Here is a 71,921-nt window from a genome sequence, read left to right as displayed (position 1 = left end):
ATTCACCGCTTTTGAGCCTAAGTGCGGATGATTTGTGGCTTTTACATGAAATGAAATTGGCGGTGCCAGCTCACCGATCCTGCGACTGGTGAGGGGCTAGCAGCCGCACCACGTAAAACACCCGGCTCCAACGGTATAAACGGCTGGAGACTGGCCGGGTCCATGGCCGCGCATGCTCACGTCGATGACCTGCAGCGGTTACGACGTAAAACATGGTGCCGACCGTGCACGGACCCAATCTGTCAGATAGTGCCTCCCCTGGCCATCCCCCACAAGTCCCCCCCAGCCCCAGCAGAAGCCCCCCGGCAAGCAGAACAGCTCCTGCCTGACTGTGGCGGCGCTGGACACAGTCCGCAGCCGCCACGTCGGGTTCCCAAGTGCTGAGACCACACGTCGACTGCGCGGTCGGGAACTCGGCCCACCGGGGACGGAGCATCGGAGGAAGGCTTTCAGGTGGCACGCTGAGGCCGTCCCAACAGCGTGCGCCGCCAAAAGGGATTCTCCGCCCGATCGCCGAGGGTGAGGGTGAATCGCCTATGGTTCCTTCTGGTGCTGGGAGTGGCACCCAGAAGCAATTCACTTTCCCCAGCCATGTAAATTTATGCATGGTGTGGATTGCAAGGAATTCTGTTGTGAATCCTGCTATTGGGCTGCCATTTTGATCAGGTAGCCCAAAGCTGTACTGGTGGCTGGCCGCCCACCCCCTCCCACCGACCACCACCGTGGGAATTGTTGAGTCACCCCCCCTCCCAACAATGCACGCAGGAGGGTATCCTGACATCCTCCATGACCGCGCACCAGAGACCCCCACATCAGAGACCCTCCATAACAGGGAAGTCCCTCATAGCAGGGGAGCCCCTCATAGCAGAGAACCCCCCCATAGCAGAGAACCCCCTACGTAGCAGAGAACACTCCCCATAGCAGAGAAGCTCTCCCCATTTCAGAGTACCCCTCATGGCCTGCTTTGAACTTAACCGCAATGTTCATAAAAATCTAGCTATGATTGACAGGTCATCGCATCTAAAGCCGTTAAGTGCTTTCTGCTGCGAAAAGAGGAAGGGAATGCACTTCACTCCTAGAGATTTATAAACATTGTGGTTAAGTTTATGCATGGTGTGGATTGCAAGGAATTCTGTTGTGAATCCTGCTATTGGGCTGCCATTTTGATCAGGTGGCCCAAAGCTGTACTGGTGGCTGGTCGCCCACCCCCTCCCACCGACCACCATCGTGGGAATTGTTGAGTCATCCCCCTCCCAACAATGCACGCAGGAGGGTATCCTGACATCCTCCATGACCGCGCACCAGAGACCCCCACATCAGAGACCCTCCATAACAGGGAAGTCCCTCATAGCAGAGAAGCCCCTCATAGCAGAGAAGCCCCCCATAGCAGAGAATCCCCTACGTAGCAGAGAACACTCCCCATAGCAGAGAAACTCTCCCCATTGCAGAGTACCCCCCCCAGGGCCTGCTTTGAACTTAACCGCAATGTTCATAAATATCTACCTATGATTGACAGGTCATCACATCTAAAGCCGTTAAGTGCTTTCTGCTGTGAAAAGAGGAAGTGAATGCACTTCACTCCTAGATATTTATAAACATTGTGGTTAAGTTCAAAGCAGGCGACTTGAGATGCATTCAGGCATGAAGGGAGATGAAAATAAACAATTCAGTCATCTGACTGTCTGGAAGCTGTCAATTACAGGCTACTAAAAACTATTTCTCTTTGAAGTGAATAGAATCCTTGCAGATCAAAGGATCTGATGAGTGTAAAGCCTTGTAATGTGATTTTGGCATTCTATTAAGCTACAACTGCTGCTTTCTAGACACCTGTCTGAGGCAGCACGGTAGCACAGTGGTTAGCACAGTTGTTTCACAGCTCCAGGGTCCCAGGTTCGATTCCTGGCTTGGGTCAATTTCCGTGCGGAGTCTGCACATTCTCCCCGTGTCTGTGTGGGTTTTACCCCGGGTGCTCTGGTTTCCTCCCACAGCCCAAAAATGTGCAGGTTAGGTGGATTGGTCATGATAGATTGCCTTTTGTGTCCAAAAATGGTGAGATGGGGTTACTGCGTTATGGGGATAGGGTGGAGGTGTGGGCTTAAGTGGGGTGCTCTTTCCAAGGGCTGGTACAAACTAGATGGGCCGAATGGCCTCCTTCTGCACTGTAAATACTTTGAATTCTATGAGTGAAAAAGCTGTGATTTCTTTTCACTGTTTCTGCCTGGACTGCTGTTTAGCTTCCAGGCAGGGGTGACTGATGGGTGGGGGGGGGGGGTTCTGCTATGTGTGTGTGTGTGTGGGGGGGGTGTTCTCTGTTATGGGGGAGGTTTCTCTGTTATGGGCGTGTCTCTGCTCTGGGGGTTTCCTTGTTTTTGGAGGGGTTCTCTGTTTTGGAGTTTCTCTGATATGGGAGGGTGTCTGGTGGGGGGGATCTCTGGAGTGGGAGGTGCACAAGGTTTGCATTGTTAGGTGTGAGGGGGCCTTCGATGGACTTTGGGGTACCTACCTTAAATACTTACCCCTTGGCCCACCATGAGGTTCACCGTGTCACGGCCACGCTGCAAATACTTGCACCAATCCATGCCCATGTAAATCCCGCACAGAGGGATTCTGAAATTTGTCATTCTTAATTTTGCAGATACTGCACACAATACTGTTTCTATGCCATATCAACAACCCTTCTTTTGAACCACAAGAAATATTGGAAGAATCAATGGACTCTTGGACTCGCAAGTTTCCAGTTGTGTTTGAACAGTACAAAACGCATCTTCCAACTCGACCGCCTTACACAATCCTACTTGAAATAGTGAGTAGACGTGGTATCAGCTTGTGTATTTAATGGCTCACAGCATGATTAAAATTCTTGTTATTTCATACTTTTATGCTGCATTTAAATAAATATTGCAATGCATTTGTGTTGCAATTTTATCACATCAGATGAGATAGTAAGTGGGTGAAGTATTTTCTTCATACTATTGTTCCCACTGCATTATGACCAACCCTTGGTTCAGATCAGCTCTAGTGATTGAAAGTAATTTGGGAGAGAAAAAAATGAAACTGTATGGATGTGTGTGGGATTTTTTTCAAAAGTGTGAAATGATCCTATTGTAAGATACCAGGAAGGAATCATGATGTATTGAATAGAGTCAATGATCTGAAACTTATAGATGTGCATGTAGAGTAGGGCTGGAGAGCATTTTTGTTCCTAGCTGATATGAAACATAATTGGCCAGAATTTGTTGTCAGTTAACATCTAGTGGTGCTCCTTGTTGTTTATGGGGAATGATACAACTTCAAGCAAAGGTGTGGTGAGCAAATGCATGGACGTATCCAAAAGCTGCTGTTTGAGTTCCTCTACTCTATCATTAGCTTGGCAGAAATGGCACCTCACCCCGAGCCTCCCCTTTTTCTTGGTATCTCGATGTACTTGCAAATTAAAATGTCTGTTAATCCTATCACAACAATTTAAATTGAGCCAGCACAAGTGTAAGTACCCTTTTAATAATGTGATAGTTATTCCAAGTATCCTCTAAGCTACTTGATAAATATTGATGACTGTCAAACAACCTCTCTGGCACTGGAAATTAATTAGCATTTTGTGTGGATTTTGCAAGTGTGGGCAGGTTGAGTATAATCTGTACTCTGCCAAGTATCAACAGCCGAAGGAACATGTTGTTTGATTCAAACAGCCAATTATTGGAATGTATGGCCTATGTACCTGGTACACTGGAACTGAAATTCACAATGATGTTGCCCAGTTGCATGGTAGCGAAAATGTACATTTAAAAAATTCTTTCCAATTAAGGGGCAATTTAGCGTGGCCAATCCACCTACCCTGCACATCTTTGGGTTGTGGGGGTGGGACCCATGCAGACATGGGGAGAATGTGCAAACTCCACACGGCAACGGCCCAGGGCCGGGATTGAACGTGGCGCCTTGAGGCAGCAGTGCTACCCACTGCGCCACCATGCGGCCCCTGGTAGACAGAGTGCAGTCACATTGGAAAGTCATACCTCAACACGGAGAAAGATGATTGTGGTGGCTGGAGGTCATTTCGATAATATTGCAAGTTAAGAATTTTCTTTTCTTTCTTCAGGTGGTTGACTACAACGGATCGGACAATACTGAAAAAATATTAGATTTTCTGTCAATACTTAATAGGACAATGTCTGTGAAACAAAATACCCAACAAGGCAGTAGTTGTGGGAATGAGCTTTGTGTTACGGCGACAGTTATCAGCTGCTGCTTCTTCCAGGACTTGGAGAGAGGAACAAAAACAAACAATTATTTTGGTGCCTCAGTTTCATGCTTTGGAAAACATCAAAAAGAAATCATGATAGACATATTGTGCTACCACACATGGAATGAATACATTAGCGTGGCAGTATGTATGGCTTTACAAGGTCACCCACAGGCTATTATGTTCAGCCCTGAGGTACATTCTATTGCTTACTCGAGAGGTAATCCTAATAGCCAGAGAGGAGTGCACAATATCAACGGTAAACATCAGCAACATACTCCCATACCACCATGTAAAAAATGCCTAGCTATGTTCCCAGACATAGTTATTGATCAACAACAAATAAACATAGGGATTGATCCACAACAAAGAAACAATGGCCATACATATTGGCCATATGGGAACTGTGCTGAGGCAGAATCTTTTAACAGACTTCTGAGTGCCCATGGGGACATTTCCAGGGGATTCGTTGTTCCTCTCGGGGACCAATTCACTTGGGAATCTCTGAAACGTAAAAGAAAAGGAAGACTTGTACATAACCTAAAATTATTCAAGTTTCAATTGGGAAATAATCTTTTATTTTACAGACCTTCTGAGCCACAGAATACAGCTTAATGCTGTTTGGCTCAATATACTTGGCTTTGTGATTCTTGATTTTCAATGTGCAGCCCACAAACTGTGACAAACATTAATATTACAGTAATAAAGATGTTAAGATACCTGGAGTACTCTTATTACTGTAGTATTGAGCTGCTGCAACTAAAATAAACATTTAAATTTTGGGGTAAAATTGGAGTATATGTTAAACCGGGGTGAATTTCTGTACTAGTATCTCTGGAACATTTTCAGCCTTACATTTGATGTCAAACATTTAATTCAAAGTTTTAAAGGATCAATTAATTTTTTTAAAGGATTTGCATAAATATTTTTGTAAATTAACCTGAAATAAACATTCAAAACAAACCAGAATTTTGTGGTTGCTTGGATACCTAAATGATATATGCCCTTCAGATCTCACTTGTAAATTTCTTGCTTTGTTCGAGGGGAGGGAACATACTGCAATCTATCTGGATTTCTTTGCGCATTTCCCATTAAATTCATTTGGTCTCTTTATTTCAGACAACACATGTATATAAGTTCAACTTTGTTACGTCCTACAAAGTATCTTTATCTCTGCCAATATCCCAGCAAACCATTACAATATAGGAAAGATAATGAACAGCAAACCTGCTTTTAGCTAACTTCAGAAAGTGCTGAATCTGTCAGACTACATTTCAAAAGTACTTCATTGGCTGTGGATCGGATAGAGGATTCAGTGCTGCATCGGAGAATGTTGGGGCACGGTGTCTGGCCTGTTGTGCCATTTCCACTTCTATTTCTGCTTATAAACATCTATTTAACCAGTTCCAGACAAAAAGCACCTCATCTTTAAGAGGTGCAAGCTGGGTTTAACTAGTGATAGCCTTGCCAGCTGCTGGGCTGCTTGTTGCTATCATTTAAATTAGCAGGCAGCACAAAGGTTGTGTCTGGCATCGCTACACACCGGCGCAGGTTAACTGGGCTTGTCCAGATTTTCATCTTCATTTCAAAGGTTCCAAACCAAAATCACTGATTTAAAAGATGCAGGGCAGTGCGCCTTTTGAAATAATAACTTTGGCTACAATCTAAACTCATTTTTAACAGAACATGTATCACTGAACTGACTGGCTTGTCCCCTCCCCCTCACTTGGACACTCAGATACAGAATGTAACAAAATGTAACCAGCTGAGCTAAAACATTCTCTTGAGTGAAAACTGGCTGCCAAACTACTTTTTACCAGAACAGAATTTTGAGAAAATATATGCCAAGCTAACGATCAGGTAAGCCACCGATTAACCTGCACTTTAAACCATTATAATTTTTTAAAAAAAATTATGTACCCAATTATTTTTTTTCCAATTAAGGGGCAATTTAGCGTGGCCAATCCAACTAACCAGCATGTCTTTGGGTTGTGGGGGTGAAACCCACGCAGACACGGGGAGAATGTGCAAACTCCACACGGACAGTGATTTAAACCATTATAATAATGATTTTTGAAGGTTACATCTTTAAGTCAATTGCTACCCGTATTGCCAAGTTTCAATTTTCCCATGGGCGGCACGGTGATGCAGTGGTTAGCACGGCTGCCTCACGGCGCTGAGGATCCGGGTTCGATCCCGGCCCTGGGTCACTGTCCGTGTGTGTGCAGTTTGCACATTTGTGGTAGTATGCATTAGGGGTCATGTGGGACTGTGAAGCCATGATGCCTTTGGCTGACAGATCCCGGGTCCTGGTTGGCTGTTGATCCCTAGCTCCGCCCTGAAGGCGGAGTATAAGAACCCGGGCTTCTCCCCGCCGCTCCAGTCTGTTGCTGAACTGTGGGGAACAAGTCACGCTTAATAAAGCCTCATCGACTTCATCTCTATTCGTCTCTCTCGTAAGTCATTGTGCGCTACAATTTATTAAGCGTGCTTAAAGGACTATGGAGCTCAGGATCGCCCCGGAATGCCTGCGGATCAGCCCCCACGCAGTGAACTCAGCAGCAGTTTTTAAACACTGGCAGGCTTGTTTCGAAGGCTACCTCCGAACGGCCCCCGGCCGGATCACAGAAGACCAGAAACTACAGGTCCTGCACTCAAGGGTTAGCCTGGAGATTTACCCTCTCATAGAAGACGCAGAGGATTTCCCGACGGCGCTCGCAGCACTAAAGAGCGTCTACGTTCGCCCAGTGAACCAGGTCTACGCATGCTACCAACTCGCAACGAGACGGCAAAGTCCCGGAGAATCGCTAGAAGAATTCTACGCCGCGCTGCTAATTTTGGGACGGGGCTGCAGCTGCCCGCCGGTAAACGCGACTGAACACACGGACATGTTAATTCGCGATGCGTTTGTGGCAGGTATGAACTCTCCCCAAATCCGCCAAAGACTGTTAGAAAAAGAGTCGCTAGGACTCTCAGAGGCACGGACCATCGCAGCTTCCCTAGATGTGGCCTCGCAAAATGCCCGCGTCTACGGCTCCGACCGCGCGGCAGCCCCTTGGGCTCCGTGGACCCCCGTTGCGACAAAGCCCCTACCCCCCCCTCCCTCACAGGCTTGCGCGGTTAAGACGCCAGATCATCCCGGGGGGGCCCGTTGCTATTTCTGCGGGCAGGCGAAACACCCCCGGCAGCGCTGCCCGGCCCGCGCAGCTGCGGCAAAAAGGGCCATTTCGCGGCTGTGTGCCGGTCTCGGGGGGTCGCCGCTGTCCCCGGAGAAGAAAGAGTCCAGCGCATCCCAAACGCTCCCCAACCCCCCCAGCGCCCCATGTGCGACCCGCAGGCGCCGCCATTTTGGGTCCCGGCCACCACGAGGGGAGGATGGGTGCCGCCATCTTGTGACCCCCCAGCCATGTGCGATGCATGGGGGCGGCCATTTTGTCCACCCCCGACCACGTGCGATCCGTGGGGGCGGCCATTTTGTCCACCCCCGGCCGCGTGCGATTCATGGACGCCGCCATCTTGGATGACAACAAAGGACCCCAGCATCGACGGCTCCACGGGGTCCGAAGAAGACGCTGCGACACTATGACCACATCTGGCCTCGGTGACGCTGGATCAAGCACGGCCCCGGACGCTCCAGACGACGACAACAACGGTGCTGATCAACGGACACGAGACACCATGCCTGATCAACTCCGGGAGCACCGAAAGCTTCATCCACCCCGACACGGTAAGACGCTGTTTTTTGACCATCCGTCCCAGTACGCAAAAGATTTCAATAGCTGCAGGATCCCACTCCGTCGAGATCAAAGGGTTCTGCATAGTGACCCTAACGGTGCAAGGGAGGGAGTTTAAAAACGACAGGCTCTACGTCCTTCCCCAACTCTGCGCGCCCACATTACTGGGATTAGATTTCCAGTGCAACCTGCAGAGCCTAACGTTTCAATTCGGCGGCCCAATACCCCCCCTCACTATCTGCGGCCTCGCAACCCTCAAAGTTGAACCGCCATTCTTGTTTGCAAACTTCACCCCGGATTACAAACCCGTCGCCACTAGGAGCAGACGGTACAGCGCCCAGGACCGGACATTTATTCGGTCCGAAGTCCAGCGGTTGCTGAAGGAAGGCATAATCCAGGCCAGCAATAGTCCCTGGAGAGCACAGGTGGTAGTAGTAAAGACAGGGGAGAAGCAAAGGATGGTCATAGACTATAGCCAGACCATCAACAGGTACACACAGCTAGATGTGTACCCCCTCCCCCGCATATCCGACATGGTAAATCGGATTGCCCAATATAAGGTCTTCTCCACCGTGGACCTCAAGTCCGCCTACCACCAGCTCCCCATCCGCCCAAGTGACCGCAAGTACACAGCCTTCGAGGCAGACGGGCGACTATACCACTTCCTAAGGGTCCCATTTGGCGTCACAAACGGGGTCTCGGTCTTCCAACGGGAGATGGAACGAATGGTTGATCAACACGGGTTGCAGGCCACGTTCCCGTATCTCGACAACGTAACCATCTGCGGCCACGATCAGCAGGATCACAACGCCAACCTCCAAAAATTCCTCCAGACCGCTAATGCCTTGAACCTCACATACAACGAGGACAAGTGCGTGTTTAGCACAAACCGGCTGGCCATCTTGGGATATGTAGTGCGCAATGGGATAATAGGCCCCGACCCCGAACGCATGCGCCCCCTCATGGAATTTCCCCTCCCCCACTGCTCCAAAGCCCTGAAACGCTGCCTGGGGTTCTTTTCATATTACGCCCAGTGGGTCCCCCAGTACGCAGACAAGGCCCGCCCGCTAATACAGACCACTACCTTCCCCCTGTCGACAGAGGCTCACCAGGCCTTCAGCCGCATCAAAGCGGATATCGCAAAGGCCACGATGCGCGCCATCGACGAGTCCCTCCCCTTCCAGGTCGAGAGCGACGCCTCCGATGTAGCTCTAGCGGCCACCCTTAACCAAGCGGGCAGACCCGTGGCCTTCTTCTCCCGAACCCTCCACGCCTCAGAAATCCACCACTCCTCAGTGGAAAAGGAAGCCCAAGCCATAGTGGAAGCTGTGCGACATTGGAGGCATTACCTGGCAGGCAGGAGATTCACTCTCCTCACTGACCAACGGTCGGTAGCTTTCATGTTCGATAATGCACAGCGGGGCAAAATTAAAAACGACAAGATCTTAAGGTGGAGGATCGAGCTCTCCACCTTCAACTACGAGATCTTGTACCGTCCCGGAAAGCTGAACGAGCCGTCCGATGCCCTATCCCGCGGCACATGTGCCAACGCACAAATAGACCGTCTCCAAGCCCTCCACGAAGACCTCTGCCACCCGGGGGTCACTCGGTTCTACCATTTTATAAAGTCCCGCAACCTCCCCTACTCTGTGGAGGAGGTCCGTACAGTCACCAGGAACTGCCACATCTGCGCGGAGTGCAAACCGCACTTCTTCAGGCCAGATAGAGCACACCTGATCAAGGCTTCCCGTCCCTTTGAACGCCTCAGTCTGGATTTCAAAGGGCCCCTCCCCTCCACCGACCGCAACACATACTTCCTGAACGTGGTGGACGAATACTCCCATTTCCCCTTCGCCATCCCCTGCCCCGACATGACAGCGGCCACAGTTATTAAAGCCCTTAGCACCATATTCGCACTGTTCAGTTGCTCCGCATATATCCATAGCGACAGGGGGTCCTCCTTCATGAGTGACGAGCTGCGCAAGTTCCTGCTCAGCAAGGGTATAGCCTCGAGCAGGACGACCAGCTACAACCCCCTGGGGAACGGGCAAGTAGAGAGGGAGAACAGCACGGTCTGGAAGACCGTCCTACTGGCCCTACGGTGCAGACATCTCCCAGTTTCACGGTGGCAGGAGGTTCTCCCGGATGCCCTCCACTCCATCCGGTCGCTGCTGTGTACCACCACTAATCAAACGCCTCATGAGCGCCTCCTTGTCTTCCCCAGGAAGTCCTCCTCCGGAACGTCGCTGCCGACCTGGCTGGCAGCCCCAGGACCCATCTTGCTCCGGAAACATGTGCGGGCGCACAAGTCGGACCCGTTGGTCGAGAGGGTTCACCTCCTCCACGCAAACCCGCAGTACGTCTACGTGGCGTACCCCGACGGCCGACAGGACACGGTCTCCCTGCGAGACCTAGCGCCCGCCGGCAACACGCACACCCCCCCGACACCGATCACCCCCTCCCTGCCACCGGCGCACCCCGCGACCGCCCCCTGCCCGGGAGGATCGGTCCTCCTCCCATATCCGACCAGGAGTGAAACAGAAGCAGACACCGAAAAGCTCCCTCAGACGACAACGCTGGAACAAGCACCTGCACCACCACCGGGGCTGAGGCGATCGACAAGGAAGACCAGACCGCCCGCTCGACTCGTGGCATCGGTGTAACACAAGAATGTTGTGGGACTGTAACGAGAATGTTCTTTTCCTCTTACGAATATTGTAAATAGTTCACAAACCCTGTACATAGCCCAGTGTAGGGCAAAGTGTAGGGCACTGTAATGACATGCGAAAAAAAAAATTTTTTTCCTCCCAGGATCAACCTTGGAAACCCCTACCACCATGCGCAGCACCACCCCGCCGAGTTCATTTTTAACAAGGGGTGAATGTGGTAGTATGCATTAGGGGTCATGTGGGACTGTGAAGCCGTGATGCCTTTGGCTGACAGATCCCGGGTCCTGGTTGGCTGTTGATCCCTAGCTCTGCCCTGAAGGCGGAGTATAAGAACCCGGGCTTCTCCCCGCCGCTCCAGTCTGTTGCTGAACTGCGGGGAACAAGTCACGCTTAATAAAGCCTCATCGACTTCATCTCTATTCGTCTCTCTCGTAAGTCATTGTGCGCTACAACATTCTGCCCGTTTCTGCGTGGGTCTCACCTCACAACCGCAAGATGTGCATGGTAGGTGGATTGGCCACACTAAATTGCCCCTTAATTGGAAAAAAAAAAGAATTTGGCACTTATAAAATACAAAAAAAAATGTTTTAAAAAAAATTTCCATTTTCCCTCCAGAATCAATTTTGTATACTTTTGAGGAATTTATTGTGTAGCATTAAACTGTATAGGTTTACTTATTTGGTACAATGACACCCAGCTCAATTTGAATTTTATAATATTTCTGTAATTAATGGAGAATGAAAATAGAATTGTTGGACTCTCAAAGTGACAACCTGCCCTGTTTCTGACAAGTACCCTGAAGATAGATAGTTTTTTGAAGAATAAAGGGATTAAGGGTTATGGCGTTCAGGCCGGAAAGTGGAGCTGAGTACACAAAAGATCAGCCATGATCTCATTGAATGGTGGAGCAGGCTCGGGGGGCCAGGTGGCCTACTCCTGCTCCTAGTTCTTATGTAGAACATTCGAACATTCATTTTCTCTCATAGGGAGGGAGGCCATCAGGGAATTAATAACATTTGTATCATCCCAGTTGGGAGCGTAAATGTTAACCATGACAACCAGGGTACTCGCTCGGGAACCACAGACATATCGACCGTTGGGTTCGGCTATAATCTTACAGGCGGAAAACTGAACCCTTTTACTGATTAGAATCGTTGCCCCCTGGCCCTGCTATCAAAACACGATTGTAAAACCTGCCCTACCCACCCCTTGCGCAGCCGGGTTTGATCTCTGATCTGCAGATGTATCTTTTGCAAAAACATTACATCGGAGTTTAAACTCTTGAGATGAGCAAATGCCGTCGATCTTTTCACTGGACCATTCAAAGCCAACATTCCAGGTGACCAAACGACTTGGAGGTCTCCCACTCCCCTCATTGGCGGTATCCCACTCCCAGACATTTCCACCAAGAGAGATTAACCGAGGGATACTGTTATGGGAGAGGGGTTTTCAGAACCCCAAAATGTATCATGGAGTTCGACCAACCTCCCCCTTTAATGTATTTGTTGCTTTTCCGAGCACATGGCTTATTCCCTCGGTGTGAGATTACAATTATGGACACGTGGGTTTTTAAACACAAAACAATGTTTATTCCATGAACTCAACTTAACCTCTTAAATAAACATTGGATCTCTTAAAACCCCTTACTTCAAAGATAACCCCGAAAATATTACAACACTAAATAATCCTTCAGTTATTCCTTTCAACACACATGAGACTTAACACCTTTAAACAGAAACACATCAGGTTAAAGGCTTTACTATTATGAGTTTAAATCACCCAAATGATCCAGAGATAGTCTTTCATGGCAGAGATCACAGCAGATCCAGCTCACTGCAAACACAGACACACTCCAAGCTCTTTTCAAACTGAAACTAAACTGCAAAATGGCTGAACTAAAACCAAGCTCCACCCACTCTCTGACATCACTGCATTTCTTAAAGGTGCATTGCTTAAACATCCATTTCTTAAAGGCACGCTCACATGACTACTTAAAAGGTAAAGCAAAAAGATCCACCCAAAATGGCTACCAAACCAAGTCAAAAGACTGGACAAAAAAATCAACAGACACCGTCAGCAAACTACCCCCACCACCCCTTCCCCCAACGCCATTGAATACGACCACTCCCAAGTACGAATACAAATAGGAGTGAGGCAAACAAAAACTTACCCTCCTACTGAAGCCTACATCTCCTAAACCCAGACAAAACAAAAACTCTCAGCTCATTACCAAAAAAAACCTCTATAATTAGCTGCAGCGAACCCTCCAAAACGCTCCTGTTAATTAGCAGGGAGACCCCCCAACCAGAGAAAGAAAAGTGGATATAACAACAAAATACCATTTAATTTACGCACTGAAAGGCAAATATATATATATATATATTAATACAACAAACAGAACTGACATAGTGTAAAACCTCTATTCTAATTATGAACTATAACTCTATAACAAACATGATACCCCAAGAATGTAACAATACAACATGCCTGTCAACAGAGCCAAAGGCCCACCTTGCGTCTTTTAACAAAAGAGTCCGCCTCTCCCAGCACGTCAAACAAATAGTCTGTTCCCTCAAAAGTAACTCTGAGACGAGCCGATAGAATTTAGCGTGGCCAATCCACCTACCCTGCGCATCTTTTTGGGTTGTGGGGGTGAGACCCACGCAGACAGGGGGAGAATGTGTAAACTCCATACGGACAGTGACCCGGGGCTGGGATCAAACCCGGGTCCTCGGCGCCGTGAAGCAGCAGCGCTAACGTGGATTTGGACAGTTAAAAAAAAAGAAATTTAGAGTACCCAATTAATCTTTTTCCAATTAAGGGGCAGTTTAGCACGGGCCAATCCGCCTAGCCTGCACATCTTTGGGTTGTGGGGGCGAAACCCACGTAAACACGGGGAGAATGTGCAAACTCCACACGGACAGTGACCCCAGATCGAACCTGAGACCTCGGCGCCGTGAGGCAGCGGTGCTAACCCACTGCGCCACCGTGCTGCCCCATGGATTTGGAAAGTTAACCAACTTTTACCTTTGAATTCAGCTTAATGCCAGTGCGCAGGCAATGGTCAACATCAAAGTTAACTGGCCAGATGTTCTAACAAGATTCTGTTTAAAAAAAATCACGATCTTGGGACATTTCTGCCAGGTACATTTCAAGGTCACATCATGTGCTGTTTTTTTTTTCAACAACCAGACCTTCATCAATGGTTTTCTAAAAACATCCAGTTTTGGAACAAAATGATAACACATCCTGCCTCGTGAGCCTGAAATTCTTTTGGTTTGGCAATATTTTCTGCCAATTGTCCAGTCGTGGAGCTGGCAGTGAGTTACTCAGTCGGGCCAGCAAGCTGGCTGGCGGGTGATAAGATTGAACTTCCCGCGGCCTCCACTTTTGACCAACAAGACACGGTCTCGCCTGTAGAGGCAGGAAGCCAACACCATTAGTTTCGTTTTCTCTCTTCTTTTTTTGTTTGCGTTAGATCATCATCCTATCCTCCCGCCCAGCGGGCCGCTTGCTCCTCACTGTGGTGTGGGCTGAGATCGGGACACTGGCGCCAGGTAAGCAAGAGATCCCTCGCTCCAGCCGGACACCACCCACCCCCCTCTCCCAGTCTGGCCCCTGTGACAGGGAAACCACAATGGGGCCCGCGTCCGCCTTGGCTCAGAGCTGGGCGGGAGTCAAATGAGCAGAGGCTGCAAGAGTGCTGGTCCCACTTCTCTGAAAATATTCAGTGACAAAAACAAAATACTGGACAACCTCTGCAGGTCTGACAGTGGAGAGAGGAGGGAGCTACCGTTTGGAGTCTGGATGACTGTCAAAGAGCTGGAAATGGGGTCCGATTTATACTGGGGTGGGGGGGGGGGGGGAATAGGGGGCCAGCTATAGGTGGGGATTTTCATGGACAGGACAAAAGGGATATAAATGGGGGTGATTAAGGCTAAGAAGGGTGCTGATAGTGGCACGTAACGAGTTTAGAACGTGTGAACGGCACAACAAAGTTGAGCAAAGTGTCAAAGGACAGATGGCTCTAATGAGGTGGGGTAAGGGGGAAACAATGGTGAGGGAATGTTTAGTATATTTTATATTTAGTTACATTGGCAAGGCACAAGGGCAAAGGAGTGAAAAAAACAGACACAGAATGCTGAGGCGATCAATTATATTTGAATATTTATTTTTTGTGTTTTGTTGAACTGGGCAAGCACTGCTGGGGGGTGGGATATATATGGGAGGTGGGATATTTATTTGACAAAGAGTCATCCAGACTAGAAACGTTAGCTCCCTTCTCTCTCCAAAGATGCCGTCAGCACTGCTGAGATTGCCCAGTATTTTCTGTTTTTGTTATTTACATTCTGCTTGTGGTGCTGAGATAGAGTTAGCAAGTGTAGTGACCCAATGGCACTAACAGGATTTACATTCCTGGTTCGGTGGAGTTTGATATTTTATTGCTATCAAATGTACAATCTGACACGTCCTCCTGTTAGATGTAGCACCGACCAGCAACTCACAAGTGAAGTAAACCAGTAATCTGTAAATGTTGGGCCATAAATGTTCGGCTTGCCAATGATGCCCACCATGAGCGACAAATAAATTTGCGAGCATATGAATTAGGAGCAGGAGTAGGCCACTCGAACCTACTCTGCCCTTCAGTAAAGTCACAACTGATCTGATTGTCACCGCAATTCCAGACTCCTGCCTACCCCGGTAACCTTTTGCTTACTTGCTTATGCAAATATTAAGCTGTGTCCATGCGTGGCCTTGATATACCAACCTTTCATTTAATAGCTAAACCCACTTACCAGTGATGCCACGTCAGCATGTTAAATTAATCAAATCATAGGCCCAGATTTTGTTATGTGACTCAGAAACAGTCAACATTCCCTGTTGTTTCTCTGCTGTCAGCAACTTCAGGAGTTCATACATTCACAGGATAATGCAGAAATCTGAAAGTTGCTTACACTGAGTTTACAGATCCCCTTAGTCCTCACAGAGTGAAACCTCCATTGAACATAACATAAGAAGGAAGAACAGGGGCGTCATTCTCCGACCCCCCGCCGGGTCGGAGAATGGCCGTTGGCCGCCGTGAATCCCGCCCCCGCCGAAGTCTCCGAAGGGAGAAAAGTCGGCGGGGCGTTAATGGCGCCGCTGCCGCGGAGAATGTCACGGGTCTGCGCAAGGCAGCCGATTTTCGGCCTGCCGATATTCTCCCTTCCGGATGGGCCGAAGTCCCGTCGACGTGATGACCGTTCACGTCGACGTGAATCAGACCTCCTTTTCATCGGCGTGACCCGGTGCTCCAGGCTCACGCCGACCAGCGAGGAGGTGAGTGACGGCCTGGGGGGTTGGCTCTGGGCAGGACATGGCGTGGCCGCAGACTGATTGCGTGAGGAGAGGTGTGTCTCGGCTTGTGTGTGTGTGTGTGCGGCGGGGGGGGGGGGGGGGGGGGGTGGTTAGAGTAGGCTGGGCTCCGGGGGAGTGCCGGGAGGGGGTCCGTGCTGGGGTGGAGGTTGGGGGGGGTCCGTGCCGGGGTGGAGGTTGGGGGTTGGGGGGGGTCCGTGCCGGGGTGGAGGTTGGGGGGGGGGGGGTCCGTGCTGGGGTGGAGGTTGGGGAGGGGGTCCGTGCCGGGGTGGAGGTTGGGGGTTGGGGGGGGGTCCGTGCCGGGGTGGAGGTTGGGGGGGGATCCGTGCCGGGGTGGAGGTTGGGGGGGGGGTCCGTGCTGGGGTGGATGTTGGGGAGGGGGTCCGTGCCGGGGTGGAGGTTGGGGGGGGTCCGTGCTGGGGTGGAGGTTGGGGGTTGGGGGGGGGGTCTGTGCCAGGGTGGAGGTTGGGGGGGGTCCGTGCTGGGGTGGAGGTTGGGGGTTGGGGGGGTCCGTGCCGGGGTGGAGGTTGGGGGGGGTCCGTGCTGGGGTGGAGGTTGGGGAGGGGGTCCGTGCCGGGGTGGATGTTGGGGAGGGGGTCCGTGCTGGGGTGGAGGTTGGGGGGGGTCCGTGCCGGGGTGGAGGTTGGGGGGGGGTCCGTGCCGGGGTGGGTGATGGGAGGGCAAATGAGTTGGTCCACCTGGCCAGGTGCCAGCCTCCAACAGTTGGACCCATGCGGTCCATGCCACCTGGCTGGGGGGAGGAGGGGATATGGGCAATGATGACATGTCGTCGTTCCCCTCCCCCCCACCAGGCCGTCATGTTTTCAGACCATCCAGCGATGTTGGCCGCCGTGGTGGCAGCCGCTCATGTCTATGTTGCCCTGGATGAGGAGGAGGAGCGTGCCAGAGAGGCGGCGCAGGCTGCCGCAGAGGGGCAGGCGGCAGCCGCCCAGGCTGGAGGGACACCTGACCGACAGGACGAGGAGGGGGAGGAGGACGTCGCGGCCCCACGGCAACGGAGGCACCCGAGGGCGCCCCGTGTGTACCGGCCCCGGCAGTCATACCAGGACCTCACGGACCGGGAATGCAGGAGGAGACTCCGGATGAGGCGGGAAACCGTGGCACACATCTGCCACCTGCTGGCACACCTGTCACCGCGTGGCACTGGCGGGGGACACCCTCTCCCCGTGTCCGTCAAGGTTACGGTGGCCCTGAACTTTTATGCAACGGGGTCATTCCAGGCACCGAGTGGGGACCTGTCCGGCATATCGCAGACATCGGTGCATCCGGGCAGTGACAGATGCCCTTTATGCCATGGCGCACCGCTACATCCGCTTCCCCGTGGACGGGGCCAGCCAAGATGCCCGGGCCGTGGGCTTCTCTGCCGTTGCCGGGTTCCCCATGGTCCAGGGCGCGATCGATGGGATGCACGTCGCCGTGCGGCCACCTGCAGATAACAGGGCCGTGTTCACTAATAGGAAGGGGACCTATTCGATGAACGTACAGGTGGTCTGCGACCACCGCATGATGATCCTGCACGTCTGCGCCCGTCACCCAGGCAGTGTACACGACTCAGTCGTGTTGTCGCGGTCATCCATCCCCGGCATGTACGAGGGACGCCATCCCCGGCTGAGGGGCTGGTTGCTGGGCGACAGGGGCTACCCATTGCGATCGTGGCTGATGACGCCTATACGGAGGCCACGCAATGAGGCGGAGAACCGCTACAATGATGCCCATGTAGCGACGAGGGGAGTGATCGAGAGGTGCTTTGGCGTGCTGAAGATGCGTTTCAGGTGCCTGGACCTCTCTGGGGGCGCCCTCCAGTATCGGTCAGATAGGGTCGGCTGCATCATTGTGGTGTGCTGCGTCCTGCACAACATAGCCCAGCAGAGGGGCGATGTGCCGCAGGCAGAGGAGGGCGGAGTGGAGGAGCAGCAGGAAGAGGCGCAGTCCTCCCCAGATGAGGGGGATGGGGGCAATGGTCAGGGCAGACGGGGTAGACACAGGCGAGTGGCTGTCCACCGTTACCGGCTGGCCCAGCGGGCACGGGACAGACTGATAGACGCCCGCTTCACTGACTAGATGGGCGTGGGAATCGGGTAGTATGGCCACAGACCGCACACCATGGCAACAGCCGACCACCCACACCCCCCACCCATCCACCCACCCAGCACCCTCACCCCCCTCCCCAACCCCACACACCCCACCCGCATGCACACCACCCCCCCCCCAATTGCCGATCCACCGGCGGCACAACGGGCCGGGCTCACCCAGTTGCCGGTGGACGCGTGTCTATCGCAGGCCATGGAGGATGATGACAACCCGCCCTCCGATGAGCTCCTGGCTCTACATCGTTGGACTATGTCTGACCCATGGCCACAGTACCACCATCCACCCGTACCATCCCTGCATGCGGCTGTGACACTGCAGCGCACGGTCCCGTCCTCTGCCCGGGGGATGTTGATAGCGGCCCAGGGGGAAGGGGGCAGACTCACCTGGGGCTGAGGTAAGACCACCCGTCGCACACACACTTGCGCTCAACGTACATGATACGCCCGCACACTTTGGACAGAGCACAAAGGCAGCTTCGGTAGGTGTAACATTGACTTTAATAACCAAAGGAGTTCATGCACGAGCCCTAGCCCCTAAAACTCATCTGTGCCCTGCACCCGTGCCAACTTACTCAGTGTCTAATTGTTTGGCCTTACGGGCCCTTTGACTACGTCTACGTGGTTCCCCAGACGGTACAGCAGAACTGGAGGTGGACTCCTGTGATTCCTGCCCTCTGACACTGGATCCCTTTGGCGGCCGTTTCCTGGGGCGTCCTGGCCTAGATGGGCTAGGCTGCGGCCCGGGCGACTGGGATGGCGAGCTGCCAGCCTGTCCTGCCCGTTGCCCACCCGATGCACCTGGGACGGAAGGGGGGGAGTCCGAGGTGTCGCGGTGTACCGGGACCTCCCCTACAGAGGGAGCCGGGACGGACCACACCACCTCCTCCTCCCTCGGGGTGCCCGATGGCCCCCAGGCCTCTACATGGGTGGGGGATGCGAACGGACTGGCCATCCGACGCGCCCCCGACATCTGGCGCTGCCAGTCCTGGAGGCCTGTGCTGGTATCGACAGGGGTCTGCAGGTTTGCAGCCATGGAGCCCAGGGGGTTGTCAAACCCTGTCTGTGACAGTGCGACGCCGGCTCGCACATGGCCACTGGCGCCGATGCCCTCAGCGATGGCCTGCTGAGACTGGGCCATGGCCTGCAGAGACTGGGCCATGGCCTGCAGAGACTGGGCCATGGCCTGCAGAGACTGGGCTATGGCCTGCTGAGACTGGGCCATGGCCTGCTGAGACTGGGCTATGGCGTTGAGCGCCTCTGCCATCTGGCGCTGGCACTGGCTCATGGCCTCCTGTGAGAGGGCAGCCATTTCCTGGGCCACAGACGCCGCCTGCACGGAAGGCCCCAGGCCTCGCAAACCGTTCCCCATGTCTGACACCGTCGCACCCATTGCCTCCACCGCGGACGCCACCCGTGCGGTGTCAGCCTGGGTGGCACGCATGACCGGGACCACTCCCAGCTCCTGGACGCGGGTGGACTCCTCCACCTGCGACCGCAGCCGCCGCAAGCCACCCGTCACCCTATTCGCTCGTCTCCGTGTCGGTGGTTGCATCGGATCTATGTGTGGGTGTGGTAACTGCAGGAACCCGGGATCCATCTGGGCGGCAGATGTTCGCTTGGCCTGGGCTGCCCTCCGACCGCCCGGTGCCTCTGCTGCTCCTACCTCCACCTGCTGTACCGGGACGGCTGTGTTGTGCGCACCAGTGAGTGTACCAGACGCCTCATCACTAAAGTGCCCAACCGTGGTGAGTGTTTCTGCGATGGTGGAGGGTGTTGGTGACAGTAGTGGCGTTGTGTCGTGCTCTTCGTCCCACTCTGAGTCCATGGCACTTTGGGGTGGGGGTTCGTCTCCACCCATCCACTCTGAGTCACTGTCCGGTATTTCGTCTTCCCGGGTAGGGGTGTCCTGGGTAGTGCTGTCCCGGGTAGTGCTGTCCCGGGTAGGGGTGTCCTGGGTAGTGGTGTCCCGGGTAGTGGTGTCCCGGGTAGTGCTGTCCCGGGTAGGGGTGTCCTGGGTAGTGGTGTCCCGGGTAGGGGTGTCCTGGGTAGTGGTGTCCCGGGTAGGGGTGTCCTGGGTAGTGGTGTCCTGGCTCGGATGTGACGGGGGCCTGTGGCTGCCCCCCTCATCGCTGGGTGGTCGCTCCCGCACGTGACGGGGGTGTCGTCTCCCTGTTGCTCCAGGTCTCTCCGTCTCCCGTGGTGTGCGAGGGGCATCCTGCGGGCGTCGCATGCTGGAGGGTCCGGGTCTCTCCGTCTCCCGTGGTCTCCGAGGGGCATCCTGCGGGCGTCGCATGCTGGAGGGTCCGGGTCTCTGCGTCTCCCGTGGTCTCCGAGGGGCATCCTGCGGGCGTCGCATGCTGGAGGGTCCGGGTCTCTCCGTCTCCCGTGGTCTCCGAGGGGCATCCAGCGGGCGTCGCATGCTGGAGGGTCCGGGTCTCTGCGTCTCCCGTGGTCTCCGAGGGGCATCCTGCGGGCGTCGCATGCTGGAGGGTCCGGGTCTCTCCGTCTCCCGTGGTCTCCGAGGGGCATCCTGCGGGCGTCGCATGCTGGAGGGTGCGGGTCTCTCCGTCTCCTGTGGTCTCCGAGGGGCATCCTGCGGGCGGTGTGCATCTGCGGGGATGGGTGCCTGGACGTTTGGTCCTGCGGTACACAATGAAGCATGCATGGTGAGACATCAGGCAGTGATCAGGTGATACGGGGGAGGGGGATATAGGGGAGGGGGGATATGGGGACGGGCTGTTGGTGGCTCACTTGCTCGTGGGCCCCCGACCTCTGCATCAGCAACCTCCCGGTCCTCAGGTCCGCCAGCCAGTTCCAGGGCCCTTTCCTCATGTATGGTCAGTGGCCTCTCATCAGCGGGCCCTCCTCCAGTCCTCACATGCTCCCTATTGTTGTGTGCGCGCTTCTCCTGTGGGGGGGGGGGGGGGGGTGGCAGGGGTAAAAGGCAACAGTGTTAGGCAGGTATATGAATGCACGCCATCGGTTGCGCGTGCATTGCAGAGGTTAAGGTTAGGGCTGGATTCACTTGGGGATATAGGGGATATGGGGATGGGGGGGATATGGGGGAGGGGGGGATATGGGGGAGGGGGGATATGGGGGAGGGGGGATATGGGGAGGGGAGATATGGGGGGGATATGGGGGAGGGGGAGGGATATGGGGGAGGGGGGATATGGGGGAGGGGGGGATATGGGGGAGGGGGGATATGGGGGAGGGGGATATGGGGGAGGGGGGGATATGGGGGAGGGGGGATATGGGGGAGGGGGGATATGGGGGAGGCTCACCCTGCCTGCTCTGACGAGGTCGTTCACCTTCTTGTGGCACTGGGTGCCTGTCCGTGGTGTCAGGGCCACAGCGGTGACGGCCTCTGCCACTTCCCTCCACAGACGCCGGCTGTGGCGTGGGGCAACTCTGCGGCCGTGCCCGGGATACAGGGCATCCCTCCTCTGCTCCACCGCATCCAGGAGCGCCTCCACATCGCGTGACTCGAACCTCGGGGCTGAGCGACGGCCAGCCATCCAGTCGGGTGTTGCGGTCGGGTGTTCTGGTCGGGTGGGGGGGAGCAGCGCGGCCTTATGAGCCGTCACGCCGTGCAGCGCGTATGACGCTGCACGGCGTGAACCACTGCGCAAGCGCGGATCCCGTTACGTCGCTGCTAGCCCATTTCGGGCCGGAGACTAACGGCCCATTTTTATGACCTGACGCAAGTGGGATTTGCGCCCATCGGCGGACTTTCCGCCGATAACGGAGAATTTCGCCCCAGGAGTAGGCCATTCGGCCCCTCAAGTCTGCTCCGAATGTGGCCTTGGGCGAAATTCTCCCCCAACGGCGGGATGCCCGCTGACTGGCGCCAAAGCCGGCGCCAATCAGACGGGCATCGCGCCGGCAAAAAGGTGCGGAAGTCTCCGCATCTTTGGCGGCCTAGCCCCAACATTGAGGGGCTAGGCCGACGCCGGAGGGATTTCCGCCCCGCCAGCTGGCGGAAATGGCGTTTGTTGCCCCGCCAGCTGGCGCGGAAATGCGGCGCATGCGCGGGAGCGTCAGCGGCCGCTGTCATTTTCCCAGCGCATGCGCGGGAGCGTCAGCGGCCGCTGTCAGTTTCCCGCGCATGCGCAGTGGGGAGAGTCTCTCCCGCCTCTGCCATGGTGGAGGCCGTAGCGGAGGTGGAAGGGAAAGAGTGCCCCCACGGCACAGGCCCGCCCGCGGATTGGTGGGCCCCGATCGCGGGCCAGGCCACCGTGGGGGCACCCCCCGAGGTCAGATCACCCCGCCCCCCCCCCCAGGACCCCGGAGCCCGCCCACGCCGCCTGGTCCCGCCGGTAAATACCAGGTTTGATTTACGTCGGCGGGACAGGCAATTCCTGGGCGGGACTTCGGCCCATCCGGGCCGGAGAATCCAGCGGGGGGTCCCGCCAACCGGCGCGGCCCGATTCCCGCCCCCGCCCAATCTCCGGTACCGGAGACTTCGGCGGGGACGGCGGCGGGATTCACGGCGGCCAACGGCCATTCTCCGACCTGGCGGGGGGTCGGAGAATGACGCCCCTTAAATCCACTTTCCTGTCTGACCAACACCCCCTCCCCCCCCACATACCTCTTGACCCTCCTTTCCATCAGAAATATGTCTAACATAGCCTTGACTATTCAATGCCCCTGCCTCCACTGCCTTCTGGAAGCATAGCATTCTAAATACTTGCACATCCCTCTGAAAGAAGAAATTTCTACTCATCTCCTTCGCAAGCAAGATTGATGAAAATACCACGTTTATGTGGTTAGTGTCAGTGTTAAAAGCCTTGACAAAAATCAGACCTTGTTGAATCAGCTGTTTCTTGTTTTTTAATGAAACAGTTCATAATCACTGCTAAACACTCACCAACACTTGAAAGCTACATTTTTGGAATGTCAAATTTTTCCGTAATTATAAAAATTGCATGCTTTTTAGAAGCATAAGTATTATTTCTCTTTTTTCTGTGTTTGTCTTTATTTTAGCTTCTGTTTTAATCCAATCATAGACATTGAGTGGAATTTTCTCCAAAAATAGTAAAGTGTCTGATTGTCACTGAAAACTGCCATGTTTCTCCCCAGAGATTCAGCCAGGTTTTCTCTCCAGATCTTCTGAAACTTTGTCGAAAAAAAATGCAGGCGGGGGGGGGGGGGGGGGTGATTTGCTGCATCACTCTGGCAAGGCGGGGCCTTCAGAGTTCGGGACACCGATCTCTAAGTTCAAGTGAAGCCCCCACCCCACCACCACCACCAACAGATTGGCACTGCCAGGCTGGCACTGCGAGTGCACCAGGTCAGCATTTCCAGGTTGGCACTGCCAGTCTGCTGGGTTGGCACTGCCAGGGCACTGGCCTCCACGCCCCCAGTGTGGTCATCTCGACTGCTGGTGAGCGGTAATCAGGTCCATGCTCTCGCAGGGGCTTGTCTTCTGAATTTTCATGGATGTCCACAACAGAATGGAAGGGAGTGGGAAAATTCTTTAAAATGTTTATTAAAGTTTTACATAACAATCAATAAAAACACAAGAATGAATTTTTAACAAACAAAGAAAAAGTAAATGATATAAACACTATACTTAAAACTCCAAATGACTGACAGTGTCTAGATATTAAAAAAGGAAATAAACAGTTGCAGCTCAGGTAGAATCTCTCCACTCCACCCCTGATGGGGAATTTAAGTTTCTCTCAGTGCAAGAAGGACATTAAGTCTCCCAACCAGCCAGAGGCACTGGACGGAATAGGAGACCTCCAACCGAGCAGTATCAGTGAGGCAAAGGCGACTACGTCAGCCTTGACCCCCAAGTGACTGCTGGTTAATCTGAAACCCCGAATATGGCTACCAGTGGACATGGGAGTAATTCCAAACGGGACATGGGGCTAAAATAGGAAGCCCAGAGGTTGGCGAATCTGGGGTAGAACCAAAACATATGCAAATGGCCAGTTGGGGTAAGTGAACAGTGATCGGATCTGTTCTTGACATTTGTAAAAAGCCCACTCATCCCTGCCTTGGTCAAGTGCGTCCTACGTAGCACCTTAAACTGAATTAGGCTCAACCAGGCACATGAGGACATGGAGTTGCCTCTGTAAAGGGCCTCTCTCCATATCTCGCTAGTGAGGATAGTGCCCAGTTCACTCTACCTCTTCGCCCTCACCCCGTTCAGTGAGAAGGGATCAGACAAGAGAATCTGGCCATATAGGTCTGAGATAGACCCCCTACCAGGCTGAGCCACGGGTAGAATCATCAAAGGGAAAGGTGAGGCAACAGGAAAGGAAGGGATGGCTGTACGAGAGAAATCACGAACTTGAAAGTAGCGAAAAAGACTAGAGTTGGGTCGCTGAAATTTGTCCGCTAAGTCTCTGAAACTGATAAACCTCCCCTCCACAACCAGGTCTCCAAAATGCTCAAGACCCTTCAATTTCCACAAATTAAATGCCGAGCCCAGCCCAGAAGATACGAAAAGGTGGTTGTTACAGACAGGAGGCAGTGAAGACAAGGAGAGGAGTTTAAAATGTTGTCAAAATTGTTTCCGGATTCGAAGAGAGGGCACCACCACCTGGTTCGAAGAGAATCTAGCGGGAGAAAAGGGCAATGGTGCAGTAACTTTGATGTGGAGAGTGGATGTAGGACAACAACGAGCCTCCATCTGGCCCCAGATTGAATCGGGATCACTGATCCATAATAAGATAATTTGGATATTAGCGGCCCAGTAATTGAACAATAAGTTTGGGAGGGCCAAGCCCCCTGTCCGCCCATCCCTCTGCAGTAGAACACTGCAGCTTCTGGGATTCTTACCTGCCCAAATAAAAGCAGATATCAATTCATTAACCTTAATAAAAAAGTGTTTGGGCATGAAAATGGGGAGGCATTGAGAGAATTAAAAAGCTCGGAAGCATGTTAATTTTTATTGTTTGAATCCTGCCCGCCAACGAGGAATGCTGTTTCATCTCTGTAGGTCCGTTTTGACATGATTGATTGGGTTGAGTAATTCAATTTGTGAAGTGAGGCCTAATTGTGGGCCACCCTGACCCCCAAGTAACACAAATTTATAATAGAGAGGCAAAAGGTAATGTGCTTAAATGGACTCATCTCCCAAATGGGGGTTGGCAGACATTCGCTCTTGCCAATATTTAACTTATAGCCAGAGAAGGAGCCAAAGGCATTAAGTGTCTTCATTATGCCACTGATGGGGGAAGTTGGTCTGTAATATGTAAAAGTAGGTAATCTGCATAAAGAGATACCCGATGTTCCACCCCATCACGATTAATACTCCTCCATTAACTAGAAGCCCTCAAGCTATAGATTCCTACCTCTATTACCAGAGCGAATAAAATTAGAAAAAGTGGGCAGCCCTGCCTTTTGCCCCTATTCAAGAGGAAGTAGTCTGAATATAAAATGCTTGTGTGAACGCTGGCTGTGGGGGCATTATATAACAAGCGGATTCAAGAGGCAAATTTATGGCTGAATCCAAATCTCCCGAGAATCTCAAATAAATAGTCCCATTCCACCCTGTCAAAAGCTTTCTCAGTGTCGAGCTATACAATCACCTCTGGCTCAGGTACAGGGGGAGGGAGAAAGAATAACATTTAAAAGGTGATGTATATTGGCTGATAATTGACGTCTCTTTAAAAAGCCTGTTTGACCCTTGGCGAGCAGCTTGACATCGCGTTTAAAAGCGAGATGGGTCGGTATGAGCCACCCTCGGTCAGGTCTTTGTCACTCTTAAGGAGCAAAAAAAATAGAGACTTGAGTAAGGGTCGGAGGCAATGGACCATGGGATAGGGAGTCATTAAACATATCTAATAACAAAGGTGCGAGCTCTTCCAAAAACGTCATATAAAATTCGATCGGAAAGCCACCCGGGCCAGAGGCCTTACCAGCCTGCACCAGCCCAATACATCTTAGAATCTCGACATTTGGGGTGGGCAGATATCCAGAAACTCATACATGGTCGGCATCCACCTAACCTGCACATCTTTGGACTGTGGGAAAAAACCGGAGCACCCGGAGGAAACCCACGCCGACGTGGGAAGAATATGCAAACTTCACACAGTCTACCGAAGGGAGGAGGGCCCTATCTAAAATGAAAAAAATCACTGTGGGAATATGCACGATAAACCTGAGAAAAAAAAGAGAAATCCCTGTTATTTGGGTGCAAAAAACCCCAGGGATCTATCCTAATCCCCCCCTCCCGCCCCCCCTCATCTGACCCATAAAAATATAACTGCACTCAAAAGTGAAAGAAATGGTGCAAACAATAACAACTTAAAGCTTACAATTGGCAAAACGCAACTAAACAAACTCTAAGCTAATTTTATAAACTATTATTATGAGCTGCAAAAAACGCTCCAATGTCACTCCCGTTAACTAACACAACCTTGTCAGCAGGGAGACTCCAACCAGAGAGTAGAAAGAGAAAGGGAATAAAATAGGTTAATGTAAATGCATAAATCTCTCAAATATAACCAAGAGCATTAAGAATACCCCAAACAACGAACAAGAAAAAAAAACTAAATATAAAGCGGCCATACACAGCCATATAACAAATTAAACAGAGCACTTGTGCTTTTGATCAAAGGAGTCAGGACCTCCCGGTGAGTCAATAAAAGTGACCTTTTTCTCGGAATTATACTCGAAGGCGATCAATGGGTTGATCATCCCGAACTTGACTCCACTGTTGAAAAGGATGGATTTCACTCTATTAAAAGTGGCTCTTTTCTTAGCTAGGTCTGCACTCATGTCCTGGTACAGCCGAATAGAGTGGCATTCCCAAGTGAAATCCCAATGCTCCCATCGGAGAACAAACTTCACTTTGAAATTCAAATCTTGCGATCACCGTATGAGGAGGATCTCCAGGGTGAGGCTTAGATCAAAACGAGTGATGAGCATGGTCTAATTCTGGGTGGGGGGGGGGCTGTAAGTACACCCTCACCCACCATCTTGTGGAACATATGTCCGAGAAATACTCAGTAGAGGTGCGGCACTTGATCCCCTCTGGTAACCCCACAATACGAATATCCTGGCTCAAGGTCATTCCGCATGGTTGTTAATGTTTTGTTAACTTTTACCAAAAAGCAAGGTTGGACTCCAGGGAGGTGATCCAATCACTATGGTCCGAAAAAGCCATCACCATGTCCTTATTTGTGGCTCTATGAGCTTTGATGGTCTTGCTGGTGGCTTCAAGAACCAAATGAATGAAGGTCAAGGCCTTTTCAATTGACCTTTTAAGATCCACCGGCAAGTTTTGTCGGTGTTTATCAAGCGTCAACATTTTGGTGAGAGCTTCGGCCGTTAGTGGAGTGGTTGGAGAAGATGCTAACTCCACCATCTTATCTCCAGTAGTGCCCTGAGAGGCTTCAGAGTCAGTCGACAAGATTTGGACCAATTCTTTTTTGGCTCTGCCTCCCTTGGGCATCTCAGCGAAGAGAGAACCGTACACAAGAAAATCTCAGGATTTTTCTGGAAAGGTACAAACCCGTGAAAAATAGTCAGGTTTCCAGCGGGAGCCACCTCATGCATGTCTTCCCCTCATGTAGCGCCACCAGAAGTCAGAGAGTGATAAGTTGTGTGGTTTACCTTTACTGAAGTGGAAGCAGCTTTGTCTTGGGTAAGATCAATGGATTTTTAGAGTACAAATCTAGAAGGGACTGTTGCCAAAAGATGTTTACTTTTGTGTTCCGATAAGTGAACTTTTCTGGGGACGTTTTGTGAGACTCTTTTGACTGTGTAACTTTAATCTTATGTGCTTTAGTTTTTATTCAGGTTAATAAATCTTTTAATTTTTAAAATCTTGAAGGTATTACAGGGATTCTATGCTCCTTGGGTCACTAGTTTCTTCTTGGTATTCTGATCCTGGGCCAGACTACAACATGGCTAGGGTACTGGACAGAAACCCTAATATTTTCTTTTAATTTTGTTAGACTGTGAGGAAAGAATACCTCGCTCCAGGAGTGATTTCACGCAAAATATGGGCATGGTATTTTAAATCAAACTTTATTACTAACACAGTGTTAAATATATCTTTAACATCACACAAGAAAATAGCTTACAATTGCCCTTTGAACAACGCTTATCAATACAGTGACGCAATAACCCTTAACTGCTAACTTTACTTCCATTCAAACAGTAGGACCATCTCAGATCCCAATCCACTTTTAAATACAGTTAGCACTCAGGAATATTTGCTGTACAGGTATGTCTGGATACTCCACTTTGAGAAAGAGAGATCTTTTGACTGGTTTAAAGAAAAGACCTGACCATGTCAGAACAATGCAGGATCTCTCGCTAAAATCTTCAGAAACTGACTTCATAGTTTGACTTCCCGGAAACAATTGAAAAATCTCTGCTTCTCTGCTAAAATGTCTGGTACTCTAGCTCCTCCCATTAATTACAAAATGTCTCTAATGAACTACTCCACAGGGGACCCTCTTAATCCAAACAAAATTATTTTAGCCCAAGCCTTTATGATGCCTTAATTGCACCTCTGGCTCCCAAAAGGCCTAGCTGTCTTGCAAACCAGGATTTTTAAAAATACTACTGCAGCAGTAATTCACACAATAACCTAGAATTTTAACCCCCAAAGATGTATAATACAATATATCTGAGATTTCTACATTCATCACACTGGTTTTCAAAATTAAAAAAAAGGTTCTGATCAGAAGACAAGTTTCCTTCGGGGATTTGGCTTGTTCAGCAAATAACATCTGTTGTGGTTGTACCAATGTCAAGTTCTCACTCCTGTAAGCAAGTCCCCATTACTTGTGAAATAAATCCATAGAATAGAATCTATAGAATCTCTACAGTGCAGAAACAGGCCATTTGGCCCATCGAGTCTGCACCAACCCTCTGAAAGAGCACTCTACCCAGGTTCACTCCCCTTCAATATCCCGGTAAGCCCAGCTAATCTGCCTATCTTTGGATACTTAAGGGGAATTTAGCATGGAGAACCCACCTAACCTGCACATCTTTGAACTGTGGGGGGAAACCAGAGCACCCAGAGGAAACTCACGCAGACACTGGGAGAAAGTGCAAACTCCACGCCAACAGTCACCCAAGGCCGGAATTGAACCCGGGACCCTGGTGTAGCGAGGCAGCAGTGCTAACCATTGTCCCACCGTGTGGAGATGGTGGCGTAGTGGTCATGCCAGTGGGCTAGTAATACAGATGTGCAAGTTAATGCATGGTACCAAACCTCACTATGGCAGCTGCTGGAATTTGAATTCAATAATTTTCTTAAAAATCTGGAATCAGTAATCAGAACCATCATTGATTGTTGTAGAAACCCATCTGGCGGGGAAATCTGTTATCTTTACCTGGTCTGACCTACATGTAACTCCAGACCCACAGCAATGTGGTTGACTTTCACCTGCCCAGTGGTCCAGTCACTGAGTTCAACGTTCAAATGTTGACCTTGCCAGTGACACCCACATACCATAAAAGTGTTCATTAATACGTGTAAAAGCTGATAAACCTGGGAGTTAAACAGAACACAAATAGGTGTTATTCTGGTTTTTAGGTGACAGAAGAATTGCTCAAATAAAAACAAAAAATGCTGGAAAAATGCAGCATGTCCGGCATGTGCAGAGAGAAACAGGGTTAACATTTTGAGTCAGAATGACTTTTCAGAATTATTCAGCGATTAGGTCGTGATCAATGACTCTCACTTTATGAAATCATGTGACGTAGGCCAGGTTCTCTGAAAAAGATTTATTTAAAAGTCAAAATTAAGCAACAGCTAACAACCCTTCATTTCTGACTTTCTGGTTTACAAAATAATAGACAATGCAATGCTTTTCCAACTCCCCTAATCATACTGAGTTTGAACACTCTGTAATATAAAGTTTAAACATGGAATCAAAGCCATCAGAATACTTCCAGGTGCTCATCTCTGCAGAGCGTGTGGAATAGGAATCGCTGAACAGGCAGAGAGCTACCAGCTAAGTATCACATCTCTTTTAACCTTTCAAACCTAGATGTCACAGTATGTCCACTGTTAAGTTGCAACTTTGAGTACTGCTTTTAGGTGGGTGACGTAAACTTTGGGATAAGGAACATTCATGAATGTTTGTTTCTCTTTTCAGAAAATGTTTAATTAAAAACGAAAATTAACAAAATTATGCAGGTAAGTTCTTTATTTTTATTGCACAATTCCTTAGGAATCATGAATGATCAGTTGATATTCATCTGTAAGGATCAGAGTCCAGTTGGTTACAGTTGAAAAGTTGTCCTGTTAATCCAGCAGGGTGATTCAACGAATCCAGAGTGAGGAGCACGTGCACTGTGATACAAAAATAAGGACACAAAAACATAAGAAAAGTCAAGGATTTGCCTCGCTGAATTCTAACACTGTTGGTGTAGATCCAAATCCGTTTAGAGTATCCCTAAATCTCCATCTCTGTTATTTTGCCTGGCAACGGATTTCAGAAGTTTATCACCGATACTGAAGAAACAGAACACTTGCATTGATTTAACATAATAATAATCTTTATTCGTGTCACACGTAGGCTTACATTAACAAACATTCCAAGCACTTTAAAGTCAATCAACTGCCTTTGGCGTCATTAGTGTTGTCACAAACCCAGCAGCTGATATACACACAGCAGACTCACACCCAGTGAGATGAATGACTATTCGTGAATTTTGTTTTTGGTGTTGTTAGTTGACGGGTAAACATGGACAGGACACCAGCAGAATCCCTTTCTTCAAATAGTATCTTGCAATTGTTTCTATCTATAGAGAGCAGGGCCTGTTTATAATATCTCACCCAAAGAATGATACCACCAACAATGCAATAAGTATCAGCCTAGATTAGGAGTGGAGTGGGACTTGAGCCCACATTCTTCTGACTCAAAGACAAATATGCTATCATTGGGCCAAGGCTGACACCAGAAGTTCCTTAAGTTATCTCTTCTAATTCTATTTTTCATTAACTTGAATATTTGACCTGATTCAATGAGGAGAGTCGGAGAGCATGCCAGGAGCAGCGCCACTGGACGAGGGAGGAGGTTTGACTAACATCCCCATCGTCCACGATGGGAAGCCATCTTCAGCCAGACTATCTGAGCCTCTTCCTGAGATCCATAGCATCGCAGGCAATTTGATTCGCTCCAGATAATATTAAGACCAGGCTGAAGTCACTGGATACTGCAAAGGCTGTGGATCCTGACAATGTCCTGGCAGCAATGCTGAAGATGACTGTGCTCCAAAATGAACCATGCTCCAAGCCAAGCTGTTCCAGTACAGCTGCAACACTGACATTTCCTCAACAATGTGCAAAGTTGCCTATGTTTGTCCTGTGTCATGTGAGAGCATTAAGAAATGGGTGTTTAAGAAATGTACCTTTAAGTAATGGAACTGCTCATGTTATTGAAGTGATGTCAGAGGGTGGGGGGAGCTGAGCTATACGTCTGCTTTTTGAGTTTCAGTTTGAGAGAGCAGCTTGGGTGTGTCTGTGTGTTTCCAGTGAGCTGCATGAAGAAAACAAAGGGGCTGTAGCTGAAGTAACCAAAAGCAGCAGCACGGTTGAACCCTTTCTCCCTATATATATCTTGAATGTAATCTAATGTGCTCCTGTTTGAAGGTTGGTTAAGTCTTTTGGATGTTAAAAGGACAGCTTAAACGATTACTTAGTCTTTGGGGGTTATCTTTGAATTAATGGTGTTAAGATATTCAATGGTTGTTTTAAAAAGGTTAACTTGAGTTGATAGAATAAACATTGTTTTGTTTTAAAAACCACTTGTCCATTTATGCTGTATCACACCTGTAGAGTGAGCCGTGTGCTCCCCACACTACAATTTATTAAAAGTTGTGGGTCAGTTGAACTCCATGCTACACTTTGGGGTTCTCTAAACTCTGAACCATAACACCTGTCCACAAAAAGTAGAATAAATCCAAGTTGGTTAATTGGCTCCCTGTCAGTCTATCCCCAATCATGAGTAGTGATGGAAAGTGATATTGATAGTGCTATCAAGTGACAACAACTCAGACAAAAACCTGCTCATTGACTCTTAATTTGCGGTCTACTAGCGTGACTCAGCTCTAGATCTCATTATAGCCTTGGTCCAAACATGGACAGAAGAGTTGAACTCAAGAGTTGAAAATGACTGCCCTTGACATCAAGATAGCATTTGAGGTGTGGCATGGTAGTACAGTGGGTGGCACTGTCGCTTCACAGCTCCAAGGTCCCAGGTTCGATTCCCGGCTTGGTTCACTGTCTGTGCGGAGTCTGCATGTTCTCCCCGTGTCTGCGTGGGTTTCCTCCTGGAGCTCCGGCTTCCTCCCACAGTCCAAAGATGTGCAGGTTAGGTGGATTGGTCATGATAAATTGCCCTTAGTGTCCAAAGGGGTTGGGTGGGGTTGCTGGGTTACAGGTGTGGGGCGGAGGTGTGGGCTTGGGTAGGGTGCTCTTTCCAAGGGCCGGTGCAGACTCGATGGGCTGAATGGCCTCCTTCTGCACTGTAAATTCTATGTCTATGTCTATGACTGAGTGTGGCATCAAGGAGCCCTAGCAAAATTGAAGTCAATGGGAATCAAAGGGAATATTTGCCACAAAGGAAGATGGTTGTGGGTTTTGGAGGCCAATCCTTTCAGCCCCAGGCCATTACTACAGGAGTGGGGGTGTTTGCTTATGATTACACAGTGTTCATTATCATTCACAACACCTCAGCAACTATTCGTGAATTTTCTTTGTGGTGTTGTTAGTTGACGGGTAAACGTAGACAGGACGCCAGCAGAAGCCCTTTCTTCAAATAGTCCATATCCATATACAACAAGCACTTGATAAAATTCAGGCTTGGGCTAAGAAGTAAGAAGTAACATTCAAGATTCACAAATGCAAGGCAAAGACGTTCTCCAGAAAAGACAATCTAACCATTTCCCGTTGGTGTTCAATGGTATTACCATTGCTGAGTTAGGAGTGTGCTGGAATGCTACCCCCTTGCCTGGATGAGAGCAGCTCAAATGACATTCAAGAAGCCCAACGCCATCCAGGACAAAGCAACCTGCTTGATTGACACCCCATCCACCACCTGAAACATTCACTCCCTTCACCACTGACACATAGTGGGAGGAGTGTATACAATCTAGGGCAGCACGGTAGCACAGTGGTTAGCACAGTTGCTTCACAGCTCCAGGGTCCCAGGTTCGATTTGCGGCTTGGGTCACTGTCTGCGGAGTCAATTTAGCATGGCCAGTCCACCTAACCGGCACATCTTTGGACTGTGGGAGGAAACCGGAGCACCCGGAGGAAACCCACGCAGACACGGGGAGAATGTGCAGACTCCGCACAGACAGTGACCCAAGCCGGGAATTGAACCTGGGACCTTGGAGCTGTGAAGCAACTGTGCTAGCCACTGTGCTACCGTCACTGGTCCATTCTCCATGGCACTCCTTCTACCAATCAGAGCCACTTGCCAACCAATCAGCACTCTTCCCACACAGTATAAGTTATCCTCTTCGCAATTCGGTATTCATTGTGAATTGTCCTTATGAGAAATGTTTCAACAGCATGATTTTATTTTTCAGATGCACGCCTGTTTTACTCTGTGGTACCAGACCTCTGCATGTGGCAGATTAGGTTTAATATTGGCATAATACAAATTGTAATTTGGCCAAAATATTGTAGTGTGTGCCACATATAAAAAATGTTGAGTACCAGGTGGCCTAGGACGGGATTGAGAAAAACAGTGAGCTTGTCTCTAGTGCTGTGAGATCAATAACGTCAGGTAATTAAATAGGCGAATAAATGGGAGATATGCAACAAGATCAATGGAATGCAAGTCTACTGAGATGCAGCATCTTCGAAAGGGTTAAATGTGATTGATAAAAGGAGGTTTGTGTGATGTGAATTTTATTTGCACAAGCAAGAAATATGTTGTGTAATTGACAGGAAAATAGGCCAAAAACAGTTGAATTTAACTAGGGTTTAGCAAGCCACTCTTCACTCATCATCGATGTGTTTGTTTTTAATGCAGGGCTGCAAAGTGGAAAACATTGACTGCTTCTATTATCAATATAATCACTGCACCAATGTAAGTCTTGTCCCTGGAGTTTACCTTTGTACATTTTGTTTTTACTGGGAACAAACCACTTGTACTTATATAATACCTTTAATGTAGTAAAACGTCCCACGGGTGATATCAAACAAAACTTAACATCGAGGCACCTTAGGAAATATTAGGACAGGTGACCAAAAATTTAGTCAAAGAAGTAAGCTTGAAGGATGAGTGGCGACGTGGTGACACAGTGGTTAGCACTGATGCTTTACAGCACCAGGGTCCCAGGTTCAATCCCGGCCTTGGGTCACTATCTGTGTGGAGTTTGCACTTTCTCCTCGTGTTTATGCGGGTTTCCTCCAGGTGCTCCAGTTTCCTCCCTGTGGTAGTCACCACTGTTGTATATATATCGCATATGAGGTGTATTACAGTAAGGCTCCTGTACTACAGGTATGGGGGTAGATCCCTACCTGCTGGCTCTGCCCAGTAGGCGGAGTGTAAATGTGTGGGCTCTCCGAGCTGCAGCCATTTCAGCAGCAGCTGCGGGAGGCTACACACCTCTGTGTAATAAAGCCTCGATTACTCTCTACTCTCGTCTCGTCGTAATTGATAGTGCATCACTCTCATAGTCCCAAAATGTGCAGGTTAGGTGGATTAACCATGCTAAATTACCCCTTAGTGTCCAAAGATACACAGGTGAGGTCGGGTTACGGGGGTTGAGTTCTCTTTTGGAGGGTCAGTGCAGACTCGATGGTCCAAAAGGGCTTCTGCAGTGTAGGGATTCTATGGCTGAGAGTGAGGCAGAGGGGCTAATGGAGAGAATTGCAGAGCTCAATGGCTGGGTAATTGAAAGAACAGCTGCCAATGATGCATCTCCCAGGAGTATCCGGTGCTGAGTAAAACAGGCATTGTGTTGCTATTGCCCTTCACGATGACCTACATGTGCGAGATTGGATTTTCCGTTCTCAAGATGAAGATAGATGGCATAAAGGAACTAGCTGAACTCTGCACCTGATGTGCACATTTCCCTCTCCTCCTGTGAACCCGTTTGGAGTGAGTTTGTGAGGACCAAGCAGGCTTCCCTTTTGCAATAAAGATAAACGAACGTGGGGTGTGTCACGAGGTTTGGCCGATGTGGGTTGTGATGATCGGCTGGTGTGTGTCAAGGAAGTTGGCCGGCGTGGAAGTTTTAAAAAAAAATTAGAGTACCCGATATTTTTTCCCAATTAAGGGGCAATTTAGTGTGGCTAATCCACCTACTCTGCACATCTTTGGGTTGTGGGGGTGAGACCCACGCAAACACGGGAAGAATGTGAAAACTCCACACGGACAGTGACCCAGGGCCAGGATCGAACCTGGGTCCTCAGCGCAGTGAGGCAGCAGTGCTAACCACTGCGCCGCCGTGCCGCCCCGACCGGCATCGAAGGTTGACTGGTAAGCAAAAGTGGGTCCCGGGAAAAAAAGTTTCAAAAACATTGAGTTCAGATATGGGCAGCAGAGCTTTGGATGAGCTGAAATCTATGGTGTGATGTGGAAGGCTGAATTGGAGAGCGTTGGAAAAAGTGAGTCCAGAGGTAACAAAAACATGGATGAGGATTTCAGCATCAAATGGAGACAGGTGAGGTCACGGAGGAGGAATGAAAGAGCAGATATGGGGTTGCGTAAGAGAGGTTATCAAGATTGCGAAGAGGCTGCTTCAGCCTCAGATTTTGGCCAGCAAGAGGGATGATGAGGCTGATGGCGAGGGAACAGAGTCTGTGGTGGGCTCAGAGAACAACTCTCGCAGATATATAGTTTCAGGAAATTACTGCTCATCCAATACTGGATGCCAGAGAAGCAACACGACAGATCAAAATCGGTGGAGGTGTTAAGAGAAGTTGTAATGAGGTAAAGCTGGAAGTTCTCAGCGTATATGTGAATCCTGTGTTTTCTGATGTTGTTGCTGAGAGGGCTGTATGTACATGAGAAATAGAAGGGACCCACAGGCGTGTTAGCGGACAGAAAGAGGATATTTGGCCCATCATATCTGCATGGCTTTCCAAATGAGCATTTAAAAAAAATGTTTCTATTGGTTTTCACAACTTTTATGTTACATATTTCAGTTTGTACAATTAGAACTTAGAACATACAGTGCAGAAGGAGACCATTCGGCCCATCGAGTCTGCATCAACCCACTTAAGCCCTTCACTTCCACCCTATCCCGGTAACCCAATAACCCCTCCTAAACTTTTTGGACACTAAGGGCAATTTAGCATGGCAAATCCTCCTAACCTGCACATCTTTGGACTGTGGGAGGAAACCGGAGCACCCAGAGGAAACCCACGCAGACACGGAGAGAACGTACAGACTCCGCACAGACAGTGACCCAGCGGGGAGTCAAACCTGGGTCCCTGGAGCTGTGAAGCCACAATGCTATCCACTTATGCTACAGTGCTGCCCAGGTTCCAGGTTTCATAGCCACACGATGGGCGGGTTCTCCTTTCCGGGGACTAAGACCCACGCCGGCGGGCGAACCAGCGCCAACCACTCCGGCGTAAACAGCACCCAAAAGTGCAGAATTCTCCGCACTTGCAGAGGCTAGGTGGACGGCGGAGTGGTTGGCGCCGCTCCAACCGGCGCTGAAGGGACTGCACGAGTTCGCGCATGCGCCGAAGGGCCGGAACCGCCGCCATGGTTCCGCGTATTCTGGTGCAGGCGCAGGGGAGTGTCTTCTCCGCGTCGGCCATGGCGGAGCCCTACAGGGGCCGGCGCAGAAGGAAGGAGTGCCCCCACGGCACAGGCCCACCCACAGATCGGTGGGCCCCGATCACGGACCAGGCCACCGCGGGGACCCCCTCGGGGTCAGATCCTCCTGTGCCCCCCCAAGGACCGCCCCAGCCAACTTACCTGCCATGACCCGCCGTGTGGGACCATGTCCAATCCACACCGATGGGACTGGCCAAAAATGGACGGCCCCTCGGCCCATCGTGGCCCGGAGAATTGCCGGGGGGGGGGGCCACTGCCAACGGCCCCCGACCGGCATGGCGTGAACCCCATCCCCGGCCGAAATCCGGCGCCGGAGAATACGGCAGCCAGTGTCGGGGCAATGGGGCGGGATTCGCGCCGCCTCCCGGGAATTCTCCGATCCGGCGGTAGGTCGGAGAATCCCGCTGATAGTGTTTAGGAAGGCAACTAAGGAAAGACTGACATTACACGACAAATATAGACTAAAGTACAATGAGAGAACATACAAACAAACACGGATCACTATACATATTCACAACTACTTAGTCCTCCCCATTCTCGGGCAGCACGGTAGCACAAGGGGCAGCACGGTAGCACAGTGGTTAGCACTGTGGCTTCACAGCGCCAGGGTCCCAGGTTCGATTCCCCGCTGGGTCACTGTCTGTGCGGAGTCTGCACGTTCTCCCCGTGTCTGCGTGGGTTTCCTCCGGTGCTCCAGTTTCCTCCTACAGTCCAAAGACGTGCAGGTTAGGTGGATTGGCCATGATAAATTGCCCTTAGTGACCAAAAAGGTTAGGAGGGGTTATTGGGTTATGGGGCTAGGGTGGAAGTGAGGGCTTAAGTGGGTCGGTGCAGACTCGATGGGCCTACTTCTGCACTCTATGTTCTATGGGCCCATATGGTTGTTCTGCCTTGGTTACTCTTCGTGACGCTGGCCCCAAATGAGCATTATGATTTAGTGCCATTCACATGTCTTCTCCCCGTACCCCTGCACATAGTTTCTATTCAAATAATCATCTAATATCCTTTTGAATGCCTCGATTGAACCTGCCTCCACCACACTTCCACATAATGCATTCCGGACCCGAACCACTCTCTGTGTGAAAACGTTTTTTCTCACACCACAATTGCTTCTTTTGCAAATCACTTTGAATCTGTGCCCTTTCGTTCTAGATGCTTTTACAAGCAGGAGCAGTTTCTCCCTGTCCACTTTATCCAGCTCCCTTATGATTTGAACAGCTCTATGTAATATCCTCTCAGCCTTCTTCTCCCCCAGGAGAACAGACCCAACCTCTCCAATCTATTCTCGTAACTGAAGCTTCTCGTCCCTGGAACCATTGTTGTAAACCTCCTCTACACTCTCACCATTGCTTTCACATCCTTCCTATAGTGAGGCATCCAGAACTGTACACAATATTCCAGCTGAGGTCTAACTAGTGTCTTGTATAAGTTCGGAGCAGTGCTCTGAAAGCTAGTGTTTGAAACAAACCTGTTGGACTTTAATCTGGTGTTGTAAGACTTCTTACTGTGCTCACCCCAGTCCAACGCCGGCACCTCCACATCTTGTATAAGTTCAGCATAATGTCCTTGCTCTTGTCCCCCTATGCCCCTATTAATAAAACCCAGAATACTATATGATTTATGAACTGCTCTCCACCTGTCCTTCCACCTTCAATGATTGATGCCCATATACAGCCAGGTGCCTCTGCCCCTGTATCCCCTTCAGAATTGTATCCATTACTTTATATTGTCTGTCCCTGTTCTTCCTCCCAAAATCACCTCACACTTCTCAGCACTGAACTGCATCTGTCCACTCCACCAACTTGCCAATGTCGTTTTTAAAGTTCTGCACTGTCCTCCTCACAGTTTACAATCCCACCAAGTTTTGTGCCGTTGGCAAACTCAGAAACTGCCCCCCACACACCAAGATCTAGATCACTAATATATATCAGGAAAAGCAAGGGTCCCAATATCTACCCAGGAACTTCACAAATAGAAAGCAAAGTGTCAGGGCAGCACAGTGGCGCAGCAGTGCTAACCAGGGCACCGTGGTCCCGGGTTCGAATCTCGGCTCTGGCTCAATGTCTGTGTGGAGTTTGCACATTCTCCCCGTGTTTGTGTGGGTATCACCCCCACAACCCAAGGATGCGCAGGTAGGTGGATTGGCCACACTAAATTTCCCCTTGATTGGAAAAAAATAAGAATTGGGTACACTAAATCTATTAAAAAAGAGAAAGCAGAGGGGCGGGATAAATGGGTCCTCCTCTGACTGGCTAACTGTAACTAGCGGGGTGTCGCAGAGGTCAGTCCTCGGACCTCAACTGTTTACAGTCTATATAAATAATCGCAAACAGGGACAGAGTGTAGTATAGCAAAATCTGCGGATGATACTAAAATAGATGGGAAAGCAGGCAATGAAGAGAAGATAGAGTTTAGAGATGGATACAGACAGGCTAGGAGAATGGGCCAAAATTTGGCAGATGGAGTTTAATATGGATACGTGTGAGGTTATCCATTTTGGCTGAAAAAAATAAAAAGGCAAATTATTATCGAAATGGAAAGCAGATTCAAAATGCGTCCGGGCAGAGGCATCTGGATGTCTTTGTTCATGAATCGCAGAAAGTAGGGATGCAGGTACAGCATGTCATAAAAAAGGCAAAGGGAATTTTAGCATTTATTGCAAAAGGACTGGAGTATAAAAATAAAGAAGTGTTGTTGAAACTGTACAGGGTGTTGATGAGACCACATCTGGAGTATTGTGTCCAGTTTTGGTCTCCTTATTTGAGGAAGGATATGGTGGCATTGGAGACAGTTCAGAGGAGGTTCACCAGATTGATTCCGGGGATGAAAGGGTTGATGTATGAGGAGAGATTAATCAGTTTGGGTTCATACTCGCTGGAGGTTAGAAGAATGAGAGAGAATCTGATCGAGGCATATAAGATACTAAAAGGGCTTGATAATGTAAACATAGCTCAAATGTTCCCCCTTGTGGGAGAATATCGAATGAGAGGTCATTGATATAGATTGACAGGCGGTAGATTTAAAACTGAGATGAGGGGGAACTACTTCTCGCAGTGGGTGGTGAATTTGTGAAACTCGCTGCCCCATAGTGTGGTGGAGTCTGAGTCATTAAATGGCTTCAAGAAGGAGATGGATATATTTCTGATGAAAAAGGGGTTAAAGGGATATGGGGAACAGGTAGGGAGGTGAATTTGAGACCAGGAAGAGATCAATCATAATCTGATTTAATGGTGGAGCACGGTTGAAGGACTGAATTGCCTACTTCTGCTCCTTATTCCTATGTTCGTATGTAAACCTTCCTCCAGCCCGAAAAATATCCATTAGCCATTACCCTCTGCTTCCTATTAATCAGCCAATTTTGCATCCACGTTGTTCCTGTCCCTTTTAGTTTTCCTCACAGGTCTGTTGTGTGGCACTGTACCGAATGCCTTTTTAAAGCCCATGTGCACCACATCAACAGCATTACCCTTATTGACACTTTCTCCTACCACTTCAAAAACTCCAGCAAGTTAGTTAAACATGATGTCCCTTTGGCAATCCATGCTGGCTCTTTCTAATCATGTGGATACTAATTCTATCTCAAATATTTTTTCGAGAAGCTTCCCCACCACTGAAATTAAACTGACAGGTCTGTAATTGCTGTGCTTAACCCAGACCCTTTTTTGAACAAGGGTGTAAGGTTTACAGTTCTGCAGTCCTCTGGCACCTCCCCTGAGTCTATGGTAGACTGGACAATTCTGGCCAGCGCCCCTGCAATTTCCACTCTCATTTCTTTCAATATCCTTGGATGCATCTCGTCTGGTCCCAACACCTTGTCAACTTGCTCCTTGTCAATTTTGAACGCTTCTAAGTGACAAAGTTTCCTCCACTATCGCAATGACTTGCATAGCACCTACTTCCTTAGTAAAGACAGACACAAAGTATTCATTTAATACCTCAACCACGCCCTCACTTCCATGTGTGAACTCCCTTTTAGATCCCTAATTGGCCCTACTCCTTTCACCACTCTTGTACTATTTATATGCTTAAAGAAGACTTTGGGATTCCCCGTTATGTTGACTTTCCTCATAATCCCTCATTGCTTTTCTAATGTGCTTTTTCATCTCCCCTCTGAACCTTTTGTATTCCTCTTGGTTCTCAATTGTATTTTCTACCTGACCCATCATAAGCCCATTTCTTCTTTGATTTTTAAATTTCTATCTCCTTTTTCACCCAGGGAGCTCTGGATTGGTTTGCCCTACCTTTCCCTTTCAAGGAAATATACCTTGATTGTGCCTGAACCATTTCTTTTTTGAAGGTAGCCCATTGTCCAGCCACTGTTTTTCCTGCCAACCTTTTGTTCCAGTCTATCCAGCTTAGCTCCATCCTTGGCATGTTGAAGGCGGCTTTGCCTGGTTAATTTTTCTTACTTTTCATTGCCCATTGTCCTTTTCTACCATCATTATAAATCTTTAGATGCAATGATCACTGTTTCCTAAATGCTCCTACACCAACAGTTTATCTACTTTTTTTAATAAATATTTTTATTCTCCATTTTCACATTTTCTTCAAAACTTACACCCCACCAACAAACAGTAAACGGTAACAAATACAATGTCAATCCCCTTATTAACAACAACGATCCCATCCTCCCACCAACACCCCAAAAACGGCTCGCATGACAATATAAGCATCAAATAAAACAAACCCTCCCAAGGAGGGGAAAAAAAAGAAAATAGAAAAAGGAATCAGGAATCGCCCATGGTCACCATTGATATATATAGCTCCCACCCCCCCCCTAATATTCAACGCCATCCAATCCCCGGAAGAGTACCATGAATGGCACCCGTGAATTGTAGACACCTGCCCTCCCACCCCTCCCTCCCAGACTCCTCCCCTCCACTTCCTCTTGCAAACTCCTCCCCCTCACCTCAGTTCTTTCCCCCAACTTTTCACCCTGGCTAGACTCACCAAAACCTGTTCTACCAGGCTCCGATGGCCGCAGCCCGTCACCCCATCTCACTCCCGTTCACTGGCTGGCTTAAGCCCGGGTCTCCTTCCCCCTTGCCTGGTCCCAGGAAAACCAAGAAATCCCCTTCAGCACACAACACCCGCATACACACCCAAGCCCCAAAGAACCATCATTGCAAATGAAAGTCCCAACTCTTCCCTTGCCCAAACATACAGTGTCGACCCATTTAGTACATACACCAAGACGCAGTGAAAAAAATAAAGTTACATGAGACTACATTGGTACACGACCCGCTCTCAGTCCCATTTCTCAATTCAGGCACAGTCCTTCTGCCTTCGCAAACTCCTCCGCCGCTTCCGCCGTCCCAAAATAAAAGTCCTTGGATTCGTAGGTCACCCTCAACTTAGCTGGATATACAAAGCCGCACTGCACCTTGCTGATGTACAGTGCCTTCTTCACCCGGCTGAAAGCCGCCCACCTCCTCGCCAGCTCCACCGTAAAGTCCTGGTATTCGCGTATTCCAGCTCCAGCCCACTACACCACATAGGACCTTCTCCTTCACGCTGTACCTACGGATACACACGGTTACTACTCTTGGCAGCTCACCTACCTTTGGTATAGGCCTCCACGACCGATGAGCCCGATCCAGTTCGTATCGCAAGGGATCGTCTCCCTCCCCCAATAGCTCCGCCAACATCGTGGCAAAATACTCCGTCGGCCTCGGGCCTTCCACCCCTTCGGGCAGACCCACGATCCTCCGATTCTGCCGCCTGGATCTGTTTTCCAGGTCTTCCATTTTGGCTCGCAGACCCTTGTTGGTCTCTATCATCTTCTGCAACTCCTTCCCCATCGAGGCGAGTTGATCACTGTGCTGCGATAATGCCTCTTACACTTCCTTCAGCGTCTCACCTTGCTCCCGCACCTCCGCCGCTGCGCTTGATACCGCCGCCCTCACCGGGGCAATCGCCTCCTCCACCAGCACTTTCAGTACCGCCCCCATAGAACATAGAACATAGAAAATACAGCACAGAACAGGCCCTTCGGCCCACGATGTTGTGCCGAACCTTTGTCCTAGATTAATCATAGATTATCATTGAATTTACAGTGCAGAAGGAGGCCATTCGGCCCTTTGAGTCTGCACCAGCTCTTGGAAAGAGCACCCTACCCAAACTCAACACCTCCACCCAACACCAAGGGCAATTTGGACATTAAGGGCAATTTATGATTGGCCAATTCACCTAACCCGCACATCTTTGGACTGTGGGAGGAAACCGGAGCACCCGGAGGAAACCCATGCAGACACGGGGAGGACGTGCAGACTCCGCACAGACAATGACCCAAGCCGGAATCGAACCTGGGACCATGGATCTGTGAAGCAATTGTGCTATCCACAATGCTACCGTGCTGCCCTTAAGAACAAATAAATCTACACTATATCATTTTCCCGTAATCCATGTACCTATCCAACAGCTGCTTGAAGGTCCCTAATGTTTCCGACTCAACTACTTCCACAGGCAGTGCATTCCATGCCCCCACTACTCTCTGGGTAAAGAACCTACCTCTGATATCCCTCCTATATCTTCCACCTTCCACCTTACATTTATGTCCCCTTGTAATGGTGTGTTCCACCTGGGGAAAAAGTCTCTGACTGTCTACTCTATCTATTCCCCTGATCATCTTATAAACCTCTATCAAGTCGCCCCTCATCCTTCTCCGCTCTAATGAGAAAAGGCCTAGCACCCTCAACCTTTCCTCGTAAGACCTACTCTCCATTCCAGGCAACATCCTGGTAAATCTTCTTTGCACCTTTTCCAGAGCTTCCACATCCTTCCTAAAATGAGGCGAACAGAACTGTACACAGTACTCCAAATGTGGCCTTACCAAAGTTTTGTACAGCTGCATCATCACCTCACGGCTCTTAAATTCAATCCCTCTGTTAATGAACGCGAGCACACCATAGGCCTTCTTCACAGCTCTATCCACTTGAGTGGCAACTTTCAAAGATGTATGAACATAGACCCCAAGGTCTCTCTGCTCCTCCACAATGCCAAGAACTCTACCGTTAACCCTGTATTCCGCATTCATATTTGTCCTTCCAAAATGGACAACCTCACACTTTTCAGGGTTAAACTCCATCTGCCACTTCTCAGCCCAGCTCTGCATCCTATCTATGTCTCTTTGCAGCCGACAACAGCCCTCCTTACTATCCACAACTCCACCAATCTTCGTATCGTCTGCAAATTTACTGACCCACCCTTCAACTCCCTCATCCAAGTCATTAATGAAAATCACAAACAGCAGAGGACCCAGAACTGATCCCTGCGGTACACCACTGGTAACGGGGATCCAGGCTGAATATTTGCCATCCACCACCACTCTCTGACTTCTATCGGTTAGCCAGTTCGTTATCCAACTGGCCAAATTTCCCACTATCCCATGCCTCCTTACTTTGTGCAGAAGCCTACCATGGGGAACTTTATCAAATGCCTTACTAAAATCCATGTACACTACATCCACTGCTTTACCTTCATCCACATGCTTGGTCACCTCCTCAAAGAATTCAATAAGATTTGTAAGGCAAGACCTACCCCTCACAAATCCGTGCTGACTATCCCGAATCAAGCAGTGTCTTTCCAGATGCTCAGAAATCCTATCCTTCAGTACCCTTTCCATTACTTTGCCTACCACCGAAGTAAGACTAACTGGCCTGTAATTCCCAGGGTTATCCCTAGTTCCTTTTTTGAACAGGGGCACGACATTCGCCACTCTCCAATCCCCTGGTACCACCCCTGTTGACAGTGAGGACAAAAAGATAATTGCCAATGGCTCTGCAATTTCATCTCTTGCTTCCCATAGAATCCTTGGATATATCCCGTCAGGCCCGGGGGACTTGTCTATCCTCAAGTTTTTCAAAATGCCCAACACATCTTCCTTCCTAACAAGTATTTCCTCGAGCTTACCAATCTGTTTCGCACTGTCCTCTCCAACAATATCGCCCCTCTCATTTGTAAATACAGAAGAAAAGTACTCATTCAAGACCTCTCCTATCTCTTCAGACTCAATACACAATCTCCCGCTACTATCCTTGATCGGACCTACCCTCGCTCTAGTCATTCTCATATTTCTCACATATGTGTAAAAGGCCTTGGGGTTTTCCTTGATCCTACCCGCCAAAGATTGTTCATGCCCTCTCTTAGCTCTCCTAATCCCTTTCTTCAGTTCCCTCCTGGCTATCTTGTATCCCTCCAATGCCCTGTCTGAACCTTGTTTCTTCAGCCTTACATAAGTCACCTTTTTTCTCTTAACAAGACATTCAACCTCTCTTGTCAACCATGGTTCCCTCACTCGACCATCTCTTCCCTGCCTGACAGGGACATACATATCAAGGACACGTAGCACCTGTTCCTTGAACAAGTTCCACATTTCACTTGTGTCCTTCCCTGCCAGCCTATGTTCCCAACTTATGCACTTCAATTCTTGTCTGACAACATCGTATTTACCCTTCCCCCAATTGTAAACCTTGCCCTGTTGCACGTACCTATCCCTCTCCATTACTAAAGTGAAAGTCACAGAATTGTGGTCACTATCTCCAAAATGCTCCCCCACTAACAAATCTATCACTTGCCCTGGCTCATTACCCAGTACTAAATCCAATATTGCCCCTCCTCTGGTCGGACAATCTACATACTGTGTTAGAAAAGCTTCCTGGACACACTGCACAAACACCACCCCATCCAAACTATTTGATCTAAAGAGTTTCCACTCAATATTTGGGAAGTTAAAGTCGCCCATGACTACTACCCTATGACTTCTGCACCTTTCCAAAATCTGTTTCCCAATCTGTTCCTCCACATCTCTGCTACTATTGGGGGGCCTATAGAAAACTCCTAACAAGGTGACTGCTCCTTTCCTATTTCTGACTTCAACCCATACTACCTCAATAGGGTGATACTCCTCGAACTGCCTTTCTGCAGCTGTTATACTATCTCTAATTAATAATGCCACCCCCCCACCTCTTTTACCACCCTCCCTAATCTTATTGAAACATCTATAACCAGGGACCTCCAACAACCATTTCTGCCCCTCTTCTATCCAAGTTTCCGTGATGGCCACCACATCGTAGTCCCAAGTACCGATCCATGCCTTAAGTTCACCCACCTTATTCCTGATGCTTCTTGCGTTGAAGTATACACACTTCAACCCATCTCCGTGCCTGCAAATACTCTCCTTTGTCAGTGTTCCCTTCCCCACTGCCTCATTACATGCTTTGGCGTCCTGAATATCGGCTACCTTAGTTGCTGGACTACAAATCCGGTTCCCATTCCCCTGCCAAATTAGTTTAAACCCTCCCGAAGAGTACTAGCAAACCTCCCTCCCAGGATATTGGTGCCCCTCTAGTTCAGATGCAACCCGTCCTGCTTGTACAGGTCCCACCTTCCCCAGAATGCGCTCCAATTATCCAAATACCTGAAGCCCTCCCTCCTACACCATTCCTGCAGCCACGTGTTCAACTGCACTCTCTCCCTATTCCTAGCCTCGCTATCACGTGGCACCGGCAACAAACCAGAGATGACAACTCTGTCTGTCCTGGCTTTCAACTTCCAGCCTAACTCCCTAAACTTGTTTATTACCTCCACACCCCTTTTCCTACCTATGTCGTTGGTACCAATGTGCACCACGACTTCTGGCTGCTCCCCCTCCCCCTTAAGGATCCTGAAGACACGACCCATCTCCTTCTTCATCGCTTCCATGTGCTTTGTGAACTGTTTTTCAAGTTCCACAACCATCACTTTGGTCATTTCTTCTGCTGTGAGCAATGTGGCCTCCCCTCGTGCCCCAGCCTCTGCTTTTTCATGGCCGTTTTTCTCCCAAACTTGGTCATTTCTCCTTCTGTGCCTTCTTACAGCTTTTCCAGCCTCCGTTGCTCCTGGGACCAGGCGTTAAAACCCAGAAAATTCTATTCCTGAGCGGGAGCCCTCCAGTGTGCGGCTGCCCCCCGCCCGCCGTCACCGGAAGTTAACAGTTTATCTACTTGGTCCAAGGATTGAACTTTGGGGAACTCTAGAGATGATGATTGGGGGAGAAACCTCTGCAGGTGATTCTGTAGCCACAACCAAATAGATAACCAGGAGATAGCAGTATCCACCCAACAGGATGGCAGAGGAGAGGCTTTGGGTGGAGGCTGAGTTGGACAACTGTATTCAAATTTACAGGTCAAGAAGGATGGATAGTTTACCATGGTCACAGTCACATTGGATTCTAGACGTCAGCATCTACTTTCCAAACACAATAGAAAATTGGTTTAGTTGGGAATTATTTTATTTCCTGTTGCTGTGCATATCGATTGTCTGGGTGCAGCGCAGAGCACAGTTGAGCGAGAGGATCTCAAGACAATCCACCCAAATTATCATCCATTATATTAAACGGAGATTAAATCCAGTAGGCTCCTTTGAGGGGCTATGATCCACTGATCTGGTCCAACTCTGTGTGTTGTGCCCAGGCTGTCTAATATGTGCAGTTACAAGAGAAAGGAAAGCCGGATTAGGTGTAGAGGGAGCAAGTTTGCCCTCATCACCTAGTTGCCAGTTGGGCGGAACAGGTTATTCCTGTAGAAAGCACCTGATTTTTATTCCATTATAGAATGAAAATCAGGCAAGTCGCTCGAACATATCACCACCCAAGGACCGAAGACAAAGATACCCCAATTACCAGGGTCCTTCACCTTTCACCTTGTTCGAGTGTCGGGGTGGGCACCTTGCCCATTCAGCTAGCTTGCGTTTACCTCAATGATGATCCCAGGGTCAGTCTAAATGCTCGCTATGCTGTTCCTGCCCGAACTGCGCAGAAACTGTCTGGGGAGACGTTTGTTACTGCTGCTGGACCCCACTGCTTGTAGCAGCTTAAATCCACCTGCAGATTTCCAGATATTTAGCAATCATTCAAAAATCATGCAAGGACGTGACTTATATTTGTTTTAGAAAATGTTTTAGTGAGGCATTTATAATTTTAACATTTCAAACATTTTAAACAACAGAGAGATCCAACACACGCAAAAACCCCACAATAACATACCCAGCTCTCCCCAGCCCTAAACCCTAACTACCCATACATTAGATTCCCTGCCCTTATATGTCACTTCCATGCCTCCCCCTCTCCCCACCCTCCCCGTCCTGCTGACGGTCAATTCTCCTTGAAGAAGTCGATGAACAGCTGCCACCTCTGAGCGAAACCCTGTAATGAACCCCTTACGGTGAACTAAATTTTCTCTAGTGTAAGAAACCCTGCCATGTCACTGACCCAAACCCCCGACTTTGGAGGCTCCGAGTCGAGTCCCTCCATCCTAGCAAAATCCGTCTCCGGGCCACCAGGGAGGCAAAGGCCAAAACATCGGCCTCTCTCCCCCACTGGGCTCCCAGATCTTCCAACACTCCAAATATTGCCACCTCTGGACTATGAGTCACCCTCCCTTCCAGGATCTCTGACATGACATCTGAGAATCCCTGCCAAAGTCCCCTCAGCCTCGGACACGCCCAAAAGATATGTAAGCAATTAAATCTACTTATTGAAGGAGGAGAAATTTAAATATGATCCGCAGCCTTAGCAACACTGGTTTTCAGAAATATGCCAGTGTTATCACCACCTGATGTTGCTATGGCAGTGATTATAGTAGATGTGTCATATGACAATTATTAGTTTGTTATGGGAGCTGCACCCATATAAAGATTAAACTTGATCTTGGCAAACAGATTCAACATGGAAACAAATGGAATACCTGGTGTGATGGCTGAATTTGCCACCTGGATTCAATATTAAACTGAGGGAGGGAGAATCCACAATCCATTCTGTTATTTTACACATGCCCCTCTTTGTGTTTTTCTCTATGTTACTTGCTGAACCTTTGCTGTGAAGTTTTTTTGGTTATTCATATAAACACGTAATTTAGATATTTCATATTTGTTTCCACAGGGACAATGCAAGTTTCAACATCGAGATAGCTGCAAAGACTCATCTGAGACCTGTGTGGACTGGTTTCGACACAGGAAATGCAGAAACCAGAAGTGCCCCAGGAAGCATTTAAGCCATGAGGTCAGGAAAAAACGAAACTTTCCATCTCCCCCCTCCAAAATTGCTGGATTTCCCCCACGATTCAGGAACAGAAACCATTGTTCATTTACTTCCTCCCTAGCCCATGGGGACATGATTGAGATGTACAAAATTATGAGGGGCATAGACAGAGTTGACAGGAAGAAACCTTTCCCCTTGATGGAGGGATCAATGGCCAGGGGGCATAGATTTAATTGAAGGGGCAGGAGGTTTAGAGAGAATGTGAGAAAAAACATTTTCACCCAGAGGGTGCTGGGAATCTGGAACTCTGAATACTTGGTGGTTGTTTATCACCAGTGCAAACGCGATGGGCTGAAGGGCCTTTTCTGTGCTTTAGACTTCTAGGACTCCTTGACCCAGAATTGAGGAGAAGCTAATTCTCCCAAAGGGTTGTGAATCTGTGGAATTCACTACCCCAGAGTGCAATGGATGCTGGGACAATGAGTAAATTTAAGGAGGAGTTGGGCAGATTTTTAATTGGTATTAGGTTGAAGGGTTATGGAGAATGGGCAGGACGGTGGAGTTAAGGCCCGGATTAGATCATCCATGATCGAATAGTAGAGCAGACTCCATGGGTCAAATGACCTAATTCTGTTCCTTTATCTTATGAGCTTCTGACCAGATGCTTGCCACAACCTTGTTGCTGCCTCAACTGAGACATCTGACACAGGAGAACAGAGTTATCTGAAAGGAAAATTGTTAATATTTCAGGTGGGACTCTTCATCATAACCGTTCAATGCCCCAATCAAATAAAAGCGTCCAACATTTTATGCTTTCTTTCAGATTGCTGTCACTAAACTCCCCACCCCACCTCCCTCAACACCAGAAATTGCAGCCAGTTTATGAAATCCTTTTGATGAGATAGCTTGAAAATGACATGGAGAGTCACCATTAGGCCCACAGTAGGGGGAGATCAAGGTGGTTTTCTTGACCAGAGGATGTGGGGTTTGATCGAACCTGGCACCCTGGCGCTGTGAAGTAACACAGTGCTATCCATTTGTGCTACCGTGCTGCCCACTCAATGTCCCAGTCAATGTATACATGCATTAAGATCTAGGGAAGCACATCAAAAGTCTCAGCAGTGGCCCTGAAATATAGTTACATATGATGGTCTTCAACTGGCTCACCGACTGAATGTATCTGTTTTTCGCTTAGATTTAATTAGGTAGCAATGTTGACCAGAATAATATCCATTCTCTCCTGCACTGCTCTGGTAAACAGAAGAGTTCATTGTCATCACCTCCAATTGGGGGAAGTATTTCTCAGTTATAAATTGTTTGATCGCTTCTCAGCCTTTAGACTAAGATCAAGTGTAGGATCAAGCCCACGATCAGGTGTAATGCCTATTCTTGTCAGCTTGGATCTGGTTTATCTCCTTTATGGGATCATGAATTGGATTCAATTTGAATTTGAATTGTTTTTTGGAGCAAGCAAGCAGATGGATTAAGGGCTTGCCCTGTCCACTTTGCACATTGGCTTTGTAATTCTGAGAAAGGAAATCATTTAAAAAACATTATAAATTGTTTAAAAGCAAATTACTGCGGATGCTGGAATCTGAAACCAAAGAGAAAATGTTGGAAAATCTCAGCAGGTCTGGCAGCATCTGTAGGGAGAGAAAAGAGCTCACGTTTTGAGTCCGGATGGCCCTTTGTCAAAGCTAACAGACAGAGAAAGTGGGAAATATTTATACTGTAGGGTGAGAGAATGAAAGATGAGCCATAGTCACAGAAACCAAGGGGAAAGAGTGCTAATGACAGTCCCCAGAGAGGACAAAAGGTGTGAAAGGCCAAACAGCAGAGTAACTAATATCAGAGGGTGAACTGTGACAGATGGGCTCTACCCCACACCCTCCAAGTGAGGACACCCCGCTATGGGGTCCCTGGGCCCCCCCCCCCTTTTCAGGCCCCCCAAGCCCTGTTACAGCACCTCCTCCCTTCTAGCACCCACACCCATCAAAACTCCAACCTCCCATAGGGGAACTTACCTGCCCTGCACTCCTCCACCCTCATTTCATAGGCATGGCCCCCCCACTCACCCCCTGGTCCTTTGCAGTGCTACTCTGGCACTCAGGCACCCTTGCACTGCCACCCTGGCACCCAGACAGTGCTGCTGGCTTGGCAGTGCCATCCAGACAATTTGGCAGTGCTAGGGTGGCATTGCAAAGGTGCCAGCTGGGCAGTGCCAAGGTGCCCACATTCCAGGCGGAGGGCCGGAGGGCCACCCTGAACTTACCCTGACCACCAGGGGTCTCTGATGGCCCGGGTGGTCCCCCTGGGTGCCGTTCTGCCTGGTCCATGTTTGTGTGGACCAGCATTGATCAGCGCCTGGCTGCAGCCTCCCTGGGGAGGACAGAGAATCGATAGAAGCTGGTGGATTCTGGGCAGGTATTTATGACCTACTTCCGGGAGCGGTGTTTGGTCACGCCCATTTGGGGCGGAGTTCCGACTCCGATGTCTCGCGGGACTTTGATGAATTACGCGAAGCGTGGAGGCTGGCAGGAGGCTCGTTGAGGACTCTCCGGGATTCCCCAGCCCTGTTGTGCTCTCGCTTGAGCGCAATGCGGCGGGAGAATCGCACCCATAACCGCCTTGTCCTTTGTTGTGTGTGCTGTTGGAGATTACAAAAATGCCTGTTCTTGTTAGCTTGGATCTAGTCTGCCTCTCTTGTGATTTACTTCCAGAGGCCAGTTAACAACAGGCAGGGAAGTCGCTCAACCAATTGTTATGTTTGTAGCTTAAATGGATGTTTAGTTGTGTAAAAGGATTTGAACGGCTGTAATGTAAGTGTTGCTAATTCTGTCTTTTAGACAATTGTGACGTATTTTCTGTGCAAAGCAGAGAAAACTGAAAATCACTGTACACAGCTGAACTGTCCCATGTACCATGAGAAAGCCCGTCAGTTCATTGAATATGGGACCATTCCACCAAACTCAGGTATAATTACAAGTGCACTAATACTCACTTCTAGAACAGACCGCATGGGGCTAGTTTATTTCACACAGAATAATTCTATGTCTGAATTATGTTTTCTGTTTAACAGACAGATAGAATGAAAGTGTATGATGACTTAATACCTGAGAATAAGCCAAGAACCAGGCTACATTTAAAATAAAAAAGATAAAAATGACAGGAAGCAATATTTGCAGATAAATAATCAGCACAGCAGAATAGCATTCCTCTATTGTTATTTTAACTGATTAATCAAAATCAATGGAATAATGCATGCATCTTTTAAAATAGTGAACATTGGTTTGTTATGGTCAGTATTTAGATGGTTGGTGTGGGCTCTTTGTGCATAAATTCTTGGTAACGCTCAGACATTTCAAGGTGTAATTAGAATATATTTTTCTTCCTAGTTCCGATGGTATCTGCAGTCAAAAAGTAAGTCAGTTCTACTGTTTTCTGCTATGAGTGCGGGTGGTAGGGCAGCACGATGGCGCAGTGGTTAGCACAGTTGCCTCATGGCGCCGAGGTCCCAGGTTCGATCCCGGCTCTGGGTCACTGTCCGTGTAGAGTTTGCACATTCTCCCCGTGTCTGCATGGATCTCGCCCCCAAAACCCAAAAGATGTGCAGGGTAGGTGGATTGGCCACGCTAAATTGTCCCTTAATTGGAAAAAATGAATTGGACACTCTAAATTGATTTTAAAATAATTAAGAATGAGTGCGGGTGGTGCAGTGGTTAGCACTGCTGCCTCACGGCACCGAGGAGCCGGGTTCAATTCTGGCTCTGGGTCACTGTCCGTGTGGATCTCACCCCCACACCCAATGATAAGCAAAGTAGGTGGATTGGCCACAATAAATTGCCCCTTAATTGGAAAAAAAGAATTGGGTACTCTATATAAATTTATATTTCCTCTGGGAAACCAGAGGATTGGGAAGCCTTAAAAGCGAGCAGAGGACAACTAAAAAAGCAATAAGGGGGGAGAAGATGAAGTACGAGTGCAAGCTAGCTAGTAATATAAAGGAAGATGGGAAGAGATTTTTTTCAATATATAAAAGGTAAGAGAGAGGCAAAAATAGACATTGGACCACTAGAAAATGTGGCTGGAGAAGTAATAATAGGAAACAAAGAGATGGCAGACAAACTGAATAGTTACTTTGCATCAGTCTTCACGGTGGAAGACACCAGGGGAATGCCAGAGCTCCAGGAGAACCAGGGGGCAGAGGTGAGTGCAGTGACCATTACTAAGGAGAAGGTTCTGGAGAAACTGAAAGGTCTGAAGGTGGATAAGTCGCCTGGACCAGATGGACTACACCCCAAGGTCCTAAAAGAGATAGCTGAGGAAATTGTGGAGGCATTAGTGCTGATCTTTCAGGAATCACTGGAGGCAGGAAGGGTCCCAGAGAGCTGGAAGGTGGCTAATGTAACACCGCTGTTTAAGAAGGGAGGGAGGCAGAAGACGAGAAATTATAGGCCGGTTAGCCTGACTTCGGTCATTGGTAAGATTTTAGAGTCTGTTATTAAAGATGAGATCGCGAAGCACTTGGAAGTGCATGGTAAAATAGGACTGAGTCAGCACGGCTTTGTCAAAGGGAGGTCGTGTCTGACAAATCTGTTAGAGTTCATTGAGGAGGTAACAAGCAAGTTAGACAAAGGAGAATCAGTGGACGTGATTTTTTAGATTTCCAGAAGGCCTTTGACAAGGTGCCGCATAGGAGACTGTTAAATAAGTTAAAAGCCCATGGTGTTAAGGATGAGATCCTGGCATGGATAGAGGATTGGCTGACTGGCAGAAGACAAAGCGTGGGGATAAAGGGGTCTTTTTTCAGGATGACAGCCAGTGTCGAGTGATGTGCCTCAGGGAATCTGTGCTGGGACCACAACCTTTCACAATATGCATTAATGATCTGGAAGAAGGCACTGAAGGCACTGTTGCTAAGTTTGTAGATGATACAAAGATCTGTATACAAAGATCACAGGTAGTCTTGAGGAAGCAAAGGGGCTGCAGAAGGACTTGAACAAGCTAGGAGACTGGGCAATGAAGTGGCAAATGAAATACAATGTGGAAAAGTGTGAGGTTATGCACTTTGGAAGGAGGAATCTAGGCATAGACTATTTTCTAAATGGGGAAATGCTTCGGAAAGCAGAAGCACAAAGGGACTTGGGAGTCCTTGTTCACGATTCTCTTAAGGTTAATGTGCAGGTTCAGTCGACAGTTAAGAAGGCAAATGCAATGTTAGCATTCATGTCAAGAGGGCTAGAATACAAGACCAGGGATGTACTTCTGAGGCTGTATAAGGCTCTGGTCAGACCCCATTTGGAGTATTGTGAGCAGTTTTGGGCCCCATATCTAAGGAAGGATGTGCTGGCCTTGGAAAGGGTCCAGAGGAGGTTCACAAGAATGATCCCTGGAATGAGGAACTTGTCATATGAGGAACGTTTGAGGACTTTGGGTCTGTACTCATTGGAGTTTAGAAGGATGAGAGGGGATCTTAGTGAAATGTACAAGATACTGCAAGCCTGGATAGAGTGGACGTAGAGAGGATGTTTCCACTTGTAGGAAAAACTGGAACCAGAGGACACCATCTCAGATTAAAGGGACATACCTTTAAAACAGAGATGAGGAGGAATTTTTTCAGCCAGAGGGTGGTGAATCTGTGGAACTCTTTGCCACAGAAGGCAGTGGAGGCCAATTCACTGGGTGTCTTTAAGGCAGAGATAGATAGGTTCTTGATTAATAAGTGGATCAGGGGTTATGGGGAGAAGGCAGGAGAATGGAAATGAGAAAAATATCAGCCATGATTGAATGGCGGAGCAGACTCGATGGGCCGAGTGGCCTAATTCTGCTCCTATGTCTTATCATTTTATGGTCTAATCCACCAACCTTGAGTCCCAGGCAAGTATATTTGGAGCAGTGCATAGTTGAAGCTTACAAGTAGAAGTGTTATGTTCAATGTAAGCCTCAAGATATCATCATTAAACAATTGCTACATTGATTTACAAATGTCTGACTTGTGTGTATAATGTTTATTTAGAATTTGGGTTTGAGTAGATTAATTTTAAAGGTTGTGTGGAAAATGGTTAAAGGGGGAGGGATGTCGTGATGGTGGTGTCTGGCTCTTTAAGACAGCACAGCAGAAGAGGGTCAACTGGCTTGAGGGACCAATGGGGACCTAGAGCGGGTGATCACTGCAGAGGGTGGAGTCCTTTCTTGGGCAGAATATATCTGGAAGCCATGACGTAAGCAGGTGAGGACTGGAGCAGCCGGAGGGCTGCTGCTTCAATGAAGCCTCATCTGAAAGCCCCTCGACATAAGATTCTCTTTATCAATAAGTAATTTTGTTCCTAAAAGTGCCACGACATAACATGTAACCCCAGACACAGTAATATGATTGACTTCTAACTGACCTCTGAAATGGCCAGAAATACACTTAATTGTCACGAAGGGGATGAGAAATAAATGCTGGCCTTACCAGCAACATTCACAACCTGCACATACATTTTTAAAAAGCACAATGATTCAGGGATAATGTCCATGCTGCCAGCCATATACATATATATTTCTACACTGACAGTGTTTCAGAGGTAAGGGCCGGGATTCTCTGAGCACGCGCCGGTTCGGAGAATCGCTGGGGGCGCGCTAGATCCCCGCCACGTCGCTCCGACGCAAAGCTGCCGATTCTCCGGCGACCGGAGAATCGGCGCCAATCGCACCCGTGCAGTCGCCGCGGTGCCAGTCGGGGGCCGGCGATATAGGCCCCCGTGGCGATTCTCCGCGGGCGACGGGCTGAACTTCCGCCGAGTCCCGCTGGCGTGGTTCAAACCTGGTACCACCCGGCGGGAGCTCGGGTCCGCAGCCGCTGTGGGTGCCCTGGTGGTGGGGGGTGGGGGGGGAGATCTGACTCCGGGGAGGGGCCCCCATGGGGTCCAGGCACGCGATCGGGGGCTTCCGATCGGCAGGCGGCCGCGATATGGAGGGGGCCTACCTCCTTCCGCACGGGCCCACTGTTCGATCCCCGACATGTTTCTCGAGACGGCAACCACGTGCATGCGCAGGTGCGGAGACGGCCGTGGCACGCATGCGCGGATCCGCACTGGCCGTGCAGGGCCGCTTTTTGGTGCCGGAACAGCGCGCAGCACTCCAGCGCCCTGCTGGCCCCCTAGAAACCGGAGAATTACTGGGCCAGGAGGCACCGGCGTACATCACTCCGGTGTTTACGCCGGCGTCAACATTTGGCTGGGATTTTGGAGAATCCCTGCCAAGGTTTGGGGTGGTATTGTGGTAAATTGAATTGAGACCCAGGCCACATGCACGTGCCCTCATTTACAAGAAGTGACACAGATGCTGAGTGGGTCACACTGGCAGGTTTTAGAAAGGATAGATTTGGCACAACCCTTTTGGTCAGTTTTGTGATGGTGTCTTGCCCCTTTTTACAGTTTTCTGTTCGGCAAAACTGAGCCAACACAGTCAAAAGTAAAAAAGATGGAAAAAACATCTCAGTAAGTTCCGACAAACAGGCATGTTCTGTTTTTGGTCGATAAGTGACCTGTTTAATTTACTTTTGTGCCAGAAAGAGAATGGTGGACTTGGTAAAACTCGAAAGCCCGCAAGTCCAAAACTTCGTTGTGAGTGGATATCGGTTTTTGGACAAGGTTCGTCTATTCATTGCGAACTCTGTACGAGAGCATAAACTTGCTCCCGAAAAGGGAAGAACCTGCTTCAAAGAGGTAGGGTTTTGAACTTGTTCATTAAAGATTTGGAAATTGGATGGTCCAGTTTTCTCTCGAACTAACAAACATACAGCTGAATTGATACTTTTAATTGATATGCAGGTTGCCACCATCTACCTGTCTTTGTGACACAAAGTGAGAGCAGGGAGCAACAGGAACATATTAGGCCACTCCATATGATGCACTGTATGCAACACACTGTCATAGCGCCCCCCCCCCACCCCAGTAAAACTCACGTCAGCAGGCAGTCCATATACCATCAAAGTATTTGCATCAATCAGTTGGATTTTAATAAGACAATTTTAGCAAAGTAATTACATGTTAAGGCTGAGAGGAGAAGCAGGTGAAAGTTGGGGATGTGTAGAATACCACAAGGCGTACTAGAGATAGAAGCAATTGTAACATTTTAACACAATATGAGGGAAAGTCACAGTTGTTGCCGAACACATTTAATACAGTGCATTATTGGAAGGTCTGACTTGTTATTCTTACCTTCGGTTGCACAGTAGCACAGTGGTCAGCACTGTTGCTTCACAGCTCCAGGGTCCCAGTTTCGATTCCCAGCTTGGGTCACTGTCTGTGCGGAGTCTGCACGTTCTCCCCGTGTCTGCGTGGGTTTCCTCCGGATGCTCCGGTTTCCTCCCACAGTCCAAAGATGTGCAGGTTAGGTGGATTGGCCATGCTAAATTGCCCTTAGTGTCCAAAAAGGTTAGGTGGGGTTACTGGGTTACGGTGTTAGGGTGTGATGTGTTGGGTGTTCTGGATCCGTGGAACACATACAGGTCACCAACACTTGAAATAGTGCAACACTATTTTATTGAATCATTAACTGTTTAACATGCTCTGACTGTGGGTTTACACGATACTAGCTTTAACTAAAGACCTTTGCCTTGTCCTAACCAGTCGATGCACTCAGCACATGGTGAATGTCTGTGTTACAGGCTGTGAGCTCTGTCCTCCTAGCTAGCTGCAACTCGAATGAGCGGGAACTCTGATGCCCCCTGTCTTTATAGTGCGTGTGCTCTAACTGGTGATTGGCTGTGGTGTTGTGTGTGTTGATTGGTCCCATTGTGTGTCCATCAGTGTGTGTCTGCACCATGATATACTGGTGTATATTATGACATCCCCCCTTTTATAAAAAATGTACCTGTGTGGCAATAAATAGTGTATGGTGAGAATGTCTCTGACTACGTGTGTGCGAAATATTTACAGGACTATGTACATGAGAACTAAGCTATTTACATGGGAAGGTGCCTGGTGCAGAAAAACAGTATGTCACAAGAATAATGAGATGAACACTATATACAAACCACGTAAACGATTAAACGGAAGAACAGAACAAATCAGAAAGTCCATAAGTCCACAAAGTTCACAAATTAAGTCTCTGAGGTGGGCAACAAATTCTGGTTGATCGCCTCAAGGGTGGGTCGGGAGCCGCCGGCTGAGGAGCGGGCTGGACTGCGGCAGAGAGAGGAGGATGCAGAGTGACCGGGATCTCTGCATAGTCCATGGCAGGGTCAGCAGGAGAGAGAGAGTGAACTCTCTGAACTAGGTTCAACAGCTTGCATGCTTGCGTGCCAAGCAGGGAGTCTTTCGAGGAGCCCACAATTTCAAAAGGAAGGATGGCTTTGCGTGACCTGTACTTCAAGTTGGCACGAGCCGCTAGCAGGACTGACATCGCCATTATAATCCACTAGCTGGCAGGCTGATGGAAGGATGGCTGGTTTGACACGAAGGCTTTGGAAGTCAGACCGCGCCATGAGATTGGCGGAGGCACCAGTGTCCAGGCGGAATTGTATTTGGGACCGGTTGACCGTCAGGGTGGCACACCACTCATTGTCTGGATCGATGCTGTATACCAACAGCAGCTGGTGTCTTTGCTTCGGGGACACCCTGTTTTTTGTCACGACACTGACTCGAAAAGGTGCCTTCGGGTTCTCGGTGTCACTGCTGTGTGGGAGGTCCGCATCGGACTCGGTAACCGTGGGTTGGATTGCCCGGACATTCCTGCGAGGCTGGCTAAAGCGATATGAATTGGCAGGCTGAACTGCTCGGCAGAAGGCAGCATAGTGGCCAAGTCTGCCACATCGTAGGCATTGTCGAGATTTGGCAGGGCATTGCCGTTTTAAATGGGCGAAGCCACAGTTGCCGCACGTCGTAGCGTCAGCACATTCGCTGCATCACTGCGTATGCGCGGTGCGGTCGTGCATGGTGCGCGCCTGCGCAATACGTTCTTCAACATCGCCGTCCCCTCGTTTGGTGCGCACAAGCGCGGGAGTCCGCGAAAAGTGCACAAAATGGCTGCCCTCATCCAGGCTGAGGCCCTGGAGTTGCTCAATCACTTGGACCCGTTCCGTCTCATGGGGACCTTGCCGCGTCGTTCCAGCCGCTTGGATGTGGGAATACCGACTCGTGGTGTTTTCGTGTAAGACACAGGTCTCAATGGCGGTTGCTAGGGTGAGATGCTTTACTTTGAGGAACTGCTGTCGTAGGGTGTCCGACGGAACACCGAAAACGATCTGGTCGCGTATCATGGAGTCGGGGGTGGGCCCGTAGCTACAGGACTGCGCAAGGATGCGGAAGTGCGTGAGAAAGGATTGGAAAGGTTCATCCTTACCCTGCAAACGCTGTTGGAACACGTAGCGCTCGAAACTTTCATTCACCTCTACGCTGCAGTGAGTGTCAAACTTGAGGAGGACCGTCTTGAACTTTGTTTCATCTTCATCATCCGCAAAGGTGAGAGAATTGAAAATGTGGATGGCATGTTCCCCGGCCGTGGAGAGGAGGTGAGCAATCTTTCTGGTATCCGAGGCGTCCTCCCTGTCTGTGGCCTCAGGAAGAGCTGGAAGCGCTGTTTGAAAATCTCCCAGTTGGCCCCTAGGTTGCCGGCGATGCGGAGCAGCGGCGGCGGGCTGATGTTGTCCATGTTGCCGGATGACGGAATGATGGCGGAAGGCAGATCACTTGCAGGAAGTGCTAATATCCCTCAACTCCTGGTATCATGATGTGTTGGGTGTTCTGGATCTGTGGAACACATACAGGTCACCAACACTTGAAATAGTGCAACACTATTTTATTGAATCATTAACTGTTTAACATGCTCTGACTGTGGGTTTACACGATACTAGCTTTAACTAAATACCTTTGCCTTGTCCTAACCAGTCGATGCACTCAGCACATGGTGAATGTCTGTGTTACAGGCTGTGAGCTCTGTCCTCCAAGCTAGCTGCAACTCGAATGTGCGGGAACTCTGATGCCCCCTGTCTTTATAGTGCGTGTGCTCTAACTGGTGATTGGCTGCGGTGTTGTGTGTGTTGATTGGTCCCACTGTGTGTCCATCAGTGTGTGTCTGCACCATGATATACTGGTGTATATTATGATAGAGTGGAGGCGTGGGCTTGAGTGGGGTGCTCTTTCCAACGGCAGGTGCAGACCCGATGGGCCGAATGGCCTCCTTCTGCACTGTAAATTCTGTGCCATAATAAGTTGATTTGTGTGAATGTTGGACGTGGCACATACTCTCCTGGTCATCTCTTGCCACAGTATCTTCCTGATTCTGCCTAACCTCCTGCAGAAACACTTACAGATTTGGCGCTTAACCCTTTCAATCCTCCTGTCAACCTCACAGACATTGTTTAGTAACTGATCTTCAGTTGTGCACCCAAAACAGCTTTAGCTGGAATGGCTCCTGGAACAACGACACGGCTTTTGAACAGGCAGTAAAGCATTATTAAAGCACTATTCCCCATCACCAAATGGTGAGGTCTAACATCTACACTTTTGAAAATAAACAATAGCAAACTTGGACATGGCACAGGGGTACAGTGAGAGGTTGGGTGTGTGCGGGAGAGGATGGGGGCGGCGGAAGAGGGAAGGAAAAACAAAAGAAGAAGTACTGGAATGATTCATTCCTCTTCGTGAATTCTCTGCCTGAAGGCAACTCCAAGCCACAGCGCTGGAGCCTCCATCATGGGTAGGGGTAAGAAGGCAAGACCCAAACCAACCCCAGCCAGAATGGTGTTCGAACCCTGTGCTGTTTGCACCAATCTGATCTGCACCTCATTATAACTTGCCTTTTATGTTTTGGAAAATCATAGATATGTTTGCAATTCACACTCTCTGGTGGAGGACAGGTATCTTATCGAGGGTGGGCCTCTGAAATTCAATTATTTCCACTTGAATAATCCAATCGGCTTGTTCTTTTGCCAGTACTCATGTATCCCTCACATTCTCTTCTCTGATTTCACTCTAAGCCAACTGCTTTGATTTGAATGTCTATTTTTGAATAAGGGCACGTATTTTGATGACTAACAAGATCTTTGTTCAATGTTTTTTTAAAAAATGTGCAGATATTGCATACAATCCTATTTTGCGGCAGCATTAATGATCCGATTATTGAACCCAAATCATTTTTTGGGAAAGAGGAGGAATTTGATCAATTATTCGCCAAGTATCCAGATGTCTTTCAGAAATATAACACCGAACTCCCAACACGACCTCCTTACACAGTGCTACTTGATGCGGTAAGTTCAATCAGTTCACCCTGAGAAGGGCAGTGTGTTAAAGGACAGAAATAGGCCGTTTAGTCAATTAAATCGGAACCGCTAGTCTGATACCTGCTCACTTCTCACATCGTTTACTATTCCGATGTAAATATACAGCAGGTCGGATTTTGCACTGTGTTGGAGTTGCTGCTGGAAGTGCACCAGTATTTTATTTCAGTGGCGAATGTCACGTGTCTGAGATTGATGCTTCTGCAGGACATGGAGCTCATACATTAAAGGTGTTACTGTCTCTAATGCAGCAAAGGAAGACAACAGGCGTGATTTAACGCCACAGCAGGAGCCCCTAGACCCCAGGTGCCCTCCCCTGATCCACACACTCACCCTTTGGTCACATGGATACCTCTAGTGCTGAAGTCCAGCTCTTGAGTGTTTGATTGTTGGCTGCTGTCTCTATGGTGCTGACGTTTCTAGATTCAGGAAAACTGTTCAGGCTTCAAAGTCTGATTGAAATGCGATGCAATAATCATCGTCTGAGACATGGCACCTGTACCCACAAGAAGCCACTTGGGTGATATTTTTATGAGCAAAAATGGTCACCATTAACAAAGATTTGAAAATTAACTACGTAAAATTTCACATATCTCACTAACCATTAATCAACAAGGAAACATCACCATTCCATATTGGCACTGATGCAAAGCTATATCAGCACATTTTCACAAAAGAGAACCAAACACACGGTATCACCCTTGCAGGTTCCTCAACAGAAAAGGAGGAGAAGCCTGAGAATGTTCGATCATGTCTAGAACTTTGTTGTATAAATGATCTGTCCGGCCATGTGATACTTGTTGGTTGTTCCAGATATCGGTGCCATTCTCTGTCCCTGAGCAGCTGTGCATGCCCTCCCACGTGGCCCAATCTCATTGGGAACAAATGCTGGCATCCACATATTCCACTGGCGCTCAAGGTGTAGTTGAACATCCTTGACTTCCAGCGTGATTTACTCGCGGTAACGTGCTAGTTACACGCAGCACTCACCACATCTGGCAACAAACCCACAGCAATGTGTAAAAGCATTTCCTCACTATCTTCATCAGGTTGCTCATTTGGATCAATGTCGCGCACCAGGTCCCACACCGAATTGCGCTGGTTTAGCACACTGGGCTAAATCGCTGGCTTTTGAAGCAGACCAAGGCAGGCCAGTAGCATGGTCCAATTCCCGTACCAGCCTCCCCGAACAGGTGGCGGAATGGGCTTTTCACAGTAACTTCGTTTGAAGCCTACTTGTGACAATAAGCGATTTTCATTTCATTTTTTCAAACCAGGTTGCTTTCTGGACTCTTACACCACCCTGAGCCCAGTGTTCCAGGTATCTTAGAAAAAATTGTCCTTCTTTCAGGCTACAGAAAAATAAGAAAGCAGCAGCAGCCGCTTCCAGGCATTTGCACCTACGAGCAGTAACAAGCAGCAAACACAGCCTGCAGCACCACTTAGACTATTTTGTTTTATACCTTTATACAAAGATATGCAAACAAACCACTTAACAGTCCATATATTACACCAACCATTAACCAATAAGGAAAAAGCACTGTGCCACACCCGCAAGCACCTTTATGCAACAGAATATCAGTACAAACACAAAGATACAACAGTGCATAGGAACAGTAAACAGTACAATACGTTTCCAGCAATCTACAAAAGCATTTCTTCAACACTTTTGTCAATTTGCTCAGTCGAATCAGTCTGCCTCTCTCTCCCCCTCCTGCAGCTCCCAGTAGACTCTCAACAGTGGAAAGTCCCACCGCAAAGTCAAACCAACGCAGAGCATGCCAGAAGAGAGAAAGAATATCCCTTTCCCTTCTCCAGCACGGCAGCAGGTCGTCTTATATTCTCCCTTTCCTTACTCCAGGCCACAAAAGCAAAAGGGCAGCAGCAAAAATATGCACAGCCTCCAGGCAACTGCAGCTGCATTTGGACCGATCCACTTCGTTGAGCTCCCAGCAGTAGACTCTCAACAGTCGAATGTCACACCAGAAAGACGCACCAACTCACAGCACACCAGGAGACAGGAGAGAATCTCTTCCCCCCTCTCCAGCACTGGCAGCAGGTCATTCGGTGGTCAAACAGAAACTGAAATAACTTCCAACAGCTTATTAATTAAACAAATTCAGGCAGCAAAAGTATTGGTCATGTTTCAGCCAAAAGCATTGGCATGGTTTCAGGTAACTAACGGGACTCCCCTGGTTGAAACCCACGAGGCGGGATTCTCTGAAAATGGGGCTATGGCCCCACGCCGGTGGGAAAACTGTCGGCAACGACTCCGGTGTCAATGGCCCCCCAAGGTGAGGAATTCTCACCTTTCTAGGGCTAGGTTGCCGCCGGAGTCGTCCCTGCTGCTGCAGCCGGCGCCGAAGGGCTAGCGCGAGTTCGCGCATGCGCAGAACGGCCGGCGTATTTCCGCACATGCGCGGAGGTTCTCTTCTCCGCGCCAGCCCCCGGGCAATATGGCGGAGCCCTACAGGGGCCCGGCGCAGAGGAAAAAAGGCCCCCACGGAAACAGCCCGCCCGCAGGATCAGTAAGCCCCGATCACGGGCCAGGCCACCGTGAGGCCCCCCCCAGGACCGCCCCCGCATACTTACCTGCCAGGTCCCGCCATGTGTGAGGTGAGAAATCCACGCCGGCGGGACTGGCCAAAACTGGATGGCCACTCGGCCCATCTGGCCCGGAGAATTGCTGGGGGGGCCGCTGTCAACGGCCCCCAACCAGCATGGCGGGAATCCCGCAGCCACCTAAAAAACGGTGCCGGAGAATAAGGCAGCCGGAGTCGTGACAGCGGGGCGGGATCCGCGCCTACCCCCGGGAATTCTCCGACCCGGCGGGGGGTCGGAGAATCCCGGCCACTGTATTTGGGAACTGGTAATGGTTGGACCATTGACACCATCTTAGGATATTAGGAGTCACAAATAGCTACCTTTGTTCAAAGCTGGCTAGGACAGGCGTACCAGGCTGGATTCTCCATTTCTGTGGCTAAGGGCCGGCGTGAACAGAGAATCCATGGGAGTTTCAAGACAGGAAAATCGCCGCGAGCCCCTCACCGATTCCGGTACCGATGAGGGGCTAGCATCGGTGCCACGTGAAACTCCCACAGATCGTGGCCGGAGAATGGCCGGGTTCCGGGCCCCTCATACACGTGGCTGATGACCTGCACCGGTTGTGACGTACAACATGGCGCCGACCGCACGCGAACCCTAACCCAGCAACCGTGACCCCACAGCCCACCCACTGGCCACCCCCCACCAGTCTCCCCAGCCCTAGCAGAAGCCCCCCCCCCCCCCCCCCCCCCCCCCCCCGGCCAGCGGCAGGGATGCCGGCCGAGTGTGGCGGCGCTGGACACAGCCCTCAGCCGGCATTCTGGGTTCCCGACCGCTGGGACTACACATGGTCCGTGCTGTCGGGAACTCGGTCCATCGAGGGCGGAGCATCGCGGGTGAATGACGCGCCAACCCTGTTGAAACGCTGCGCATCACAATGACGCCAGTTTGGAAGGGGCGGAGAATCGCAAACTGGCACCGGCCCCGATTCAGACGCCAGAATCCATTCTCTGCCCGATCGCCGATCACGATTTTGGGGTCGGGCAACGGAGAATCTGCCCTTTTATCTCTGGGGCTGGAGCTCTGCCTGAGAAATAGGAAAAGGGTTAATGCATTTCTCTGGAATTCCATTGTGAGCTGTCATGGAGGCATCAGCACCTCTTTTAAAAATATTGAGCTTCCTGCCATTTTCTGAAGGTTGGGAATTTCACTGGTATATTGGCCGGCCGTGGAAACCCTTGTCCATTTGAGAAAAAAAAAGTTTTTTACCGACTTGTATGTTAATTGTGAGTATGTTATTTACTGTCCCGATTCAACCAGGACATTGTATTCTAAAATTAATTGACTGTGAAATGCTTTTGGATGAAAGGTGCTACACAAATGCAAATTGTTCCTTTTTGATTGGAAAATATTTGTTTTGCAGGTTGTTGAAATCATGGGAACAAGAAACGCTGATGAAGTTCTGAAGTGTCTGTTGGATCTCAGCGAACAAATGATGGTACCTACTGATGGTAAAAGCAGTATATGTAGAAACGTCTTTGTGTCAACAGTCATCAACTACTGCTATTTTTGGAACCTGCATATCACAAACGAGAAAACAGACAATTATTTTGGCGCTTCAGTGTCATGTAAAGGCAGGCAGCAGACAGAAATTATGATTGACATATTGTGTTGCCAAACATGGCACAAGTACATTGGCCTGGCTGTGTGTATTGGCAACTGGTATAAAAACCAAGTCATTTTGTTCCCTCCTAATATGCACTCCATAGCTTACAATATAACTTTCACTGGAGAAAGCCCTTCGGAACCAGGCATCGCACCAAACAATCAGCATGAGCACACTGTGGCTGAATCAGGAGGTATCCAAAATACCAGCCCTCTGAAAATTAACACAGCCCTTAGGCATCGTGCCTACTTAAATGCTAGAGAGCCTTGTGAGAGATGCCTCACAATTTTTCCAAACATAATTTACCATCCAGATCCAGCATCCCATGCGCATCCACATTGGGAATATGGGAACTGTGCTGAGTGCGAATCGTTAAGCCAACTTCTGTGTGCGCACCCATCCATTGCCACAAGGTTAAGCTTCTATGTACAAAGAAGTCTTCTACAGACTCCAAATGAACAAATTGCTTTACCTGAAGGTCTGATTTCTAGAAAATGGAGAAGACTCACAGAAAATCTCAGATCCGTAGGGTTTAATGTGGGTGATCATTTATCATTTTATGATCCATCTGCCATAGACAGTACTGCACTAGAGATATATCAAAACTAAAGACATATTTTCAGGTAGGCTTTTTTCGGTAATGCAATGAATTGAGGTACAATCAATTTTAGTAGAGAAACTGGCCTTTTAGGTTTTATATACAGTAATTCCCTCGTGTGGATGTCAGTACTGGATGGCGAGGTAGCCCTTGCACCCAGCATTGCTCAGAAGCAAAATGACAGGAAATAGGTTGTGTAGTCTATTTCCCTCATTTGCATGGACCATACTATGCCCACCCCAAATAGTTCCGAAAGGGCAGCAAAAGGATTGAATGTTGAAATTTAGGATCCAGCTTGTTATATAGTGGCCACGAGGGATAGTCAATAGATCTCCCTTTGGGTTTCGTGGAAGATGAGTTCCCCTATTGAGCGGGCAGGAGCTTGCTCAATAGGAAATGTACAGCGGGAGCTTAAAACCCAATGTTCCTACCCAGGCCTGTAGACCCCCAGGGTGGGACTTGTGTGTCGGAAGCCGTGTGAGCTGCCTTTTTCGTTTACTTTAATAAAAGGGGTTCATGCTGATAGACTGGCCTTGGCAAAGTCATTACGCACCTCTCAATTTTAGGGTGCGGGATTCTCCGTCCCCGGGACTGCCAGATTGGGTACCCTGACGGGACGGAGCAAAATCGGGGTCGGCGCCCCGAACGTCATGCTCCGCCCCCTCGCTGGTGGCGGTGACGAGTTCCACACTGCACGGCAGCACGCAAATAAATGCAAATGTGCCATAATGCATCTATTTAACAGGCCCGGCGCACTATGCTCCGCCCTCCCGTGATTCTCCGGTCCCCGCAGGTATCACGTGGGCGTGGTTCACTTGAGGCCTCTACAATTGTGTCGTAGAGGTTGCCCCCTTGAGCCACCGCAAGGTTAACCACGCCAGGGCCGTGATGGTAGAGACCATCCGAGCCCATCCACCGCAAATCAGCCACAATCCAACCCCCACCACCCCCGCACCGCACAGCAGCCCCAATCCCCAGATTGCCTGGGTGCCCCGAAGTATGGGGGTGAACCGAACTGCCCCTCCTCCCGCACCCGTTTAATAGGGATTCTCCCACAGGGACCCCTGTGATAGGGAAACCCCTGCAGGGACCCCTGTGATAGGGAGACCCCATAAAAGGATGCCTGTGACAGGGAGACCCTCCCTTCAAGGATATTGAGATAGGGAGACACCACACAGGGGCCCCTATGATAGGGTGACTGCCACATGGACCCCCTGACTAAAGGGACCCCTCAGAGACCCCCTAACTAAGAGAACCCCCCACCAAAGACCACCGCCCCCCCCTGAACAGTGCCCCCTGTCTGGAAAGTAGAGAGCAGTCCAGACAGGGGCTGTAGGAGGCATTATAGCTGGAATAACTTACCTTGCAGCTCCCTGGTGGCCATTCCTCAAAGTGCAACAGCTGTGCTACCTGCAGTCCATTCATGGCTTTTGTGTAGTGGTCTGTGATTGACAGCTCTTAAAAATCATCTGCAGCTTTAATCTATTCATATCCCTTCAGTGGCCTAAGTGGTGAAACCCTAATGTTTGTAAAGGCTGCCCACATCAAAGAAATGAGAGTGCAGTGAAATCCCATGCTTGAGTGATTGAAATGTGCTTTGTGCATGTTCATCTATTATAGAGGTCCCTGTGGGCAGTCTCCCTATAACAGGGGTCCCTGGGGAGGGGCAGATTGGGTCACCCCCATATCTGGGGGTGGAGGGGGCAGTCCAGGTGTTAGAAGCTGCTGTGCGGGGGGTGGAGTGGGGGGGAGAGTCGGGTCTGATTTGCGGTGTGGGGGTGTCGGGCCGATTTGTGGTGCGTGAAGGTGGGGGTGCCGGCCGCGGGACCTCGTTATTGGGCCGTTTGTTCAAGATGGCAGCCCGATATCCGGATTCCCCCGGGAAAACCTCGGGCTGGATCCTCCGTCCGGTGGGGGGCTAGAGCCGCGCAGCGTGAAGCCCCCGGCTTTACCTGCGGATACGGCCGCAGAATGTGCAGGTCCTTGGCCACGCATGCTCACGCCGAGCAACATGGCGCCAGCCACCCACGTACCCGGCCTGCCAAAAACTGTCCCCTTGTAACCAGCCTCGCCACCCCTGGACCACACCCCCATCAGTCCCCCCATCCTCCGCCAACCACCCCCCCCCCCTGCCAGCGGAACGGTTCACCCCCCCCCCCCCCCCGACTGTGGCGCTGTGGGTCACAGACCACAGCCGCTACGCGAGGTTTCCGAACAGTGCGAGCACACGCGAGCGACGGCGTCGGGGACTCGGCCTATCGAGGCCGGAGCAGTGGGGGAGTACGGCGTTTATGAGGGGGCGGGGCATTGCAAAAACGGTGCCCCCCGGATTCCGGCATAAACATGAACTCTCTGTTTGATCACTGAACGCGGTTTTGGAGTCGCCAATCGGAGAATCCAGCCCCTCCTATTCCATGCCATGCACAAAGTTGCATGGAACTCTGAATTGCATCTTGCTTTACGACAACAAGGGGATCATAAAACTAGTGCAATTCAGCACCAGCGGGAGAACATCGGACGGGATTCTCTGTCGGCAGGAAACCCCATTGGCTGGCTGCTGGGACGGAGGATCCTCTGACGGGGCAGAGAATTCCGTCCATGGTCTCCCAAATGGAGAATCCAGCCCAGGGTATTTTTTGCATTGAATTGGCAGGGAAATGTTACGCCCAAATTTTTAGAATTCCACGTTTCTTATTGTGGAAAGGAAACTAAAATGTTGAGCAGCAGCATAGCAATGAAATATTTAAAATTTGAATGATGTGTAAATGAATTCCCTCCGAATCTGAGACAAATATGAACTGAAATCCCTTTTACCTTGCTGGTTGAATTCCAAATCTCCACTCCTTCATTGAGCTTTTCATCTACTAGCTCAACTCTAGCAAAACTTTGAATAGATTAATTTGGATCTTTTTCCCAACTTGTCTTTTCAGGCATAACCCTTGCTGGGGTGCCCAGGTTTCCTGGGCAGCAGCATAGCCTGGATGTTGGGCAGGACCCCACCCTGGCTATGGTGACCCCACCCAGCAGCTTGTTGAGTTCTTTGACATTGTGGATGGTGAGCTGCAGGTGATGTGGGTGTCCTCCCTATCCTAGGTTGCATTACTGGTCAGCTCAGGGAACTTGGTCAGGTACAGCGATCAGATAGATGGGAGCTCTGGCCCCGGCACGCTCGGCATAGTGACCCTTGCGCAGCAGCCGGTTGATGCGGCCAACTCATTGCCGCAAAAGGCTGTGGAGGCCAAGTCACTGAGTATTTTTAAGACAGAGATAGATAGGTTCTTGATTAATGAAGGGATCGGGGGTTACGGGGAGAAGGCTGGAGAATGGGGATGAGAAAAGTATCCGCCATGATTGAATGATGGAGCAGACCCGATGGGCCGAATGGTATAATTCTGCTCTTGTATCTTATGGTCTTATGAAACTGGAGATCCGCTCTAGAGGAGCGGGTTTTGGTCTTGACACACCCTTTACCTCCAGTTTTACCGCAACCCGACCCCATTTCCCCCGTTCAAACCCCCCTGGCCAGCAGCCAGAGTTTAGGTTTCGAAGAACACTTAATTCTGAATAATCTAATTTTGTGAGTAAAGATTCACTGGGCAGAATTTTCCATTTCTTTTGGCTCAGGTGCGAAAGGCTGTGTGTAGCTCAAAGGCTGCCCTGCTGGGTTTTAAAATGTTCACTAATGTCCTTTAGGGAAGGAAATCTGCCTGGTCTGGCCTGCACAGGGCTTCAGACCCACAGCGATGTGATTGACTCTTAAGCACCCTCTGAAATGACAAGCCACCCAGTTCAAGGGCAGTTAGGAATGGGCAATACATCCTGGCCCAGCCAGCAACACCCACATCCCATGAATACATTTTTAAAAACTTTTTTTTAATAAGTCTGGAAGTGTAGTTTAGGTTTACCCTGTCACAGTGGCGATGGAGGGCCAGGAAACACCGGCAGCTGGGAATCCCGAGATTGGGGGACCCGTGATCTCCAATAAAAAAAAGCAATTCCCCCTCCCCAACATATGTACAAGCTCCCCAGCGGATCCCCCCGCACTGCCCCTTGGCACGGACCCCTGACAGTGCCCGTACATGTCCCTCTCCTCCCGAGGGCTCTACTTACCTTTGCGTAGTCGCAAACCTCGCCGACATGTCGTCATGTTGGTGAATGGGGAATTCTAAATGTGGGGCTATTGCAGGGAAGCTCAGTAATTATATTATAATGAATTTAAATGCATTGAAATAAGGTCCCCGCCCTCAAGACATCACCAGCAAGCGGTAGTTAAAATCAGAAAATGAAATCTCGTTGGCGGGTAACCCCATTTTCGATTCTCGCAAGATTTTCCGCCAGCGTCGTAATTTTCGCCCACGGTGAACGCCGGCAGAATATTCCGGCCCCTCTTTGTCATTTTTAACACTACCACAGTCATTGATTGGCAGCTAGCCACAACTAACAGATATTGGGTATATGCTGCAGATATTTTGCTTGGTTCATTGTCTGCCCTGCAGAGCCTCATTGGGGAGGAAAGGCACCACAAAGGGTCAGCGTGGTGAACAAGGAGAAATTAGGGGAAGATAATTTGACGCAAGCTTAGAATAATTAACTGGTCGGTGGTCATTAGAAAACAATATGCTTTGTGAAGTTAAGTCACACCCTAAACAACCCGGGTCGGGTGGGAATTGATCATTTGTGAACCATTGGGACAATGAAACCGGCATGTTAAGAAGGACAATATAAAGACCACGATAAGGTACGTTGGGTGCTGATAATACAACGTCTGTGCCATTTGCAGCCCACCTTGCTTTCACTTGTGACTTTTGCCATCGAGCTGTCCCAGGTGTCACCGGGCCACCTTTCCTATTTAACAGGACCCCCATCAAAGTAGAATTTTCTGTTCTAAGAAATATTTGTGCTTATGGACCGTGCCTCATTCCCACCTGGTAACTGCTCATGGTGACATGACTGAATTCGGGAGCTCACCCCTGTGCTGAATTTTCCCAGCCCCCAGGTGGCGGGGTTGGAGGAGGGTGGGCCTGAAAAATATCAGGCAGCCATTTTAGAACCACTCTCCGATGCATTCGCACTGTTGGGGAATGTTCCCGAGGGGGACAGGGACCCAGATGGGGCCCTCGCTGAATGGAGGCAGGAAGCCTATTTAAATGATTAATGCCCAAATTAGAGGACATTTATGGCTGTTCACTGCCGTTTTGCCATTGAGGCTCCATGCCCCAAATGAGGGGCCAGCAAAATAAAGCCCAAACTCGTGGCCCACATGCTGCTGCTGGGAGGATTCCTCCTCTTCTGCGAGGGGCCTGCCTTCTTGCCCCCTCTGAATTTTTGTTGAGGCACCCTCCAAGTTGAGGCACCCTCGCATCCTCAGGCCTTCATTGGCAATGCCCACCACCTGGTGGGGCTGCAAAAGGTAGAGAGCTGCCGGCTCCATGATTGGACCCACAGCAGCGAGAGCCTGCCAGGCATATCAGATGGACTGCAGCGGTTCAAGAAGGCAGCTTATCACCACCTTCTCAAGGCCTTTTAAGTGCGGGCAACAAATGCTGGCCCTACCAACGATGCCCTCATCCCGTGAAAAAATAAATATTATCCTTACCTGGTCAGCGAGTGCTGGCCAATTATGAGGCTGACTCTGGGAAAATTGCTCCCATTGTCTGGCTCTGGGCAAGTGCAGTCTTGAAAACTCCATTTGGTTCTGACATCAGGGTCATGAAGACTGTGGGGTAATCAAGCCCTTTGGTATAATATGTTGGAGCATTTCTGAACAGTGAAGCTTGAACAAGACATTGGCTTGGACTTTGATTATGACCTTCAAAATTTTTTTTATTGAGTACACAGGGCTGCGGCCGTTGGAATTCCCTGCTCTTGCCATCAGCGCAGCCCCGCCCGTGGATTTCCTGGCCACGTGGGGTAACCTCAATGGGGAATCCCATTGGCAAGTGGCAGGAGTAGAGAATCCCACGGCCAGCGAACGCGCACCGCCGAGAAACACGGG

General features: G+C 49.4%; 2 protein-coding genes and 1 pseudogene across 2 annotated transcripts in view; all 3 read left to right on the top strand.

The window, feature by feature from the left end:
- The window catches only part of LOC140395580 (uncharacterized), a 24,346-nt gene extending 19,146 nt beyond the window's left edge, over window positions 1–5,200 (top strand). Inside the window, exons 8-9 of the mRNA XM_072483535.1 lie at window positions 2,636–2,803; window positions 4,094–5,200. Of these exons, the coding sequence (XP_072339636.1) occupies window positions 2,636–2,803; window positions 4,094–4,852 (927 nt within the window). The 3' untranslated portion in view covers window positions 4,853–5,200. The remainder of the gene's footprint in view (window positions 1–2,635; window positions 2,804–4,093) is intronic.
- An 8,870-nt stretch (window positions 5,201–14,070) lies between these two features.
- LOC140395579 (uncharacterized) lies at window positions 14,071–67,643 on the top strand. The gene is made up of 9 exons (XM_072483534.1): window positions 14,071–14,197; window positions 30,181–30,221; window positions 34,072–34,128; window positions 48,755–48,874; window positions 51,700–51,826; window positions 52,249–52,273; window positions 56,406–56,562; window positions 60,915–61,088; window positions 65,086–67,643. Exons 2-9 carry the CDS (start codon window positions 30,216–30,218, stop codon window positions 65,935–65,937), a joined length of 1,518 nt encoding a protein of 505 aa, XP_072339635.1. The 5' UTR covers window positions 14,071–14,197; window positions 30,181–30,215; the 3' UTR covers window positions 65,938–67,643.
- Window positions 50,174–50,397, top strand: LOC140395790 (U2 spliceosomal RNA; annotated as a pseudogene).
- Window positions 67,644–71,921: the final 4,278 nt, after the last annotated feature.

Source organism: Scyliorhinus torazame, chromosome 18 (assembly GCF_047496885.1).
Source record: "Scyliorhinus torazame isolate Kashiwa2021f chromosome 18, sScyTor2.1, whole genome shotgun sequence".
Classification (NCBI taxonomy): Eukaryota; Metazoa; Chordata; class Chondrichthyes; order Carcharhiniformes; family Scyliorhinidae; genus Scyliorhinus; species Scyliorhinus torazame.
The sequence above is the reverse complement of the archived record's forward strand: the minus strand, read 5'-3'. Positions and strand labels throughout refer to the sequence as shown.

Coding starts and splice junctions, on each gene's coding strand:
- LOC140395579 (XM_072483534.1), top strand. Junction 52,274..56,405: donor ATGGTATCTGCAGTCAAAAA/GTAAGTCAGTTC, acceptor CTTTTGTGCCAG/AAAGAGAATGGTGGACTTGG. Junction 61,089..65,085: donor ACACAGTGCTACTTGATGCG/GTAAGTTCAATC, acceptor TTTGTTTTGCAG/GTTGTTGAAATCATGGGAAC.